This window comes from Triticum aestivum, chromosome 3D, assembly GCF_018294505.1.
Source record: "Triticum aestivum cultivar Chinese Spring chromosome 3D, IWGSC CS RefSeq v2.1, whole genome shotgun sequence".
NCBI classification, from domain to species: domain Eukaryota; kingdom Viridiplantae; phylum Streptophyta; class Magnoliopsida; order Poales; family Poaceae; genus Triticum; species Triticum aestivum.
In genome coordinates this window covers 269,025,042-269,097,130 of record NC_057802.1, presented here as the reverse complement: position 1 = coordinate 269,097,130, position 72,089 = coordinate 269,025,042, and the positions used below count along the sequence as shown (strand labels likewise).

Genomic DNA, 72,089 nt, shown 5'->3' with positions numbered 1-72,089 from the left:
AGCGGAAGAAGAGTTGGGGCAGCGCGTCCGGGTGAGTCGTCTCCTCCTCGTCTGATCTCCCTCGAACAGCCGGTCGTTGGTTCCCACGTATAGGTTCGCCAGAGCGGCGCAAGTGCACCGCCTCTAACGGTATCTGCGCGTGCAGGAGGAACACCGTGCGGCGGACTGCTAGGTTCGATCACACATTCGGCGGCGAGTGGAGGTGGCTATTCGCAACACATGCAAACCCTAGTGACAGTGCCGAAGCGATCAACCAAATGAGTTTGCCGCACCTCCACTTTATATAGGCGTCCATCGCGGGCTCAACACTTGGGCCTCGCACGGACCCTCAAGCCCAAAATCTGTTCGGCCGGGATCCGAGTCCGAGTAGGATCACATCTGACTCGTGGAGTCCGATCCGGCCTCACAGGTTCCTTCCCTTAAGCGCGCGACCCCTTAGATTCAAGTCGGCTTGGTCGCAGGTCGGATCACCTCCGACCTGCTTGGCTGGTAGCGGCCTCTAGCAAGGCGTGCCGACCACCAAACAGACAATGAAGCCGGTTGGCGAACCTGTACATCACACTTCCATTCCTTTTGCCACATGATATATGTTGTCAGGCTCAAGGCGAGTCTGTCATCCTTGTGCTAGCCCGACCTCTTTCTTGTTGCAGTGATGCCGACCACAAACCGGATTATCTCATAATCCTTGTGGCATGGCCATGCTTATCCTGGTCGGATCACACGAGGGGCCCAGAGTATATCTCTCTTGATCGGAGGGGCAAATCCCATCTTGCTCGACCATGTCTCGCAACATGGGTCTAGACAAGCCCGAAACCTACCTTTGTAACTACCCAGTCACGGATTAGCGTTTGGTCGGCCCAAAGCAGGTCTATCACCATCCCAAGTACATGTGCCAGCTCAGGTCTTAGGACATAGAACGTATGTTGTACTAGAGACTCACAGATGAGATATCGCTGCGTCTCATAGTTGGGTCTGTCCGACTCGGACCTTATCTCGACTCGGATCCAACTATGTCGAATCCGACCAGATCTTTCCAAGTCCATACTATCCGGTTAGCATCCAATGCTCCATGGATAGTGAGACCAAGCCATCGACTGTGTCATATGCTAGCCTAGTCGGCTGCGCGTCCACACAACCCTTTCGACTAGGGACCTTTTAGGACAGTCATCATACAATGCATAGTCCCACAAACAAGTCACATACTTGCTGATAAACATCATTGTAATGTCCAAGGACTATCTTTATTCACAAACACACAGGAAATATCATCATACATGATTTCCTCTAGAGCATATCTCCAACAGTCTCCCACTTGCACTAGAGTCAATCAAATAGACATCGAATGCCCATAGCTCCAACGTGCCCCTCATGCTTGGGTTGTGGAAGCGGCTTAGTCCACGGATCTGCAACATTTGCATCTGTGTGATATTTCCGATCTATCTGCCCATAACTCTACATCACCATTCTTTATGATCTTTCATATCAGGTGATATTTCCGATCTATGTGTCTGACCTTGTGGTGATTCCTCGGCTCCTTGGCTTGTGCGATGGCACCAGAATTATCACAATAAAGGTCCAACGGTTTTACCGAGGCTGGGAAAATACCAAGATCATCCAGAAAATGCCGGATCCAAACACCTTCCTTTGCAGTTTCACAAGCCGCAATGTATTGGACTTCTGTGGTAGAATCGGCCACCGTATTTTGCTTGGAACTCATCCAGCTCACTACCCCTCCATTCATGATGTACATGAATCTGGACTGTGATCGACAATCATCTCTGTCAGTTTGGAAACTAGCATCGGCGTAACCCCTTACGACGAGCTCTTCCTCACCTCCATAAACTAGAAACATATCTTTAGTCCTTTTCAGGTACTTCAAAATAGTCTTTGCCGCTGCCCAGTGACTCTCACCTGGGTTGGCTGGTATCTGCTTGTTAGGCATATTACAAAAGCAACATCAGGCCTTGTACATATCATGGCATACATGATGGATCCGATTGCCGAGGCATACGGAATCCTACTCATCCTGCTTCGCTCATCAGATGTCGAAGGACTCTGAGTCTCGCTTAGCCTTATACCATGTGAGAGTGGCAAGAACTCTTTCTTCGCCTCACTCATGTTGAACCGCTTCAACACTTTATCTATGTACGTGCTCTGGCTTAAGCTTAGCAGCCTCCTCGATCTATCTCTATAGATCTTAATGCCTAAAATATACACTGCCTCACCAAGGTCTTTCATCAAAAACTTTCCATTCAATGACTCCTTGACCGAGTTCAGCATCGAAACATCGTTCCCGATCAACAATATGTCATCCACATACAAGATCAAAAACACTATCAAGCTCCCACTTAACTTCTTGTATAAACAAGCGTCCTATTCGCTTTTGATGAAACCGAGACCAGTGATGACCTCATCAAAACGAATATTCCAGCTCCGAGATGCTTGCCTCAACCCATAAATGGATCTCTTGAGCTTGCATACCTTACTAGCGCTAGTTGGATCGACAAAACCCTCGGGCTGTATCATATACATGTCCTGGGTTAAATTTCTGTGAAGGAAAGCCGTCTTGACATCCATCTGCCATATCTCGTAATCGAAATATGCAGCTATAGCTAGTATGATCCTCACCGACTTCAGCATCGCTACCGGTGTGTAAGTCTCGTCGTAGTCAATTCCTTGAACTTCTCCATAACCCTTAGCGACAAGCGGAGCTTTGTGGATCTGAACATTTCCATCCACATCGGTTTTCTTCTTAAAGACCCATTTGCAACCAATGGCTGTTACGACAGGCGGCAGATCAACCAAGTCCCAGACTTGATTCTCATCCATGGACTTTAACTCGGATCTCATGGCCTCCAGCCATGCCTCGAAATCTGGGCTCACCATCGCTTCTGGGTATGTGGTTGGCTTATCGCTTTCGAGCAACAATACATCGCGCACTCTGCGCAATCTCTCCGACCTCCGTAGTTCCGGTGCCACTTCCACTACGGGTTCCCTGAGTGACACCGGTATGATCTCATGACCAGCCGAGCCGTCCCCGAGTGGTCCTCGAATTTCTTCGAGTCGGACCGTCCTCCCACTGGCCTCCCGACTGAGAAACTCTTTCTCAAGGAAAACTCCATTCCGAGCAACAAACACTTTGTTCTCTTCCCGGTTGTAGAAGCTATATCCCATGGTTTCCCTCGGATATCCCACGAATATGCATTTATCCGACTTAGGTGTAAGCTTGTCTGACATAAGTTGCTTGACAAATGCTTCACAACCCCAAATCTTTAGAAAAGACAAACTAGGACTCTTCCCGGTCCACATCTCATGTGGTGTCTTGTCTATGGATTTTGATGGTACCCTGTTAAGTGTGAAAGTTGCAATTTCTAGAGCGTATCCCTAGAATGACAAGGGTAAATCCGATTTTATCATCATAGACCGGACTATGTCCAACAAGGTCCTATTCCTCCGTTCCGACATGCCATTTCTCTGTGGCGTACCCAGAGGTGTGAGCTGAGGTACTATACCTCGGCTTTTCAGATGATCATCAAACTCCTGACTCATGTACTCACCTCCACGATCGGATCGTATAAGTTTTATAGTCTTGCCGAGCTGATTCTCAACCTCGTTATGAAACTCTTTGAACTTTTCAAAAGTTTCCGACTTGTGCCTCATCAAATAGATATATCCATATCTACTCAACTCATCGGTAAAAGTCACGAAGTACTGATAGTCGCCTCTGGCAGTTGTGCTCATTGGACCACACACATCACTATGTATAAGTTCCAACAGCTCAGATGCCCTCTCGCAACTCTTTGCAAAAGGACACTTAGTCATCTTGCCAAGCAAGTATGATTCACATGTGTTGAACGACCCAAAGTCGAACGAAGTTAGGAGCCCATCATCATGGAGCTTCTTCATGCATTTCAGACTAATGTGTCCAAGCCTGCAATGCCAGAAGTATGTCGGATTTATCTCATTAGGCTTATGCCTCTTGACATTCATGTTATAGACCGGTCCCTGTTCCAATTCAATATGAATAGCCCATCAACAATGGGTGCATAGCCGTGGAACATACCATTCAAATAAAACGAACAACCATTGTCCTTTAAATTCAATTCATAACCCTGACTCATCAAACATGAGGTAGAAATAATGTTTCGACTAAGTGCAGGAATGTAATAACAATTAATCAATTCCAAAATAAATCCAGAAGGAAGCTGGAGCTGCATCGTGCCGACCTCCAATGCAGCAACACTTGCTTTGTTGCCGACCCTTATGTCAATCTCCCCTTGTGCCACACACCTAGTTCTTACCAGCCCCTGCATCGAGTTGCAAATATCAACAACCAATCCAGTATCAAATACCCAAGAGCTACTAGGTATGTCAGCAAGGTAAATGTCTATAACATATGCAACAAGTGTACCTTTGCCTGAATCAGCATTCCCAGCCTTCTTGCCATGCTCTGCAAGCCACTTGCTATAGTTCCTCTTCAAGTGACCGGTCTCCTTGCAATGATAGCAAATGGTCTTCGAGTCCGGTCCAGACTTCGGCGCAGCGGCGGAGTTTACCGTCTCCGTGCCCTTTGCCTTAGTTTTTTTCTTGGACCAACTCTTCTTGAACTTAGCCGATTTCTGCACCATCAACACTTGATGCGTGCCTTTCTTAATATCCTGCTCTGCCACTTTGAGCATCCCATGCAATTCTGTGAGCTTCTTATCCATGGCATGCATATGATAGTTCAAGATGAACGTCCCATAGCTGGGCGGAAGAGAACCTAGAACTGCATCAGTAGCTAGCTCATCCAAGAGCGGGAAGCCCAACCGATCCAAAGCTTGCACATATACGATCATCTTGATCACATGTGGGCTCAGTGGATCACCTTCCTTCAGCTTGCAATCCATCAAGGATCGCCAGACATTGAACCTTTCAGTCCTAGCATGTGTCTGAAACATGCTCTTGACACTCTCGATCATATCGTAAGCCTCAACATTTTCGAAATGCTGTTGCAAATCGGGCTCCATACAAGCCAGCATTAGACAGCTGATCTCCGTTGATTCGTCAACGAGTTTCTGGTAGGCATTCTTAGTTGTGGCATTAGCATTATCGGCAGGTTCCTCTGGAAGTGGATCCTCTAGAACATGTTCCTTTTTATCATGCTTGAGAACAATTCTCAAATTTCCATACCATGTGGTAAAGTTCGTTCCATTCAGTTTATCCTTTTCTAGAGTTGATTTCAATGCAAAGTTGGGTTGAGCAGGTGGTGCCATTGATCTACAACAGAAAATATGCAATCACTAAGCAATGTGTTTATGTAGAGTAATTCAAGCCTAAACAGAAATACTCCCACTGAAGTCGGCATCCCTCCGCAAACTCTGAGTGATTCAGGATCCAACTAGCACATGCGGCTAGTGAGCTTTAGCATCACTGCTAGACAACATGCCTATCCGGTAAGCAACTCCTTGCTAATCGTATCTCCATACGACTCCTGTCGGTCGGGAGGTATCTCATACCCCGGCTCCCAACCTTCTTTGCCACAAGGCCAAAAACCGTTTTGATAGCCTTGTCAAGTTAACCTGATGCAGTGCATGTCCGTGTCCGACACGAACCCTTCAGTTCAAGGACACCTAGCAGCACCCCAATTTTATGAGCCCACTACTAGACGTACTTGACTTGCGAAGGTGCAACATCGGGGATGGCAATTCGCTTGATATTCATGAGGGATCTTTCTACCATTTTAACATGCATAGAAACAAAGAAGCATAACAGTCACAAATAAACACATATTGTGAAATAGTATGGCTCCTTCTTGGACGTTCTTCCAGGTCGGCTCCGACTCTGATGACCATCTAGGAACTCCATCTTCTTTGTCACGTCGGGACGCCAAGCCACCAACCTGATCTCTATAATCCAACTACTACAACTAGTAATGAATTTTACAGAGAATCACAAGTCGACACGTAGGTCGTTATACATTATAATGACAACACTTTGGCTCCTGCTGGCTGACAAACACGACACGCAGGCCATCTATAAAATACACACATGCATCACATACACATGAGCCATACTATTCACATCAAACCTACAAAACAAAGTTACGCATAGAATTGCATTCTACCGGTTTGAGTGATCGTGTACGAAATACAAGGCGCTACGCACACGGCGGTCCCGCACACGTTTTCAGAAATCACAAATCATATCTGAACTCTGATCACGCCGAATTTTCTGATCTGACCGATCTTATCGATCATCGCGAGTTTAATTCGGATTTACATTTCACTGTTAACCCCGATGGCGGATACCGACCGGTAGGGGTAGGTTGTGTCACGACCTCATCGACTCTGATCATCAGAAAACATAGCCACATCGATCCCCATGTGCAGTTCATCTCATCAACCATGCACACAACCGATCTAATCAACGACAACAGATCTCATCTGCCGCCTCCACATATCTAATATGCATATGATCTGAATCCAAATCCTATAGCAAAGGCTCTGATACCACTGTTGGGTTCTATGGTAGGGTGCATCAACTACAAATTAAAATTTTCCTACGCGCAGAACAACCAGGAACATGCTACGGGAGATGGATCACAGATCATTACCACTAGACGTGCAGTGTCGTGCAGCGGAAGAAGAGTTAGGGCAGCGCGTCCGCGTGGGTCATCCCCTCCTCGTCCGATCTCCCTCGAACAGCCGGTCGTTGGTCCCCACGTACAGGTTTGCCGGAGCGGCGCAAGTGCACCGCCTCTAACGGTATCCGCGCGTGCAGCAGGAACACCGTGTGGCGGACTGCTAGGTCCGATCACACAGTCGGCGGCGAGTGGAGGTGGCTATTCGCAACACATGCAAACCCTAGTGACAGCGCCAAAGCGATCAACCAAATGAGTTTGCTGCACCTCCACTTTATATAGGCGTCCGTCGCGGGCTCAACTCTTGGGCCTCGCATGGACCCTAAAGCCCAAAATCGGTTCGGCCGGGATCTGAGTCCGAGTAGGATCACATCTGACTCATGGAGTCCGATCCAGCCTCACAGGTTCCTTCCCTTAAGCGCGCGACCCCTTAGGTTCAAGTCGACTTGGTCGCAGGTCGGATCACCTGCGACCTGCTTGGCTGGTAGCGGCCTCTAGCAAGGCGTGCCGACCACCAAGCAGACAATGAAGCCAGTTGGTGAACCTGTACATCACACTTCCATTCCTTTTGCCACATGATATATGTTGTCGGGCTCAAGGCGAGTACGTCATCCTTGTGCTAGCCCGACCTCTTTCTCGTTGCAATGATGCCGACCACAAACCGGATTATCTCATAATCCTTTTGGCATGGCCATGCTTATCCTGGTTGGATCACACGAGGGGCCCAGAGTATATCTCTCCTGATTGGAGGGGCAAATCCCATCTTGCTCGACCATGTCTCACAACATGGGTCTGGACAAGCCCGAAACCTACCTTTGTAACTACCCAGTCACGGAGTAGCGTTTGGTCGGCCCAAAGTAGGTCTATCACCATCCCAAGTACATGTGCCAGCTCAGGTCTTAGGACATAGAACGTATGTTGTACTAGAGACTCACAGATGACATATCGCTGCGTCTCATAGTTGGGTCTGTCCGACTCAGATCTTATCTCGACTCGGATCCGACTATGTCGAATCCGACCAGATCCTTCCAAGTCCATATTATACGGTTAGCATCCAATGCTCCATGGCTAGTGAGACCAAGCCATCGACCGTGTCATATGCTAGTCTAGTCGGCTGCGCGTCCACACAGCCCTTTCGACTAGGGACCTTTTAGGACAGTCATCATACAATGCATAGTCCCACAAACAAGTCACATACTTGCTGATAAACATCATTGATAATCATACATAGGAAATATCATCATACATGATTGCATCTAGGGCATATCTCCAACAGCTCCCCTGCAAGCGGCATCAAGCAGCTCGGCGACCCGCTCCCGCAGGGCGTCGTGGCTACCTTCCGCCAGCCTGCACCGCAGCAGCTCCCGTGCTATGATGAGCACAGCTCGCGTCTTCACCTGCTCCCGATGGGTGTGCAGCGCCTTTGTCGTGGCATAGCTCGAAGACCGCGTGGTGGTGTGGTTGCAACATGGCATGAGAGCGAGCGGTGGTGGTCGGCGCCACCCACGGCCGATCGCGCTGGGAGGCGTGCGGGCTGCAAGGATCATAGAGTGGAGGTCTTCTTGGGCGGTGGGCGCTGCCCGGGCGGGCCGAGGGGCCTAGTGCTCGGAGTGGGCTCGAGGGGCATCGGCCATGAGAGCGGCGGTGTGGCAGCTAATTAACCGGAGGAAGAGAGGCTCCGACGCACCCCTACCTGGCGCGCCAAATGTCGGATTCCGGGCTCTGCAGACCCTAGATAGATTCAAACTCTAGGGTGTGTGCGAAGAACTCAACCTCCCCAGTCTGCCAACTTGTCAATCCCACGGCCTAGCTCGATGAACTGGAAGAGAATGGGACACAGCAGTTTACCCAGGTTCGGGCCACCTAGCGATGTAAAACCCAACTCCTACTTTGTGGCGGATTAGCCTCGAGGTGGGCTGAGGATGAACTAGTACAGTGGAAGAACAACCTCACGAGGTGTGTTCTTGTGCTCAAGTGAGCTGGTGGGTGTGTGGATGGAATGGATCCGGATCCGGTCTCCCCTTCCTACGGTGGTGGCTGGGCTCTATTTATAGTGGCCTTGGTCCTCTTCCCAAATGAAGGCGGGAAGGGATCCCACAATGGCCAAATTCGAAGGGAGACAACTAGTACATCTTACCCCGATGAAAGGTGGTCTTCGCCTGCAAAGCTTCTGGTCATGACACCGTGGTGGGCTCGGCGATGACATCTGTCCTGCCGCCCTGGCAGTCTTGGTCTTGTAGCATGGAAATGGAAAAATTTAGTTGATTCCTCGGGACCCCGCACCTACGCTTGCCTCCTTAGCACTGAGGAAACCTACTGCTGTGCGCCCGCTGGCACCCGCCTGGCCTTGGTCGTCATGGCTTGCGTCATTCGAACCTCACGAGGTGAGGGCTTGCATAGAAATCTCCGCTCCTCGGGAGCTGGCCTGAGGAGGCCGCTCCTTCTGGAGGTCTTGGCGTCGTCCGCCTCGCGAGGTTCTTGTGCTGCTGATGCTGAAGATGGGCCGTACTAGGCCGTCGATGGAGCCACGCCGCGGGCCGCAGGCAGGCATGTCTGGGTACCCCGGTTCCCAGAATGCTGACAGCAACCACGCAATGACAATATATATTTTAAAATGGTAGCATTGCTTCATATTACCGGAAGCATTACGATCAATAATGACATTAGTGAAATATGGTATTACTTTAATGGTGGCATTCCTTGTGTTTACCAGATACATTAGATTAACAACAACTAAGGAGTTGGTACAAAGGCATGGGACAGTGGGGACACCAGGACATTCACCAGCATAAAGAAGCAACTTATCATAATGGGAAAATAGCAGAAGAGTACCATTTGTAAAACAGTTTAATTGCATCATATTACTGGAGGCATTAGATTAACAATAACATTGGTTAGACATGTCCTTATTGTAACAATGGGATTGCTTCATTTTACAAGCGCCCTTACCTTAACAACTGCAAAAAGTTGGTATAAGGGCACGCGATAGTGGATGCATCAGCACCATGTACCTGCAGGGAGGCATAAAGTGGTGATGCCAACATCCAATAAAGATCTGGGCTGATCCTAAATTTTGTTCTCTTTACCCACCTTTTACTATGTGAGGGCAGCAAACCTAATCCTAGACATACTCTGTTAACTTGTCCCCTAGCCGCCACTTTCTTTCCTTTTTTAGCCAATAATAGATCTGTTCCTTATCCTGTTTGTACTGTGTTTTCCCTTTATTTCCCTCTTCAACCAAGAGACTAGTTGGGTATCCCCCCTATTATTTCATCTATGAATCAAGTCCTAGATTCATGCTATGACTTTCCCCCCTTTCTTCCCTGTTTGAACCAAGTCGTAGATTCGACTCCATGAAGTATCTTTACCACAAATAATACTAAAAATTTAGGTCGCTTCGGAAGAGATGATGGAAGTAGAAAAAGATCCACATGCAGCCACGTGGGGAGCTGGGGCAGTAGAGCAAGGCCATTTTTGAAGGAAGTTATAACCGAGGGTCGTCGGGGTGTGGCTAGGAGGGTGGCGGGATGTAACGCCCCGAGACCGACGCTCCAGATGCGTTCCATGTTTTGCGTGTCAGCTCTGTTATTTATTTTGTTGTTGCATTCTTCATCGCACCATTCGCATTGCATCGGCACTCTGTTGCCGTCATTGTTTTTCAAACTTGCATCCGCTCGTAGTTGCCGCGTCCCCCCTTGCGTTCATTGACCGTTCTGAGTCTAACCGGATTTTCGATTCTCTTTTGTCTGACCGTTTGACCTCTCTCGTCAACCACCGACCCCCTCCCGCGCGTCCGAAAGTTGTCCCGTACCCGACCCGGTTTGTTGTTACCGTTGGGTCCGGATCATCCCCTAACATCTACAAAACATCTCCGTTTTCTTATTTGGACTCCCTAGCTTATTTTTCCTGACCGTCCGATTTTGATCGTAGGACCGGATTAGCCCCTACCCTAATCCCCTAACTATATAAACAATCTAACCCTAGACCAACTCCCTCATTTTCCTCACCCCGCTGCCAAACCAGCTCCACCTCGGGATCCTCTGCGCAGCCACTTCTCTCCTCGTTTTCAGCCACCACCCGGTTCACCCCAGACTCCAGATCCATCCATCCGAACCATTGGATCAAAATCCAACGTCCAAGAGGTGCCCCTGTAGCTCCCGCAGCCACAGCTTCCACGATCCAATCTGGATTAGGAGAGGAGCACCCGTCCCGCTCCTCGTCGCCTCGTCGCCCCGTCGTCGCCTCCCTCTGCAGCACCAGGCCGCGACCATGCCTCCTCCTCGCCAAATCCCCGTCGCCCAAGTGCCGAGGAGAGGAGCTCCTCCAGCAGCCGTCTTCGCCCGCAGCCGTCGTCCTCCGTGCCCAGCAATTGCAGCCCCGCCGCCGGCTGACCGAACCAGCACCCCGCGCCAGGTTCGTCTTCTTGCTGCGCCGCCGCCCAGAGTTTTCTTCGCCGGAGGCATTCGCCTCGTCTGCGGCGCCCGAGCACCGCCTGGAGCCCGACCTTGTGCGCCACCTCCTCGCTCCCCTCGTCAGCCAGGAGCTCGAGCTCCTGCCTCGTTCCCCTCCGTCCTCGCCCGTCCTTCGCGCGCGGCAAGCCGCAACACCACCGGAGCCCCCTCCTCTAGTGAGCGCCACCGCCGAAGCTGCTTCGTCCCTTCGCCATCGAGCACCAGCAGGCCGCTGCACCTTTCCTTCGTCTCCTCCTTCCTCTGGCTCTCTCATCTCTCTTACCTGACTCCCCTCCCTCTTTGGTTGCCTAAAGACGAGTCCAGCCGCCCGAAGCTCCTCGACGCCGGCCGGTTCCGACACCCTGGAGACCCGCGCCCCGCCGGACCTCCTTCCGCCGTCGCTAAGTCCTGCCGCGGCCGTCACCCCGCTGCTGCGCCGCTGACCATCAGTGACGCCGCGCCCCTGCTTCCTCTGCACCGAAGGCGCGTCGTCCTCGCGTTGACTGACTCGACATCGACCGAGCGGCCTCCCCTGCTCGCGTGGGCTGCGCCCCTCTCCAAGGCCTCAAGGCCCGATGTGAGCAGCCCCAGCTCCAGCCGCGGCCTGCCAGCTCCTTCACCAAGCCGGCCCATCTTCTCCTCTGGGCCCAGTGTGAGCAGCGCACCAGTTCGAGCCCGATCTATTTTTTTCCTGCACTGGACGATTTATCTAATTTCCAGAGAAACTGCATGTTTACAGCAAAACCCTCCATGTTCATGCTTTAATAACTCCACAACCATGCATTGGATTAAAATGATTTTAACATGTAAAATGCTCAGAAATTTATGTAGTTTAATAATATGCCACTCTCATCCATGTTTAAAATGTTAAAAATGTTGTTTGTTTATTTTACTCAAATGCCATATTAAAATGATTTATTTCATAACTAAATAACCGTAGCTCGGATTTTAATAAACATTATATGTAAATGGGGTAGAAAAATGCATAGATTAACATGGTGCACTTCATTTTGCTGTTTAACAACATTAAAATTGTGTTTAGGGAAGAACAGTACCAAATTCAAAATATGCATATGAGGTTTTTCCAGAATTGTTGTTTGTTGTTCCGGCCTCATTTAAACTTGCCTAAATAGTTAGTTTACTTATGCTTCACCTCTTGCCATGTTAATCAACATTTAATATTGTTGTGTACTTAAACAAGAGCGAACTAAATAACTCAAACGTGGTGTTTCGTCAATATGCAACTCGTTGCATATTGAGCTCCATTTAATTTGTAGTATTGTTTGTGCACCTTGCCATGCCATGCCTCTTTAAACCGGACATGCATCATACTTGGTTGTGCATCATGCCATGTGTATGTGGTGGTTGTTTACTATGTTGTTTGTTTCTTTCCGGTTTGCTTCTCTCGTTAGCTTCGGTTTCGTTCCGGAGTTGTGAGGATTCATTCGACTATTTGTCTTCTTCATGGACTCGCTCTTCTTCCTAGCGGGATCTCAGGCAAGATGACAATACCCTCGAAATCACTTCTATCTTTGCTTGCTAGTTGTTTCGCTCTATTGCTATGCCGCGCTACCTACCACTTGCTATATCATGCCTCCCATATTGCCATGTCAAGCCTCTAACCCACCTTTTTCCTAGCAAACCGTTGTTTGGCTATGTTACCGCTTTTGCTCAGCCCCTCTTATAGCGTTGCAGGTGAAGATGAAGATTGCTCCATGTTGGATTATGTTTATGTTGGGATATCACAATATCTCTTATTTAATTAATGCATCTATATACTTGGTAAAGGGTGGAAGGCTCGGCCTTATGCCTGGTGTTTTGTTCCACTCTTGCCGCCCTAGTTTCCGTCATACCGGTGTTATGTTTCTTGATTTTGTGTTCCTTACGCGGTTGGGTGATTTATGGGACCCCCTTGACAGTTCGCTTTGAATAAAACTCCTCCAGCAAGGCCCAACCTTGGTTTTACCATTTGCCTACCTAAGCCTTTTTCCCTTGGGTTCTGCAGACTCAAGGGTCATCTTTATTTTAAACCCCCGGGCCAGTGTTCCTCTCAGTGCTGGTCCAAACTAGAGCCACTTGCAGCGCCACCTCGGGGAAACTCGAGGTCTGGTTTTAGTTGTACGTAGTGTTCATCCGGTGTGCCCTGAGAACGAGATATGTGCAGCTCCTATCAGGATTTGTCGGCACATTCGGGCGGCTTTGCTGGTCTTGTTTTACCATTGTCGAATTGTCTTGTAAACCGGGATTCCGAGACTGATCGGGTCTTCCCGGGAGAAGGTTTATCCTTCGTTGACCGTGAGAGCTTATAATGGGCTAAGTTGGGACACCCCTGCAGGGTATTTAACTTTCGAGAGCCGTGCCCGCGGTTATGTGGCAGAAGGGAATTTGTTAATATCCGGTTGTAGAGAACTCGACACTTGACCTTAATTAAAACGCATCAACCGCGTGTGTAGCCGTGATGGTCTCTTCTCGGCGGAGTCCGGGAAGTGAACACGGTTTCTGGGTTATGTTTGACGTAAGTAGGAGTTCAGGATCACTTCTTGATCATTGCTAGCTTCACGACCGTTCCGTTGCTTCTCTTCTCGCTCTTATTTGCGTATGTTAGCCACCATATATGCTTAGTGCTTGCTGCTGCTCCACCTCACTACCTTTTCCTACCCATAAGCTTAAATAGTCTTGATCTTGCGGGTGTGAGATTGCTGAGTCCTCGTGACTCACAGATACTTCCAAACAGTTGCAGGTGCCGATGATGCCAGTGCAGGTGACGCAGCCGAGCTCAAGTGGGAGCTCGATGAAGATCTTGTTCGTTGTGTTGTTTCTTTTCATGTTGATCAGTAGTGGAGCCCAGTTGGGACGATCAGGGATCTAGCAGTTGGGTTGTCTTCTTTTATTTTGGTTCCGTAGTCGGACCTATGTGTGTATCTTGAATGATGTATGATTTTATTATGTATTGTGTGAAGTGGCGATTGTAAGCCAATTATTTATCCCATTCTTGTTCATTACATGGGATTGTGTGAAGATGACCCTTCTTGCGAGTCGTGCCTCGACACGTGGGAGATATAGCCGCATCGTGGGTGTTACAAGTTGGTAATCAGAGCCATCCCCGACTTAGGAGCCCCCTGCTTGATCGAATCGCTGGCGTTGTTGAGTCTAGAACAAAATGTTTTGAGTTTTAGGATTATATATATCGGAGAGTAGGATTCTTTTTACTCCTCAGTCCCTTCGTCGCTCTGGTGAGGTCTCCTGACGTAGAAGTTTTGACTCTTCTCTCCTCAAATTTCACTAAAAAAATTTAGGATCACGCGGGTATCTTGGAATCGTTTCGATGGTTTTGTGACGAGAACATTGTTCTTGGTGCCTCCTGACATTTAGGGGTTGTGGCAGTGTCCCGGGGAGTTGAGCTCCGAGGTGTTGTCGTCACAATTTTATTGTTGCAGTTCTGGAATACCTGAGTTTCGCCGACATCAAAATCTCTTTTTATGCAGTTGTTGGTGCGATCACCTCGACGCCACCCAGTACTGGGGCAGGAGTTCGGGAGTATTTCCATAACTCGTATAACGGATGCTTTTCGAAGGTTGAGGTACATGATTTCCGAAGGTTTCTTGGTTATGTGTTGAAGGATGGATACAGCTGGATCTAGGTATTGTTAGTTTGGGTGAGATATATTGTGTCCCCTGTATCCCCAACACCTGATTGCATAACCAGAAAGTTTCGGGAGTTTATAAGTGGGAATTCAAGTAGCTCCTAGGATATCTTTCTGACAGATGAATGATATGAGATTGGGGTTCGACGTCTAGTGGTCCGCCTGTACACGGTTGGTTTTACAGTGGTCTCGTAGTGTCTTAAAGAGTCCTTGGCTATGCCGACTCGGGGATGCTTCGTATGTCATGTGCACAGCCTTGTACATGATGGTGTTGTACGATCGAGCCCGTGTGGGCCCCACCACGAAAACTTCGGACGAAATCTCTATCATATGTTTGTTCCGGCTTATTCTGCAAGCAAATCCTTTGTTTTATTTTAAGTTGTGGTATTCGAGTTGCTTCGAAGTCAAGTGTTGATTCCATACCTTATTTTTATGTGGATGCTAATCCTTCTTGATCATCAAGGTTGTATTTTCAATCCTTTCCAAACGGTGTGCTTCTCTTCAAGTAAATCCGATCATTTCAACATTCGCGAGATCAATTCTCAGTTCTTTGCAACGGTGTTTGCTTCATCCGTCCCAAGTTGTCTTTGTTTTCCTACCCTCCCACCCTTTTTCTTCAAGGACTCAGATTTCCTAATCAGGTATCCATCTTATAGATGGGAAGTCTCTCCATTCTTTTCCGTCAATGTTCTTAACCGGTGATTTCTCGTGAAGATGCTCACGAAACTTCAAGTTCATCATTCTTCATTCTTGTATTCTTCTCCGGTGGATTAAATTCAAGCTTTGTTGATCGTATTCTTTTCCTCGTTCCAAATGCTTTCTCATGCCGGTATATCTCTTAATCATTCCCCGCTTGCTATTCAATTGTTCCGGAGTGCTGAAGATATCTCTGAAGATTCATGTTTCCACTCCGCATCAATTCTAACTATTTCGAGGTTGCTACCTCATTCAAGCCATTCAATTCAAACGGTGCAATCTCCTTTTCAAGTAATAATTTCAACGGTGTTTCGTCTGAGTGGGCCCTAACCCACAGGTCTTTTTCCAGGATCTTACCTGACTCTTCTAATTCTTTCCGGAGTTATTCTCAAATTCTTTGCAAAGTTTGACGTAAGAATGATTTATCATCAGTCATATGTCTTGCTCCAAGATCTTTCAAATTCTTTCATCGTTGGTTCATCATTTTTATTATCCATTGTTCCGGAGTGCCTCAATAATTCATGGTGGTGTTTCTCATCGTCATTCTCAACATTTGAAGACCGAAGAAGGATTTCTCCTAAATCTTGGTCCGTTCTCTTGAAGATTCATGGTTCTTGATTGATGCCATCCTCTCATAATTGTTTTTTATTGTGAGAATTCTTTTCACCCATCCGGAGCATTTCAGGAGCCTTTTCAGTTTGATTCTCCGAAGGCCATCATTTCAGAAGATTTCTTCGTTCTAAGTTTTCAGCCTCATTCTCCAGATATTCTAAATGGATGTCTCTTCGTTCATCTCCATATTCTTCCGGTGCATCGTTCAAGTATCCTCTAGTCATCTCGTGATCTATTCATTCTCATGTATCAAATTCCCTCGAGTATTTTCGCGCGCTCTTTAATTCTTACGGTGATTCGTTCTCTTTTCTTCATCATTTTCAATTCTTACGGTGGTTCGTTCAAGATTCCTTTTCCTATGTCCTCATATTAATGTATTCGTTGTTTCAATCCTACCGGTGGTTCCATCAAGACCTTCTCAAGTTTGCGCTATATCTCTCTTAATCCTTTCTACGGGAATAAGTAGTATGCCAAATCCGTTGCTTGTCATCAATTTATATTGGTGAAGGATACGCATAACATAATTCTTGTTCTTGTTTCATCCAAGTGTTTAATTCTTTCAACCGGAGTTCGTTCATGATATCAAATTCTCGGTTCCAAGTTGTTCATCTTTTCTTTCCGGAGTTCCAAGTTGTATAGATTATATCATTTCAAAGCTTCATCTAATCATTGCAAGGCTTCTCCCGGAGTTCTTTTCAACTTTCCCTTTCGTTTGATCATTCTTTTATTACCGGAGTTCTTCATGGAGGCTCTACATGGTGCTTCGTCAAGGATTCGTTTCATTCTTCAATTGTTCTTCAAGAGTTCTCTCGAAGTTATGATCCGTCAAGCTATACTCTAAAATAAACATGGTGCTCAACACATGTGTTGTTTTGAGGAGTTCAAGCATTCTTCATCTTGCATTCCGAAGTGCAATTCTTTCTACCTCATTTTGAGATGGTGTTATGTCCTTCTTGACAATTTCCATTCAGTTTCCATGATTCACTTGTTGTTAAGAATGAGGTATTTTAAATCCATCAATCTCTTCGTTGGATTTATCTTGTGTCATGTTTCACCTAAAGCTTTCCCTAAGGATTTTGCTATTTATGGTGCTCATAAATGACCCAAGTTCTTCATTTATCCTCCCAGCGAAATAAGTTTCTCGTCTCCTTGTTCATATCAATCCAATCTATTGTTTTCCGTTAGTGGCAGAATTTCACCTCAAGTTTTTTGAGATGTTTTCCTTAAGCCCACAACAAGCTTGTTTTTTCGTTGTTGGTTTTCCAACAATTCCGTTCAATCCTACTTCGTAAGAATGCTCCTTTAAAATTCAATTATGGTAGGAGATGTTGGTTTCACTCTTTGTTCTATTCACTCCAACTATCTAACTATCATGCATTGTTTCCGGAGGCTTTGTGATGTTGCTCTCTTCGACCAATCATCTTGTTTTGTCAAGATCATGTAATTTTTCCTTTCTTATCCGTTTAGCCGGAGTGTCGTGTTTTCATTCGAGTTCTCTCATCTTATCAAGTTTTGCCTCCCTTCTCAACCGGAGTGCTGTCTGAAATATTTCTTACCCCTTGTGCCATTCTTTCATTAGTTCCGGAGAATATGTGTTGTTAATTTCATCGAGTATCCTCTCATCTTGTCGAGATCATGTTCAATTCCTTCCATTTTCAGTCGGAGTGCTGCCCAAATTATATCATTCTCATTCCTTCTTTATCTTGTTTTAACCGGAGTGTTGTGTCTATCATTCCTCTTCTAACCGGAGTCTCATCCAAGTGCTTTCATTTTGCCAAGTCCATATTGTACCCCTTCCATTTTCCAACCGGAGCGTTATCGTAATTGATCATTATCGTTCCTTGTACATCTCGTTTCAACCGGAGTGCTCGCATGTACTTCTTGTCCATTGTTCTCGTCATTCATAGCTTTGCAAACTCCAAGGTTCACATGGAGTTCCTTGTTTCTCTTTTCTACCGGTGTGCTTTCATATTCCTTTTGATCCGTTAAGCTCTTATTTCCATGTTTTTCAACCTACAAGGTTCTTGTGATGTTCCTTGTTCCTCTTGCTAAACGGAGTGTTTTAAATTTTGTCCACCTCCGTCGTGTCATTTCTTCAAGCTTTGGGACCTCTCAAGGTTCTTTGGTTTCACCCGTTTGTCGAAGAAGCAACTTCGTTTTACCTCTTCTATTCCTCTTCCATTTCTCTCCGGTGTCATCCTAGATCTCGGGACGAGATCCTCTTGTAGTGGTGGAGTGTTGTAACGCCCCGAGACCGACGCTCCAGATGCGTTCCATGTTTTGCGTGTCAGCTCTGTTATTTATTTTGTTGTTGCATTCTTCATCGCACCATTCGCATTGCATCGGCACTCTGTTGCCGTCATTGTTTTTCAAACTTGCATCCGCTCGTAGTTGCCGCGTCCCCCCTTGCGTTCGTTGACCGTTCTGAGTCTAACCGGATTTTCGATTCTCTCTTGTCTGAACGTTTGACCTCTCTCGTGAACCACTGACCCCCTCCCGCGCGTCCGAAAGTTGTCCCGTACCCGACCCGGTTTGTTGTTACCGTTGGGTCCGGATCATCCCCTAACATCTACAAAACATCTCCGTTTTCTTATTTGGACTCCCTAGCTTATTTTCCCGACCGTCCGATTTTGATCATAGGACCGGATTAGCCCCAACCCTAATCCCCTACCTATATAAACAATCTAACCCTAGACCAACTCCCTCATTTTCCTCACCCCGCTGCCAAACCAGCTCCACCTCGGGATCCTCCCTGCCGTCACCTGCGCAGCCACTTCTCTCCTCGTTTTCAGCCACCACCCGGTTCACCCCAGACTCCAGATCCATCCATCCGAACCGTTGGATCGAAACCCAACTTCCAATAGGTGCCCCTGTAGCTCCCGCAGCCACAGCTTCCTCGATCCAATCTGGATCAGGAGAGGAGCACCCGTCCCGCTCCTCGTCGCCCCGTCGTCGCGTCCCTCTGCAGCACCAGGCCGCGAATATGCCTCCTTCTCGCCGAATCCCCGTCGCCCAAGTGCCGAGGAGAGGAGCTCCTCCAGCAGCCGTCTTCACCCGCAGCCGTCGTCCTCCGTGCCCAGCAATTGCAGCCCCGCCGCCGGCTGACCGAACCAGCACCCCGCGCCAAGTTCATCTTCTTGCTGCGCCGCCGCCCGGAGTTTTCTTCGCCGGAGGCCTTCGCCTCGTCCGTGGCGCCCGAGCATCGCCTGGAGCCCGACCTCGTGCGCCACCTCCTCGCTCCCCTCGTCAGCCAGGAACTCGAGCTCCTGCCTCGTTCCCCTCCGTCCTCGCTCGTCCTTCGCGCGCGGCAAGCCGCAACACCACCGGAGCCCCCTCCGCCGGCGAGCGCCACCGCCGAAGCTGCTTCGTCCCTTCGCCATCGAGCACCAGCAGGCCGCTGCACCTTTCCTTCGTCTCCTCCTTCCTCTGGCTCTCTCATCTCTCTTACCCGACTCCCCTCCCTCTTTGGTTGCCTACAGACGAGTCCAGCCGCCCGGAGCTCCTCGACGCCGGCCGGATCCGACGCCCTGGAGACCCGCGCCCCGCCGGACCTCCTTCCGCCGTCGCCAAGTCCTGCCGCGGCCGTTACCCCGCTGCTGCGCCGCTGACCATCAGTGACGCCGCGCCCCTGCTTCCTCTACACCGAAGGCGCGTCGTCCTCGTGTTGACTGACTCAACATCGACCGAGCGGCCTCCCCTGCTCGCGTAGGCTGCGCCCCTCTCCAAGGCCTCAAGGCCCGATGTGAGCAGCCCCAGCTCCAGCCGCGGCCTGCCAGCTCCTTCACCAAGCCGGCCCATCTTCTCCTCTGGGCCCAATGTGAGCAGCGCACCAGTTCGAGCCCGATCTATTTTTTTCCTGCACTGGACGATTTATCTAATTTCCAGAGAAACTGCATGTTTACAGCAAAACCCTCCATGTTCATGCTTTAATAACTCCACAACCATGCATCGGATTAAAATGATTTTAACATGTAAAATGCTCAGAAATTTATGTAGTTTAATAATATGCCACTCTCATCCATGTTTAAAATGTTAAAAATGTTGTTTGTTTATTTTACTCAAATGCCATGTTAAAATGATTTATTTCATAACTAAATAACCGTAGCTCGGATTTTAATAAACTTTATATGTAAATGGGGTAGAAAAATGCATAGATTAACATGGTGCACTTCATTTTGCTGTTTAACAACATTAAAATTTTGTTTAGGGCAGAACAGTACCAAATTCAAAATATGCATATGAGGTTTTTCCAGAATTGTTGTTTGTTGTTCCGGCCTCATTTAAACTTGCCTAAATAGTTAGTTTACTTATGCTTCACCTCTTGCCATGTTAATCAACATTTAATATTGTTGTGTACTTAAACAAGAGCAAACTAAATAACTCGAACGTGGTGTTTCGTCAATATGCAACTCGTTGCATATTGAGCTCCATTTAATTTGTAGTATTGTTTGTGCACCTTGCCATGCCATGCCTCTTTAAACCGGACATGCATCATACTTGGTTGTGCATCATGCCATGTGTATGTGGTGGTTGTTTACTATGTTGTTTGTTTCTTTCTGGTTTGCTTCTCTCGTTAGCTTCGGTTTCGTTCTGGAGTTGTGAGGTTTCATTCGACTACATCCGTTTGTCTTCTTCATGGACTCGCTCTTCTTCCTAGCGGGATCTCAGGCAAGATGACCATACCCTCGAAATCACTTCTATCTTTGCTTGCTAGTTGTTTCGCTCTATTGCTATGCCGCGCTACCTACCACTTGCTATATCATGCCTCCCATATTGCCATGTCAAGCCTCTAACCCACCTTTTTCCTAGCAAACCATTGTTTGGCTATGTTACCGCTTTTGCTCAGCCCCTCTTATAGCGTTGCTAGTTGCAGGTGAAGATGAAGATTGCTCCATGTTGGATTATGTTTATGTTGGGATATCACAATGTCTCTTATTTAATTAATGCATCTATATACTTGGTAAAGGGTGGAAGGCTCGGCCTTATGCCTGGTGTTTTGTTCCACTCTTGCCGCCCTAGTTTCCGTCATACCGGTGTTATGTTCCTTGATTTTGCGTTCCTTACGCGGTTGGGTGATTTATGGGACCCCCTTGACAGTTCGCTTTGAATAAAACTCCTCCAGCAAGGCCCAACCTTGGTTTTACCATTTGCCTACCTAAGCCTTTTTCCCTTGGGTTCTGCAGACTCAAGGGTCGTCTTTATTTTAAACCCCCGGGCCAGTGTTCCTCTGAGTGCTGGTCCAAACTAGAGCCACTTGCAGCGCCACCTCGGGGAAACTCGAGGTCTGGTTTTAGTTGTACGTAGTGTTCATCCGGTGTGCCCTGAGAACGAGATATGTGCAGCTCCTATCAGCATTTGTCGGCACATTCGGGCGGCTTTGCTAGTCTTGTTTTACCATTGTCGAATTGTCTTGTAAACCGGGATTCCGAGACTGATCGGATCTTCCCGGGAGAAGGTTTATCCTTCGTTGACCGTGAGAGCTTATAATGGGCTAAGTTGGGACACCCCTGCAGGGTATTTAACTTTCGAGAGCCGTGCCCGCGGTTATGTGGCAGAAGGGAATTTGTTAATATCCGGTTGTAGAGAACTCGACACTTGACCTTAATTAAAACGCATCAACCGCGTGTGTAGCCGTGATGGTCTCTTCTCGGCGGAGTCCGGGAAGTGAACACGGTTTCTGGGTTATGTTTGACGTAAGTAGGAGTTCAGGATCACTTCTTGATCATTGCTAGCTTCACGACCGTTCCGTTGCTTCTCTTCTCGCTCTTATTTGCGTATGTTAGCCACCATGTATGCTTAGTGCTTGCTGCTGCTCCACCTCACTACCTTTTCCTACCCATAAGCTTAAATAGTCTTGATCTCGCGGGTGTGAGATTGGTGAGTCCTCGTGACTCACAGATACTTCCAAACAGTTGCAGGTGCCGATGATGCCAGTGCAGGTGACGCAACCGAGCTCAAGTGGGAGCTCGATGAAGATCTTGTTCGTTGTGTTGTTTCTTTTCATGTTGATCAGTAGTGGAGCCCAATTGGGACGATCAGGGATCTAGCTGTTGGGTTGTCTTCTTTTATTTTGGTTCCGTAGTCGGACCTATGTGTGTATCTTGAATGATGTATGATTTTATTATGTATTGTGTGAAGTGGCAATTGTAAGCCAATTCTTTATCCCATTCTTGTTCATTACATGGGATTGTGTGAAGATGACCCTTCTTGCGACAAAACCACAATGCAGTTATGCCTCTAAGTCGTGCCTCGACACGTGGGAGATATAGCCGCATCGTGGGTGTTACACGGGAGGGCGGATCTGGCCACAATATGGCAAGGAGGAAGATGGGGTCGGAGGACCTCCCGAGTCGGCACTGTGTCGGAGAGAACGGCATGGGCAGCTGATCGGGATGTGCCGACAGTTGTGGGTTTCCTCCCTCGCTGCCGATGACCGCGTGAAGGATTCACCTTCTCCCGTACACCCCAGCCGATGGGATCCGGCTAGATCTTTGACCAGCAGTGGGCAGAGAGAGGATATGGCCACCGCTGTCTTGTTTAGATGTGGAGAGGGTAAGAGAGTGAAGATCAAGGTTGGAAAAAGCAATAGGCACAAGCAAGGCGGTTGGCCTTCGCCTAGTGCTTAGGCGGTGCTTAAGCGCCCTAGGCATGGCCTAGGCGGTAATATTGTTTTACTATCAGGGCATATTTGTGGGTATTATATGCACGTTGATATTAATTTAGGGCATATAAATAAGTTAACTGTGAACTACTACCATTGGAATATGGTCCATTTGGCATATCAGTGCAATATGGCATCATTCCTCACTTCGGGAGACAATTCTTTGCTTGCGCTGCCTAGACTTACATTTATGCCCTAGGCAAGGCGTTTGGCCATCGCCTAGCGCCTAGGCGTGCCTAAGCGCCTCCTAGGCACTACCTTTTCCAACAGAGGTGAAGATAGCAACCCTAGTAAAACAAGTGCTCAGGCTCCTACCTATATATATATAGTGGAGTGAATTTTCTTTTTCTCTCAACAACAGTCGTTTCAATTTGTGGACGTGACATTAAATAAAAGAAGCTCTCTATTTAACGTGACTAACTGCACGCCGCACTTTGTACCATACTTTATAGGTTTCATAACTAACCTATACGTATAAACATATGCTCGGTTTACATTCCCAATCTCTAGCTAGAGCTTGAACTGTATTTGTTTACATGTACCACCTTTTATTTCGTGTTTTTGCTCCATGGCGCAATTCATCGATACAAAACGAGAAAAGTACTCCCTTCGTCCCAAAATAACCGTCTGAACTTTGTACTAAGCTTGAGACACTTATTTTGGGATGGAGGGAGTATAAAATAAACCTTAAACTTGTACTCCAGGTCTGAATTGAACCCTAACTTCAAATCCCTGAAATTGGCACGCCATCCTTACTTATCCTGGTCGATCCTGGCCATTTTTAGCTGAAGGCTCATTTGGTTTTCTGGGATTGGTTACGTGGCAAGGGGAAATCCAGTGTGCTGGTTGTACTCGCCATTGCCTTGTCAGTGATGAACTCTGGCAGTGAGCTGAGCTCGATCTTGCAGGCCTGCGTGTAGATGGTCATGACAGACGACATCCGGTTCTTATCGGTGCTCGACACTCTTGTACTGTTGTTGGTCAGCACCATTGCACAAGTTGCCGAATGCCGAGGTAGACGATGAGTGCATGGAACGGGGTGGACGGGCACTCGGGCGTTGGCCTGGAGCACCAGCAGCCCCGTGCGTCCTGCTAGAACACGGTGATCACGCTCCCGTCATAGTGCATGTTGAGCTCCACCTCAACCAAGTATGAATTCAAGGTTTTATTTAGACTTTTTCCATACAAAATTGTACGAGTGTTTAAAATTGAGGGCGGGGCTTTTCCCAGGCGGTACGCGCGGCAGTTTTGCCTAGCCGGTTTGACAGAGAGGCGAGGAGGGTGAGGGAGTAGTGGATTCAACTTACTGCTGGAAAGGTAGGGCTGTGTGATTTGATGGATCATTACTGCGGAAAGGTGGGGTCTTGTGATTTGACTACTCATTATAGTCATTATTACTGCAGCGCTACGACCGGGGTGAGGCTCCCCTTCCGTTCCCCACTCTAATCTGGTGCATGACACGTCGACCCGGATGTTGGCTCTCCCACATGTCAGCGACGTAAGAAGGAGCAAAGAATCACGCGGTATATATATATAGTGTTACTATTCATCACCCAGGGTGCAGAATAAGTTATTCCTCACCCGAGATATTTTTACGATCATTTCATAAATATAATTTACATCTGAAATACAAATAGTTACATTCGTATTGATTTACTGCATAAAATTTGGCATAACAAAAAAAATATAGGTCAAAAATTGTATTTTATGTACATTTTACACTATGTTTTTACATTTGTAATTTGCGTAACATAAAATATTTTTTACGACGATTATAGGTTTTCTTACGTTCTCTTTCTATGTCTAAAATAAGATAAAATTTATGAAACATAAAATTACGGTGCATAGATGTTAAAATAGAGGTGGGTGAAGAATAACTATGTTGGAGGAGTGGGAGACACGGCAGCCCCGTGAACCAGCATGCGATATGGCCAGTGAACCCGCCGACATGGTTTGATGGCCCGCTCCCGCATCATTGTCCGCGGACTTGTCCATACCAGTTGGCGCTCAGCATTGGAGATGCTTCGAGTCGTTCATGCACTTCGTTCTGGATGCTCTATTTCCCACATGTCGGCGAAAGGAAGCACATAGAAATAGCTGAGGAGTACATATAGGAGAAAAAATGTGTGAAAATTATGTACTATGAAGCATAGTGCGGTTCGAACAAGAGACCTAAAGTGATGACAGGTATAGGTCACACACACCCAACTAGTGGTAGTAGAGTAGTAGACGTACGAGTACTCATAACTCCTATTCTATCAACACGAATCCCATCTGACAACGGTGTCCGTGCTACAGCCAGCTCTTCTCCCTCCTCATTTCTCTCTTCTAATTCTAACTCAACCGACGCGTGGTGGGTGGGGTGGGGATTTGCTGATAGTCGGTTTGGTCAACTGCGGCCCCACCTGACAGTGAAAATGCTAAGATAATAAGCATTCCCTAGCTTGAGCGGCATGCCAGACCGACCATGGAGTACTCCTGACCATGTGGGGGTGCGACGCAAACGCGGCAGTCTTTACCTTTTTAACTTGCAAATAGAAAATGCCAAGCCAATGCGCGCTCAGCGGAGGGCCAGAACGACAGTGTGGGGTGCGACGCGAATGGGACAGGCGTGCTATACTTGTTCCAATTCTCGTTTTGAACTCGTGACATGTACCTAACACTTAGTTTTGAATTGATAAGTTTGGTTGTCGCCAATATATATACTATAGTTTGGTAGGTTGGGTGTCGTACGTAATTCTTAAGTCAAAATTTGGGACTAAGACATTGATACTACATATAATTAATGCCAAAGAAGAGCAAGGGATCACACATGTCATTTACGACGCGAATAATAATGCCATACACTAACACATTAAGGCCACAAGCGATGTAGTGTTGGTTACAGGAGGCAAGAAGAAAGATGTGTCCATTGATGACCTCCTCCTCCTCGACTCTGGGTGCCGGCCCACCGAATGACGGTTGAGGAGTAGCGACTTTTGTGGCGAGGTCAACGTTCTTCTGAAAAATGGCGTCCAAAGATTCCAGCCGGTCGAAGAAGGCCAACGTCTTTGGGTCGTCCCTGGCCCTGTAGTGGCCTATGTAGATGGTTTCCTCATAGATGTGGATGTGTAGGTTGATGGTTTCTTGCGTGGCGAGGCGCTACGCGACGAGCGCGGCCTCGAGGTGGACATTCCTCACGATGTCCAACAGCTGCAAGGCCACTAGTGCTTGAAAGAGGTCATCACCATGGAGGCCGATGAGGGTGGAAAGCAACGAGGAGCCTAGGTGCGCGGGTTAGAGGAGTATAACAAGGTCGTCTGTGCGCTTCTTGACAGCGGTGAACTTGCGGATGGAGCGGACTATCATCTCGTCAATGCGAGAGGCGAAACCAGCGTCGACGAGGGCTATGATGCCGGCGGTCACCAGCATCGTCCAGAAACATTTCCTGGTGCGGGGCCATAGGCCAGCGTCTTGGATGATCTGGCACAGCCGACTGCCGCTCGCGTTCATTGGCTCCATGGGTGCTTGTGGTTTCTGGTCACTTGGTCTTGGTCTTGGATTGGAGTGAGCAGTGGTTTGTACGATTTGGTAGATGGATTGGAGTGGTGGGGCGGCTTCATATAAGAGTGCAAACTGCGTTGCACTCACATCATGCCGGCTCCATTCTGCTTCTCCAATTAATTCCCTCTGCATGCTAATTGAGGATGCATCATTGACCATTCAACGTTTCGAGAACCACTACCCTCTCCCTTGTTGGCATTCAAGCCGTATCAATGTAAATGCATGTCAAAAAGAGACTAGTCATTGCTACATTGTGCACTGCGGCCAAGGCGGAGGGGAAAATGAGAGAACTTAATATTTACTACCATTGTATGCAATGAACTGACCGCTGCATGCCGTGCTAGGTAGTCTCAACGCATTAAATACACACACGACCCATGTCTCTTATTGGTTGATTCCTTTATTCATGTCAAGAAACAAGAAACAAGGTCGAGTTAATCCATCGCACCTAAGTGTTTTGGGATTGTTTGTTTTTATAAGCGATCGCCACAATAATTGTAAGATCTGCATCCAACGGTGGCACCTATTGGACGCAAACAATAATAGAAAAGAAATGCCACAAAACTTCCACACCACACCCCTTCCCTACACATAAGACTACCATGCGAGCGTTCCCAACTCCCATGTTCAGGTTCCGCTTGGCTCTTCGCCTCTTCGAGAAGTCAAACAAGGATGTTACTACTACAATACCAAATCAAATGTTGCATGTACACCGTGTGGGCGAGGGAGAGCTTATTGTAAGCAAAAGCTTCCCCTCGTCCTGCGAGCCACCGTGCGCATGGGCAATGTCGGGGGTTGGGTGCGACATATGCCAATGGATGGCTTATCATGGTGGGAGCGAGTAGAACGTCACCGGTTCCTGGAAGCGGGATGAGGCGTACACACGAACGCCGGCGCACTTTTACCCAGGTTCGGGGCTCTCCTAGGAGATAACACCCCTAGTCCTGCTCTGCGGGGTCTCCGCATGATCACTAAGGCACTAGTGAGTACAATGGTGCTCCTTGAGATGTATGCTAGAGGTAGAAGATGGCAAGGCTTGCTCTTCTCTCCCCCTAGGTGTGAGTCTAATTCTAATAGGTTCGAACCCTTTGCATGGGTGCCCTGGGGGGTTTATATAGGCCTACCTCCCAGGGGTACAATGGTAATCCGGCAGCGTGTAGGACCCGGCTGTCAGCCTCTCTGGTCGCCGGCTTCTCAGCCGACTGCTGGGGCCCGCCGCCTGGTGGGCCCCGGCAACTGGTCTGGTACGGTACCGACAGGCCGCCCCCGCCGCTTGCGGGTCTTGCCGGCTACTGATTACTGTAGCCATGATGCTAATGAAGCTTGCTTGGTCAGGGGAGCGTGGCTACAGTCCCGCCGCCTAGTGGGAGATCACTGTAGCCACTCCGCATCTTATCTGGTTAATGGTGCATGGGGCTTGGGGAAGGAGCAGGCCGGCTGCTGGGAGCTGGCCTCCCCCGGGTCCGACTGGTAAGGCTCCCGTCGTCTTCTGGGCTCTCGCTGACCGGTAGGGTCCGCCATCTTCGGGTCGTACCGACAAGCGGTCATGGGAACAGGGCCTTGCCTGACAGGAATGATGTCAGGGGCGGAGTGGCAATAGTGCCGCGCCGGGCGGAGATCTCCGCCTGCACGGAGCACTATTGCCACGCCCGGCCCTGGATACGGGGGTGATGGGCTATATTGCAGCCTCACCCTGTCTTGTCATCTTAATGGGGACGCAGACTTTGAGGGCGCCATGGGCCGACTGCTAGGAGTCGGCCTCTCTGGAGGCCGCCTGGTAGGAGTCGGCCTGTCTTGGAGCCACCTTCCTGAGCATGGCCGTCTTCCGGCAGTCGGCCGTTTGGCCAGCCGCCGGCCAGAAGGCAGCGCTCTATCTTGACGTCTTGAGGGGCGCAGCCGGCCCCGATGTCTTGAAAGGTTCTGGGGCTCGGGTTAGGCTACCCGTAGCCCATTACTCTGACAGTTTCCTCCTCCGAGTGCTATGGGTGGAAGCTTCATCCGACTCCTGGCAAGCCGCCTGAGGGAATCGGCCACGTCCAGTCGGATTTATCTGGAATTTCGAATGGAACGGCGGGAACTAGGTGGCGTGCTAGCTAAGCTTCTAGGCCCGCCGCCTGGCGTGGGAGTGCCACGTGGAGCCAGCCGGCCGGGCCAGCTTGCCAGCCCACGCGCGTGATGGGACGCGACTGCGGGCTGGGCCCGCCACAACCGGGCCTCGGCACACGAGCGGATCCGCTGCGGCCGAGGCAGGCGGTTGAGTTTCCCCACGGAGTTACTACGCGCAGTAACTCGCGCGGTAAAGGTGGGAGCGTGGGGTCGTGGGCACAGTTAATCCCATGATCCCACGCCCGCCCCCTCGGCTTCATAGCCCGCAGGCTATAAGTAGGGGAGGAGAGGGAGTGGCAGAGCACGCGCGCCCCTCCACCCCGCTCTCGCCTCCTTCTTCTTCCTCTCGCCGCAGCGCCCCCGGGCCACGCCGGAGCGCTGCCGTAGCTTGTCTCCGTCGAGCTCGTCCGCCCCGAGCCCTCTTTTCCCCGCCCATTCTTGGCTCCCTCGTCGCGCCCTTTCTTCGTCGAGCCCTCCATGGCGCACGAGCGAGGAGGAGACTGGGACGGGGCCAACGTCAACGAGGACCACATCACCTTCCTCCGCGAGACGCGGCGTCTTCCCGGCGCGGGCTACGTGAAGGCGCACGTGCCGCCGGAGGGGGAGATCTCGCCGACGTCGGGGGAGGGCGAGCGGGTCGTCTTCCGCTCGCACTTCATCCACGGCTTCGGCCTGCCGGCGAGCGGCTTCCTTCGTTCGTTTCTCGAATTCTATCACCTCCAACCTCATCACCTCACGCCCAACATCGTGATGCTCCTAGCCGCCTTCGTCACGTTTTGCAAAGGCTATCTCGGCATCCTCCCCACCATCAAGCTGTGGGGAGCATTCTTCTACACGAAGCTGGGCACCTCCGTTCGGGAGGTGGCTGCCCAGTGCGGTGCCTTCATCGCGGTTCCCCGGCCGTCACCGAAGAACGCCTTCCCCACCATCAAGCTGCCACAGTCGGTCAAGATGTGGCAGCAATCTTACTTCTACGTGGAGAACGTGGACCTGGCCGTCGACTTCATCAACCTGCCGGCTTATGTAGCCAGTCCGCCAGCTGAGCCTTGGGCCAGCTAGGGCTACAAGCCGAAGCCGGTATCGGCAGACGGCGCCGCCGCCATCCAACGACTCCGGGAGCTGACCAACACCGAGGGCCTCAGGGCGACCGACTTGTTGGTTGCCTTCGTCGCGCGCCGGGTTCTCCCGCTCCAAGGTCGGCCACACCTGATCAGTCGGATGGGCGGGCATCGCAACCCGTGCTGGCTGAGCACCAAGGAGATGTCGGCTGCCGAGGTCGCAAACTTGGTGAACAAGATCTCCGGCTTCAAGCTGCAGGGGTCCTGGAGGTTCGGCAAGCGGCCATATTCCCGCGCCGACCCGCCGATGTTTCCAATTCTTTCTTTTTGGACACTCGTCCTAGTCTTGATCTTGGTCTTGATCAGCCGGCCTCTCGCCACTTGAAACAGATCTATATGTCGGACGCGACGGCCGCCATCGTAGGGGCGGGTGGCGACTACCAGCCGGACCGGGCGATGAGCGATGTGGACGACCCCGACTTGGGGGCGGCCTCCTTGGAGGACACCGCGACGGGCGGCATCTACGAAGCAGGCGGCTCCGAAGCAGGCGGCATCGAGACCTGGCCCGATGATGAGGAGGAGGAAGAAGAGCCGCGCCCTGCGCGAGGAGCCTACAGGGCGAACGCGGGCCCCTCCGTCGAGCCGACTGCCCGAGGCGGCACGCGTAAGCGTAAGCAAGCCGCCGTCATGTTCGGCAGCGCGCCGAAGAAGGCCAAGAATCCGACCGCCGCGACCAGGCGGAAGGAGGCCGCAGCGAAGGTGGCCAAGTACCAGAAGCTCCCAAAGGCGCCTCCTATGGTGTCGGCGTAAGTATCTTTCCCTTGTGCTCTTCTTTCTCGTTGATTCTTTCTGAACTTCCTTTGCTTCATTTTCTTGACTTTAGGGCTCCGCTCTCTCTCGAGAAGTCGGCCGCCGCCTCCATCGTTGGGTCGGTGGAGACCTCTTCCACCACCCGGCGAATCGATCCAGCCGCCGACCTCCGGGAGGCGACGGAGCGAAACGCGTGGGAGGCGCGCGAGGAGCAGGAGGCCGCCCGCCTGGAGAAGGCGGAGGCCGCCGCTTTGAAGAAGCTGGCCGAGGCCGAGGCTGCCGCGGCAGCGAAGAAACAGGCCGAAGAGGCCACGCACCACCAGTCGACGATATTCGTCACCCCCATGAACTCCGCGCCGCCACCACCAGAATTCGTGGCGCCGACTGGGGGAGCCGGCGACGAGCACCCGATCATGGAGAGGGACGACGGCGATGTCATCATGCCGGACGTGATCGTGCCCCGGCCGCCGCCTTCTGAGGAGGCGCAAGACAAGCAGCCAGCTGATCCACTGGCGCCATCAGCCGGAGACAAGATGGCGACGGACCCAACTCCTGAGGTCCGCACCCCGACGCGCCGCTGGCTTGCAAAGGCGGCTTCGACGCCACGCCCACAGGAGACTGCCGCCGCGAGCTCTTCAATCCTGGACGCCGAGGCGACCAGCGCCGCGCCCACTGGGTGGGTGCGGGGAGGCGGGACGGGCCCTTTGAACACGGCGATCCTAGACGTCCAAGCCAAGCTTCATGCCGAGGCCGACGCTCTTAAGCGTTGCAACAATGCGTTCCTGGAGTCGCGAGCAGCTGTCCGGGTATACTTCTTGCTTCTTTGATTTTTATACTTCTCCATGGGGGCGCGCCAGCGCACCCACTGGGTGTAGTCCCCGAGTTTCGGGCCGGCTGCTGAGCAGGCGGCTCGGAACTTCAATTGGCAAGCTCCGAGTACTAACATTATCTGATATCTTCATTGCAGGATTATCACAACCTCCGTGCGACCGTCTTCAACTCCAAGGTCGAGGAGCTAACTCAACGGACCGCCGACTTGTCAAAAAACTGGAGTAAGTCTTTGTTTCTTTCTCTGCGGGGGCGCGCTGGCGCACCCGCGGGCTGTAGTCCCCGAGATTCAGGCCGACTGCTGAGCAGTCGGGCCAGATCTTCCCGGCAACTATATCTCTCTTTGTTGATTGTTGATGTCCTTCTCTTTTTCTACTTTTGCAGAGGCCAACACCGCCCTGCAGCAGCAGCTGGGCGAAGCCAACACCGCACTGCGTGCCAAGGAGATGGACTGCAGCAAGCTGACCGAAGAGCGTGACCGGCTGGTCACGCAACTAGCGGAGCAGGCGGAGCTTCTCAAGAAGACCCAGAAGGAGGCGGAGGACAAGGAGGCCAGTCTCCTAGCTGAGTTCGAGACCGAACGCTCCGCCTGGACCGACAAGGAGGCAATGCTGACCGCCGGCTTTGGCGAGATTGAAGACATGGTTGACGGTGAGCTTCCCTCTTTACTCTTCTTCGAGCCACCGACTTCTGATCAGGTCGGCTTCTTGTTCCAAACTTTGGCTTTTTTCTTCTGTCTGAGCAGACTTCTTCCCCGGTGACTCCGTCGCTGCCAATCGGGCCATCGAGGCCGATCGCGAAGGGCGGAGGGTGGAAGGTGCGGAGATTGCTGCCGATGCCCCCTGAACCCTCAGCGAGCAGCTTCTCAGCATCCAGGCCCTCTCCAGCCGGCTCATCGGATGCTGCGCCATCTTCAGCGTGTCGGCGCCCAGGCAATCGCCGCCCTGTGGCCGGACATGCCGGCACCGCGCACTCCCAGACGGACTGCCGACTGGCTGGAGGTGGCGGCCGGCCGTCTTGAGGCCTGGAAGGGCTCCTCGACCCGGGATGGAGCACGCCGGGCCTTGGAGTTCGTCATGGCGTGGTACCCTGGGCTGAATCTAGCCCAGTTGACCACATTTCGACAGGAGGCCCAGGAGGAGCTGGTGGCGGTGGAGGATGATCCTGTCAAGCGGGCGGCGGCAATCGCCGAGTACACCAACACCAGCATCTTCATCCCGGAGCGGGCCAAGAACGGCGCCGAGGCGCCACAAGAGTGGTTCGGGCTGAACCTGGAGGACGGCGAGGACTCGGCCGAGGTGATCGACTCGAGCGGCGAGGAAGAAGACGAGGAGGAGGAAGAAGGTGAAGAGGAGGCGCCAGAGGTCGGAGCGGACGGCCAGCCTCAACTTGACCGCGCCTCCAGCAACAAGCCACGCCCGAGCGAGCCGGCTGCTACTGAAGGTGACCAAGTGGAGACTGACCAGCCGGCCGCTCCACCAACCGGCACCACCGACTCCACCGTTCCACTGAACCCGTCTGCTGATCCCTAGGCTGCCAATTTATCTTTGTTTTTTCCTGCTTACCAGTCTCGACAAACTTTGTTAACTTCGCACAATTCCACCCGCGGGGTGTATTTCAAACTTCTGTTGAATGCTGGCCAAGGGCCTTTTGATGTGTAAATATATTTGCCGAGTTCTATCTTTCCTTGCTTTCTGCTCTTTTGGCTTTTTTCCTTTGCCGCCTTCCCTTGGTTGCCGTCTTGCCAGCCGAACAGACGCTCTGCGGACTGTGGCTGGGTCAAGTATTTAGCCACTTTCGGGGAGGCAAGTACTTAGCCGGTTAGAGTTTTCTAGCAAGTTAAGTAGAAGCCGGCCGGCCGGCTGCTCAGCAGCCGATCGGCGACGCGGGAAACCGGCTTGAACTATGTGCATGCTTTGGATCCTTAGCCATTTTTCATGCGGACACTCTTTCTGCCTTGGCTCCTATCCGTCGGACAGCTGCTCTGCGAGCTGCGGCTTCTGACAGGAGAGGGCTTAAGTGCCAACGCATTACTTGTCCGGCTGCAGGAAGCATTACATAGCACAAGGCGGCAAGTCCCTGGGTCGACTGGTCGAACCCGGTGCCAGACGGACTAAATGAAATATCACAATGACAGGCATAATTCTTATCATATAGATAAAAGAGGGCAGTCCCCGAGCTCTTCTTGGGGGACCCGGAGTCTTCGTACTTAATATAAAAGTTGGCGTGGTACATACTGCATCAACTGTAAAACCTTCGAAGGAGGTTTGCATTCCATGGTCGCTCCGTCTCCTTGCCGGAGTCATCTCTTTTGCGTGCTCGAGGCTTCTGAGCGTCGATGAGGTAGTAGGAGTCGTTGCCCAACACCTTGCTGATGATGAAGGGGCCTTCCCAAGGTGCCGAGAGCTTGTGCTGTCCGGTTGTTCGCTGGATCAGTCGAAGCACAAGGTCTCCCTCTTGGAAGGATCTTGGCTTGACCTTCCGGTTGTAGTATCGGTGCAGGCTCTACTGGTAGATGGTGGACCGGCTGAGTGCCAACAGCCGGCCCTCTTCCAGTAGATCGACGCCGTCTTGTCGTGCTTCTTCTGCCTCCTCTTCGGTGTACATGGTGACTCGGGGGAGTCGAATTCTATATCCGTCGGGATGACGGCTTCGGCACCGTAGACGAGGAAGAAAGGTGTGAAGCCGGTTGACTTGTTCGGAGTTGTGCGCAGGCTTCAAAGGACGGCCGACAGCTCATCGAGCCAACAGCCGGCCGAACGCTCCAGAGGCTCGACCAGTCGAGGCTTGATGCCGGACAAAATGAGGCCATTTGCCCGCTCCACTTGGCCGTTTGACTGCGGATGGGCAACGGATGCTAAGTCCAGTCGGATGCCCTGCGTCGCGCAGAAACGGGCCAAGGCTCCTTTGGCAAATTTGTGCCATTGTCGGTGATGATGTTGTGTGATATGCCATACCGGATGGTGATGTCAAAGATGAAAGTCACAGTAGTCGGACCATTCAATTTCTTAATTGGCTTTGCTTCTATCTACTTGGTGAACTTGTCCATCGCGGCAAGCAGATGAGGCATGTCGCCACGCACCGTCTTGAATGGTCCCACCATGTCTAGGCCCCAGACGGCAAAGGGCCAGACAATGGGGATAGTCTTGAGTGCAGAAGCCGGCTAATGTGGTTTGGAGCGGAACTTCTGGCACCCTTTGCATTTCTGGACCAATTCTTTGGCGTCTTCTAGAGCAGTCGGCCAAAAAAAACCGTGGCGGAAAGCTTTGGCCACAAGTGCTCTTGAAGCCGCGTGGTGACCACACTCGCCTTGATGGATATCTTTGAGGATTGCTTGGCCTTGCTCCGGCTCTACGCAGCGCTGGTAAACACTAGTGACACTGCGCCTCACAAGTTCTCTGTTGACTATGGTGTATGCTGCTGCCCGGTGTTGCACTTGCCGGGTCGAGATCTCATCAGTTGGCAGCTCTTTGTTTACCAGAAAGTTGAGGATGGGCTGGGCCCATGAAGGTGCTGCAATTTCTTCGACTGCTAGGACTGCTACTTGCATGAGGGCGGTTGGGCCGGGAGGCGGTGGGTTGGAGTCGGCTGCCGCTTGCTGAGTCGATGAAGTCCCCGGGCCGACTTCTGCATTCCCCGGGCCGGGTGCGGCTGCTGCAGTCCCCGGGTCGCCTGCCGAATTCCCCGTGCCGGCTGCTGGGGTCCTCAAGTCGGATCCGACTGCTTCAGGAGGAGCCAGCACAAAGATGGAATCCGACTCTGGCGATGGCTTGACGGACGGCTTAAGGAGGCGTTGTAGGGCGACGCCCGCTGGTATTGCTTGCCGGGTGGAGCCGATCCGTGCCAAGGCATCAGCTTGCTCATTATCATTTCTTGGCACATGGAGAAACTCGCACCCTTCAAAGTATCCACTGAGTTGTTGTACGAGGAAGCGGTAGCTCGCCATGTTTGCATCCTTGGCGTCCTAATCACCTGACGACTGCTGGACCACCAAGTCGGAATCTCCATAACACAGGATCCGGCGAATGCCAAGTTCCTTGGCAAGCCGGAGCCCGTGAATGAGTGCTTCGTATTCAGCAACGTTGTTGGAGGCGGCAAAGTGAATTTGCAGCACGTATCTGAGCTTGTCGCCTTTGGGAGAGGTGAGGACGATGCCGGCTCCCAAACCGGTGTGCATCTTGGAACTATCGAAGTGCATTCGCCAATGGGTGGAGTCTGGCGCTGGTGGCAAGTACTGGGTCTCGGCCCAGTCGACGAGGAAGTCGGCCAGTGCTTGTGCTTGATGGCGGTGCGAGGCTGGTAGTAGATGCTGTAGGGGGCCAAATCTATGGACCATTTGGCCACTCGGCCTGAGGCATCTCGGCTTCCAATGATCTCGGCAAGGGGAGCGGTGCAGACCACAGTGCTTGGGTGCTCTTGAAAATATGGCTTCAATTTCTTGGCGGCAAAGTGCACGCCATAGCACATCTTCTGGTAGTGGGGGTAGTTTTGCTTGGAGGCGGACAACACTTCACTCAGGTAATACACCGGCCTCTGGACTGGTAGTGCTTTGCATTCTTCCTTGCGTTCCACCACTATGATTGTGCTGACCACCCGGCTGGTGGCGGCGATGTAGAGGAGCATGGGCTCCTTAGGAGTCGGAGCCGCCAGGACAGGCGGAGTGGTCAACATCTTCTTGAGCTGGAGAAAAGCTTCATCCGCCTTGTCGTTCCACTCGAAAAAAGTGGTCTTCTTCATGAGCTAGTACAGGGGAAGAGCCTTCTTGCCCAGCCGACTGATGAAACGGCTGATGGATGCCAAGCAGCCGGTGAACTTTTGCACGTCCAGCAGTCGGGTGGGCACTTTCATCCTCTCGATGGCCTTGATTTTCACAGGGTTGCATTCTATGCCGCGCTCTGAGACCAGAAAGCCAAGAAGCTGGTCGACTGGTACTCCAAAGACGCATTTCTCCGGGTTGAGCTTGATCTGAAATCGGCGCAAGTTCTCAAAGGTCTCCTTGAGGTCTTCTAGCAGCGTTCCACGCTTCTCCGTCTTCACCACAACATCGTCCACATAGACATGGGCGTTTCTGCCGAGTTGCTTGAGGAGACACTTCTGCATGCAACGCTGAAAAGTGGCGCCGGCATCCTCAAGCCGAACGTCATGGTCAGGTAGCAGAAGGCTCCGAATGGCGTGATGAAGGCGGTCTTCAGCCTGTCAGTTGGGTTTAGCTTGATCTGGTGGTACCCCGATGATGCATCCAAAAAGCTCAACAGCTCGCATCCGGCTGTGGAGTCTATCACTTGGTCAATTCTTGGCAAGGCAAAGGGATCTTTGGGGCATGCTTTGCTGAGGCTGGTATAATCAATACACATGCGCCACTGCTTGTTCTTCTTCAGCACTAGGACCGGGTTGGCTAACCATTCTGGAAAGAACACTTCCATGATGAAGCCGGCTGCTAGAAGCCAGGCTATCTCTTCTCCAGCAACTCTTCTCTTCTCCTCCGACAGGCGGCGCAAGGGCTGCCTGACTGGCTTGGCATCAGACCGGACGTGTAGCTTGTGCTCGGCGAATTCCGTCGGAACACCCGGCATGTCCTTGGGAGACCATGCAAAGATGTCCCGATTCTCACGGAGGAAATCGACGAGCTCGCCTTCCTATTAGGTGTCAAGGTTTGCACCTATGACAGTGTGCCTCTCCGGGTGCTCCGGGTCCAAGGGTATCTTCTTTGTTTCCTTTGCCGGCTTGAACGAGCCCTCAGCCTCTGACTCCTTGGGTTTGGGTGATATTTCCGGCTGCTTGCCGGCTGCTTGCCGGCCATTGCCACAACCCGGTCAAGGAGCCGCTTCTTAGTCGCGATCACGAGGGACTCGACCAACCGGCTGCTCTCTGCTGCGCAGGCGGACGACTTCTTGTAGTCTACTGCTATGGTCGGGATTCCCTTGGAGCTCGGCATCTTCATCTTCAGGTAAGCGTAGTGGGGGACCGCCATAAACTTGGCCAGGGAAGGCCGGCCAAGCAATGCATGATAAGGGCTCTCAAGGTCCACCACCTCAAACCAGACTGGCTCTCGGCGGAAATGATTTTTGTCCCCAAAGAGGACATCTATCTGAGTCTTGCAGATTGGTGAGTAGGAAAGGCCTGGAACAATGCCATGGAAAACAGTCCGGCTGGGCTAAACATGTCTCTGCTTGATTCCCAACTTCTCCATGGTATCTTTGTACAGGATGTTGATGCTGCTGCAGCCATCTATCAGAACTCGGGAGAAGCGAGAAGCTCGCCTCTCCATGGCAAAGGTGGCATCCAACACCAAAGCATAAGAGCCGGGGTTGGGCATCACCGCCGGGTGGTCGGCTCCACTCCAGCTGATGGGCTTCTCAGACCAATGCATGAATTCGGGGGTCTCTGATGCTACTGCATTTACTTCTTGTTGCTGCTGCCGTCTGCCGCGCGTGTCGTTGGCCACGCTGGTGAACACGACGTAAGCTCCATGCTCTTCAGGGTACTCATCTTGTATCGCGCCGACTGGCCGAACCGCTGGATGCTGAGGAGGAGGAGGCGGCGGGCCGGCAGGCGGAGGGGGCTGGAGTCCGTCGCCCTTGGCGATCCTGGTGAGCCAGTGGCACTTCCGAGTGGTGTGGTTGGATGGCTTCGCGTCGCTGTGGAACTTGCAGGGTGCATCGAGGGTCTGCTCGTATGAGAAGGCGGGCAACCAGTTGGGCTTGTCGCCCTTCTGGCGCTTGGGAGGAGGCTGCCCTTCCGGCTGCTGATCTTCAACTGCTGCCACCTGTCGGCTCATGGTAGCCGGCTGCATGGCCTTGCGCTTGTTGTCGTTTGGTTGCTGTCGCCGACTGGTGTCACCAGCGGGGGTCCGAGGAGCTTGAGGGGCCACCTTGCCCGACGCGTTAACTTGGATCTCCGCCTTCATGGAGGAGTCGGCCGTGGTGTACTTGTCTGCTATGATCAGCAGTTCATCGAGGGTTGCCGGCTCATCGCAGAGGAGCTTGTGCTTGAGGAGGGTGCCCTCTCGGCACCCGGCAGTGAAGTACTCGATGGCCTACACCTCGTGCACGCCCTCGCTAGAGTTGCGCAGCTCGGCCCAGCGCGTGAGGTAGTCGCGAGTCGACTCGTTGGGGCCTTGGACGCACAAGGAGAGCTGGCGAGGCTTGGGCGGCCGCTTGTACGTGCTAGTGAAGTTGCGGATGAAGGCTTCGGTGAAATCACCCCATCTGTTGATGCTTCGGGGCTTCAGGCTGTTCAGCCATGTCCCGGTTCTGCCCTGGAGCATGAGCGGGACATACTTTACGGCAACACGCTTGTTGCCGTTCGCGATGCTGACGGCTGTGGAGTAGTCGACCAGCCAATCCTCCGGCTTCACGGAGCCGGTGTACTTGGGTGTATCTCTCGGGAGCGTGAACCCTTTGGGGAAAGGTTCGTCTCGGATGCGGGGGCCGAAGCAAGGCGGACCCAGCTCATCTTCTTCTTCTAGCGCCAGGGATCGATTGAGGCGATCGATCCGGTGGCGGGCATCGTTTTCCCCGATTCCTTCTCGGCGGCCAAGGCGGTCGCCGAGTGATGGGTGATCAACAGGCGGCGGGGAAATGCGCCTCTCCCTGTGGGGAGGAGGAGGCGGACAGTCGTCTCGTCGCTGCACTGCTCTTGGGCGGCCGTCTTGGTCGCGCTCGATGGTGATGCGAGTCCGGCTGCGGCTAGCAGCCGGCCCCTTGTCTCTTCTATCGCGGACGCCACTAGTCGACATCCGGGATGTCGAGCCTCGGTCTCGGCGGGGAGGCGGGTCGTCGTTTTGCCGGTTGGGCGCTTCAGTGCGGCACCCGGCCTCTCGCTGCTCAGCAGGCGCATCGAGGAGCTGCTGGAATCGCTCCGTCATGTGGCGACGCTCGTCGCCCTCAAGCTTGTCTAGCTCGTCTGCTGCCGCCTAGGCAGCTCGTATGTTCTCTGCAGGCGTGGCGTAGACGGGACGATCTGTCCCGAACATGCTGGCGATGGTCGCGCCACACTGCCGGATCTGGCCAATGTGGCTAGGCCCACCAGGAGCCGGCGTGCCACCGACGGCACGGTCCATCTCATGCTGGTAAGCCTCCGAGAGGCGTCTCATGCTGGCCAGCCGGTTGGCGCTCTCGACGAGCTAGACGCGGCCTGCCTCTAGCGTCTCGGCGTCGGTGTCTTCCGGGATGGGCGCAGTCAGGTCTTGCATTGCCGCCTGCAACGGATCCTGGCCACCTCCGCCAGAGTGCTCGCCATGGCTGATGACGAGCCCTTCTGTGACGGTGCTGCCGCCGCTGTCCGCGCGAGGAAGTGGCTCGTCGTAGACCACCACATTGGTGGGGAACGCGTCGAGCAATGCCGTGTCGGAGTCGACAAACATCGGGTCGGTAGAGCCAACCGACTCCAAGTCAACAGCAGGCTCGCTGGTGACATGGAGCTGATCGAGGAGGCTCACGAGGCGGCTCTCGGGGCCATCGGTGCCCGCATCAGACGCGGGCTCGTCGGAGAGGCGAATCTCGCCGACAAGATCGACGAGGCAGCTCGCCGCGCAGGCGACCTCCGCGCCATGCGATGTCGGCGCAGACGCCGTCCGGCGTGCCGGGCTGGCTGCACTCGCCAGGAAGGAACAGGGTTCCCGTCCAGAACAGGTCTCTGAGAGACGGTGCACCTCGCCCGACGGTGGGCGCCAAATGTCGGGGGTTGGGTGCGACATATGCCAATGGATGGCTTATCATGATGGGAGCGAGTAGAACGTCACCGGTGCCTGGAAGCGGGATGAGGCGTACACACGAACGCCGGCGCACTTTACCCAGGTTCGGGGCTCTCCTAGGAGATAACACCCCTAGTCCTGCTCTGCGGGGTCTCCGCATGATCACTAAGGCACTAGTGAGTACAATGGTGCTCCTTGAGCTGTATGCTAGAGGTAGAAGATGGCAAGGCTTGCTCTTCTCTCCCCGTAGGTGTGAGTCTAATTCTAATAGGTTCAAACCCTTTGCATGGGTGCCCTGGGGGTTTATATAGGCCTACCTCCCAGGGGTACAATGGTAATCCGGCCGGGTGTAGGACCCGGCTGTCAGTCTCTCTGGTCGCCGGCTTCTCCACCGACTTCTGGGGCCCGCCGCCTGGTGGGCCCCGATTACTGGTCTGGTACGGTACCGACAGGCCGTCCCCGCCGCTCGCGGGTCTTGTCAGCTGCTGATTACTGTAGCCGTGATGCTAATGACGCTTGCTTGGTCAGGGGAGCGTGGCTACAGTCCCGCCGACTGGTGGGAGATCACTGTAGCCACTCCGCGTCTTATCTGGTTAATGGCGCGTGGGGCCCGCGAAAGGAGCGGGCCGGCTGCTGGGAGCCGGCCTCCCCCGGGTCCGACTGGTAAGGCTCCCGCCGTCTTCTGGGCTCTCGCTGACCGGTAGGGTCCGCCGTCTTCGGGCCGTACCGACAAGCGGTCGTGGGAACACGGCCTTGCCTGACAGGAATGGTGTCAGGGGTGGAGTGGCAACAGTGTCGCGCCGGGCGGAGATCTCCACCTGTACGGAGCACTGTGGCCACGACCGGCCCTGGATACGGGGGTGATGGGCTATACTGCAGCCTCACCCTGTCTTGTCATCTTAATGGGGACGCAAACTTTGAGGGCGCCATGGGCCGACTGCTAGGAGTCGGCCTCTCCGGAGGCCGCCTGCTAGGAGTCGGCCCGTCTTGGAGCACCTTCCTGAGCATGGCCGTCTTCCGGCAGTCGGCCATTCGGCCAGCCGGCCGCCAGAAGGCAGCGCTCTATCTTGACGTCTTGAGGGGCGCAGCCGGCCCCGATGTCTTGAAAGGTTCTGGGGCTCGGGTTAGGCTACCCGTGGCCCATTACTCCGATAGGCAACGGAGAGGGTGTGGTACACTACTTATCCTTGATGTACGAGTTGACGGGACACATCAAAGTAGTACACTCGGTTTTCTCAAAAATTTGTGTTTACCTATGCATTAATTACAATGCATGCATGCATGCCGTGAGTTACCTGTTGATCCTTGCATGTGTTGATTTAATGCACCTTAAAGTATGAACATGTGATGGTAAACTTGTCACAGTGGAGAGCACCTCTAGTGTATGGTGGCAGCACTGCCTCTAACATGGGCCCCACATGCTTGCCTCTAAACATGGCTAAAGATCTGCAGTGTATAATATTTGCTGCAGCCTCTAATAATTACCCACCACAAGTTAAAATATATATTCCTCTCTTGACCATATCAGTGTGCAAACTTCAATCACCGGGATGACCGGTAGGGACAAAAGATTATTTCAGTCGAAAAAAATGCTTGGAGACGGCCTCTTAGCATGGAGGCGACTCCAATGCTTTTAAGCTTAAAGGCATGGTATGCAGTGTATGGCATCGGATTCTAACGCTTTAGAGGCAACATCCCTAACATACACGATACCTAGGCTATGTTACTACTCCTCCATAGTGGGTACTAGTATAACCATACCTAAAATGGAGAGTAACTTTACACTAGTAACATAGTACTACATGCTATCATAGACTATGTTACTACCTCTTGTACACATGAAATTGCCACGCGAGCGTTCGGGTTGCGCTTGGCTCTTTGCCTCTTTGTAAAGTCGAACAATGATGGTACTACTAAAATATGCTTCTAGTCATCTGACACCGACTGAACTGTTGCATATCCACCACATGCGGGAGGGAGAGCATGTAGCAAAAGCTTCTCCTCGTCCAACGAGCGACTATGCTCATGGGCGAGGAAGAGGGTAATGAAGCTTCTCCTTCTTGTACGAGTTGACGCGACACATCAAAGCAGTGCACTCGAGTATTTAAAAAAATTGTGTTTATCGATGCATTAATTACATGTGTTGATTTAATGCACCTTGAAGTATGAATATGTGATGGTAAGACTACTCACAATGGGAGTAAAAATAGATAGTAACATCACATTATATCTAGGCAAAATATATGATGTGGCAAGTAATTAATGAAGAAAACGAGGCATATGGTAGTAGTGAGGTTAGTCGTAGTGGGGAGTATCATATAGTAGTATCATCTAGTAGTACTTAGGCAATGCAGAGTATCATAGGTTAGTACTTCCTCCGTAAACTAATATAAGAGCGTTTAGATCACTACTTTAGTAATCTATACACTCTTCTATTAGTTTACAGAGGGAGTATATCTTATGTTGCCTTATTAATTGTCATGCATGACACAAAGTAGTACTACAACATTTAATGTGAAACGGTATCATGATATGATACCACACCCTCTCTTTTCTCGTTTAATTGTGTGACACATCATAAAAAAGTCTAGTTGGCATGCATGATACTGCCATTACGACCAGCCCGAGTAACATCACACATGGCAAGACGAGTTGAGTCTACAACCTAATAAATGAATTGTTGCATGGCACCACACATATGTTACCCCCAACTATATGCATGTTACTAGTCTAAGTTACTCCCCATTGTGGCTAGTCTAATGCCCTGTCCCTAAAGCGAGAGATGGTGGTGAATGAGGAGGGCGAGATCATGCCGATGGAACAGGACCCGAGATTGGAGGTCTTTATGGACCTCACCTTGCTCCACTGCCCCTTGTGTCCCTTGAAGCCTCCAGTGTACGAGGTTCGAATACATCTCGCCCGTTCGGCTGATCGAGCAAGGTGCAGGTTTCTTGATTGATGTGGTGTTCGATTGATTTGTGTAGTGCAAGGGAGGACACCTTGCCTGTGAGGGTTGCCGCGGCGACCACCCCGGGAACCAGCAGCAGTGCCAGAAGTGCGAGTGCGATGGAGGCTTCAAAGTGTGCAACACAGCGATGGACGTCGTCCTCTCCTCGGCGAGGGTTGAGTGCCCTCACGAAGGCTGTGGGCTCTATGTCACTTACGACAAGCTCGCCGATCATGAGAGCGTGTGTCCGCTCGCGCCCTGCAAATGCCCCGTGCCCGGCTGTGGCTACGAAGGACCACCGCCGGTGCTCCTCCACCGCATTAGCACCGTGCACCCCATGCCCGTGCACATGATCCAGTATGGCAAGGTGATCGAGCTGGAACTACCGGTGTCGGAGCTGTGGCGCTTGTTGTCCACGGAGGAGGACGCCAACATGTTCTCGTGGTCAGCGGGGCGCTCGACATTGGCCTATCGTCGTGTCAGTCGTCTGCATCAGAGCGGGGGCATCCCCACCGCTGCACTGCACGGCTAAGGTGTGGGCGAACAGGCCGCTGGGGGCGCCCAAAGGCAGGACTGACACTGGCAAGGAGGAAATAGAGGTGACAAGCAGCAAGGAGCCCGGCGCCATCGCCATGGAGGAGCTGAACTTCTTCACAGTGCCGCCCAAGCTCCTGGCCGGGGCTGGGTATTCGAGGACGGTGTCCCTCCACATTCAGATCGACAAGCTCACCTCCTAAATAATTCCATAGTGCCTTCTATTTATCTTAGTAGTATGCTAATATACTCCAACATTAGATCAACAGTTGAAGTAGGGTTTAGTATGATCTACTTTAGCTTAAGAGATGGTGGATTTTGATAGCGATGCAGCAATTACTTCAACATCATATCAGCAGTCGAAGTAATTTCCTACAGTCGAAGGGATATTTGTGCACATTGGATATAAGATCCTTTGGGTAAGAAGTAAACCTAAATATAAGCGAAAATCAGTTTCTGAGCACGGGCTCAGCTGAGCCTGATATCTCTACCACCCACTCACCTGGGGATGAGCGCCATTAGTCGTATTTCTTCATCCTATTCTTTTAGGAAATGGATAGACAGGCGACACATTGATTGTAACGGCGCGAGCACTGTTCGTCCGTACCAGGCGTACGTCGCACAGCTCAGGCTTATAGCTGAGCCCACATCAGCCGCCCCACCTCCCACACCGACAGCTGCCCAAACGGCAGCCAGAAACCTCCGTCCATAAATGCTTGTCCCAGCTTCCCCTCCTCCCCGCCCCAAGCCTCGCTCGTGCACCTACCCAGCCACCAGCCACCATGTCCGCATCTTCTTCCTTCGCACTTCCCGTCCCCGAAGACTTCCTTCTCCCTCTCATCCCATGCCTTCTGTGCGGCGAACCGGCGATGAGATCGTCACCAATGTAGCAAGGAGCGGCGAGTATGCTGGTCAACGCTCCTACAAGTGCATCCGCCATGATGTAAATATATCTAGGACTAATCCCACTCCCCTGTTTCAGTTCATCTTGCGCACAAGCTCATCTACTTATTTTTCCTTGGTTTTGCTTTTGCCTGCTGCTCATCTGCAGTCACGGCATTGCCGCCACTTCGAGTTCCAGAGGGCATACCTGCGGAGGATGAGTGCGGCCCAGATCGCTCGTGCTCACCAGCAGGCCTACGGCTACACAGGCGGCCAGGAGCTTGGTGTTCCTGCTTCACAGCACGTCCAGCAGGCCAACTACGCCGTGAACGCACCTGCCCCAACTGGCCAGCCGCCCCGCAGCCTGAGGCAGGGGCTGTGAATCAAATCTTCAGGCCGGACACCCCCATGGTTGCTGCTTCAGGATCTCAGGCCCTTGGCGTCGTAGCTGTTCTGCTTGCAGCTGCCAACATCATGCTCACTGGCCTTGTTATGCTGTTCGTAGTCCCTATGTACTTTCGCAAATACCAGTATGCTTACACCCATGTGCCAAAGCAACTAACACCTTGAAGAAAGCAGTTCCATTCAAAATTTAAGGAAACATCATATTACACAAGAACTAGATTTTCTTTTATATCAGGATAGTCGTCACTACTACTCTGGAAATTGAGGAACAAGCGTGGAGCCACGGTCTCATAAACACACCAGAAAATCCGCTGAACTAGTTAAAATACAAATTACATAATTTTCAGTCTTCATTTCTCAGCAACACCCAGAGGCCTTGTGCATGTGGTACGCCGGTGCCCCTCCATACCGCAATTCTTGCATCTGCAGGGCCTTCGTGGTTTCTTCGGGGCATCCCACCTATGCCCCTCCATACCGCAATTCTTGCATCTGCCGGGTCTTCGTGGTTTCTTCGGGGCATCCCCCTTTTACGGCATGTAGTTCATTTATGCCCTTCGCGTCTGCACATACTGTAGAACCTGGTTCGCCTACCAAGTCCCTCTTATGGTGCCTTTTCTTGGCTAGTTGTTGGTCTTCCAACCCCACTCTGCTTATCTGGTGCTGTTAGACCATGAAGATCATTCACACTAACAGAATTATCCGCGCTAATGCATTTTTTGGCACCATCTCCACCCAAATATGCTATCTCACCCTTGCTAGGCAATGTACCAGGAGTTAAGCCAGCCATTCGGTCCTCGAAACCCAAGCCCTCCCTCTTCTTAGCGAAAGGTGCACCAGTCAGCAGCAGGGCGTCCAGACCTGCATACATGCCGCGCTCGCATCACCCATCCTCACAACCTCCATGGCTTTCAAGTATATCTTCGAGTGCCTACATAGAAAGGACATGTTAACTGAGTTGTCCCTCTGATACTGTGCTAGATGTTCCAGCAGTATGTCCCTCGCGTCCTTTGCTTCAGAATATGCTTAGCAGGGATCTCTTCAACATGAAGCATTTCCATCGCCTGTGTTTTTGCACGAACAAAAATTGAAATAGCAATCATTTATCTTGGTCCGGGGACATGTTTTCATACTATCAGTACATAATCTACTGCAGAAGTTTACCCTGAGAACATGGCTGCACAACATCCCAGTGCGCTCAAACTGACCACACTCTCATGTAAACTCTGATTGGTCATCATTTATGTTCACTTCATACTCAACCCTGCTACATTTTTCTCTTTTGGCTGCATTGTTGTGGACCGTTAGATATTTCCTCATCTTCTCTATTTTGGTGACATTATAGGCAGTGGGCTTCAATCAGTAGTAGCCCGAACTCTTCAAACATTGTTCTCGTGTATATCCTACTTGCATGCCGCTCTATCGCCAAATTAGTTCTCACTGCTCCACCCTGTCACACAATTGAACATTTTTCCTGATTTAGCACTACTGAACAATGACATAACACTTAGGCTACATAGAAGGAAAATAAATGCTTTTGTCTTTTAACAAAAAAAATTACAGTAACTAATTACTTACAATCATTGTCCTCTTCTCCTCATAGCTTTCCTCTCATTCTCGATCAAACTGCAGCCTCATGTATTGCCTCATGAACACGTGCACTGGACTCGATGCTGGCATGTAGGTCTTTAGCATGCGGTTCACACTTTCGCTGCGTTGAGTGCTCGTCATTTTGGCACAGAAAACTCCCTTGAAGTACGGCTTCGCCCACTTGTATCTAATCTCATATAACTGTGTCATGTAAGTATGTTTCCTCAAGTTGTATTTATCTAAGAGAATACCCCAAGCCGCCTCAAACTCATCTATGGTTAACATGTGGTTCACAACCTTGTGGAACATGGCCCTAACATGGCCCTAACATGGCCCTAACACTCTTTCTTTAGGACATGCCATTTGCACCACCTGAGCACGGTCTCTGGGGAAACCTTCTTGATGGCTAGTTCCATGGCTCTGCTCTGGTCTGTAATAACAAAAGTCATCATCAAGGCATGACTTACCTGTCAGAATAGTCCTTGGAGCAGGGCCTCCCATCATCCGCAGGAATTCTGAGCACACCCATTCGAAACTCTCTTCTTGTTCGTCCCTCATCAAGACACCAGCAAGTATTATACACTGAAAAAGATTGTTGACCCCCAAAAATAGTCCAAATGACATGTCGTTTGTCCTGTAAGTGGTGTCGAAAGTTATGACGTTTGCAAAGAATCTATACTGCATTCTGCTGCTCCCATTTGTCCACATGAGGTTCTTTACTTTGCTACTCTTTTCTTGAAGAACTTTATATGTAAAACTAGGGTCACCGTTAACAATGTCTGCAAACACCTCCAAGGTCTTCCTCACATCATCCTCCGCCCGCTCACACGTCTTATCTTCCCGCAAATGTTCCTTGGAGTCCTTTTTTTGTAAATGGCACCTTCTCGACTGATCTGAAAAAACTGCCAATTATCCGGTACACTTTACCAAGATTCACATTATTCTCCCTCAACTGCTTTCTCAAATCCTTAGTGTACACATCGATGTGCTTGTGGGATGGCCAGTGCACTTTTTCGCCCATAGTCAGCGACATGGAGTGGTTGTGGCTCTCACGGTGCTCTGTAATGTACCAACTGTTATCCGTAGCACGTAGCAACCTAATCAAAGCTGGACACTCGCACCTACATGATCTTCTATTCTCTGTCTCTGGCTTGCCCTTCATGTTGTCCACACAAAACACTCAGTCAAAACACTTACCCAAACTCTGAAACATAAAACTATACGAGAATTCAGAACTCACCAAACATCCGAAGACGATTTCTTGCATGCATTTAATTCTCTCTGCATTCAGCCCGCTCTTGCCATATCTAATACCAAAGCCATTTTCCAACAAGTATAGATTGTAGAAGTCCGTCCACTTCGCGCAATGAATCAAAACTCAATAAAAGTTCAGGTCTTAATACACTTTTTGTTGGTTCCTCCACGTATTTCCGAATCAACTGCTCCATAGCACTCATTCGGGATGGACATGGAGTCCGGTCTAGTGGCGCACTACGAAGTCTTAATCCGCATTTCAGAATAAAAAGACGTATATTCAGTTTTGATACGCAGAGCTGTTTTCTGTTTAGACAGGCCAGCAGTTTATTCAACCCCTCGGTTGTGATCAATCACTACCTAATGTGCTTTACCTACCAATTTATCTCTGATGCAAATGGGTTGATAACTTGATATCGATCAATTAGACTAAAAACTCAAATTATAATTGCTACCACGAATTTCTTTGTTTTCACTTTTTGTCCATCCAGGGGCCTAGGGATTTACTCTGTTGGTAGACTGCGCAGACCTCAAGGGGGACATCTCCTGTCGTCGGCGAACGCCAGAACGCGCTTCATCATTTCTGTCGCCGCCGATCTGCTGACCACAATCAGAGCCAGCATTGGAATCTGCCTGGACTGCCGCTCGTTCTACTCCATTCGCCAACAAAGCCAGAGGAACTGGATCCGGCTGCTCATGGCTGTCTGCGAATTCCTCAAGCAGGGGAAACCTATCAAAGTAGGTGTCAACATTGGCGGGCATTTCACAGCCATTTGACATGCAATCTACTACCAGAACTGAACAAAAATTTCGGATCCAAAATCTCTTACCTGTCAACGGAATCGAGGAGGAACTCCATGCCCGCATCTTCCATGGTCTCACCAAATCCCAGGGGTAGACGAGCTAGCGTCACCTCAAGGAACACCCTAGACGGTCGTGCAGAGTGGTGCAGCGGCGGCCGAAGGGGAGGGTCGTGGTGCGGCCGCCGCCTCAACTATTACTGTGGGTGTGGAGGGTGGTTGGGCGGCAAGGGTTTCCAGAACGAACGACGCACGTGTGTGCGAAACGTGATGGACAGACGGCTCGGCTTTTCGCGTGACGTCTTGTTTCTCTGATCTGATCCATGGATCGGAAAAAACACTAACGTCCTGGTCCACGGACTGGCCCACGACTGCGCCCCAGCCGTCCCACCCGTACGCCAAGGGCCCACCTCCTTCCACTTTTTCATACCGTATTCTTAGACTACTCACAATGGGAGTAACATAGATAGTAACATCACACATATCTAGATAAAATAGATGATGTGGCAAGTAATACATGAAGAAAGAGTGGAAAGTGGTAACATAGCTAGTTACTAGTAGTAGTAGTAACATCACACATATCAAGGCAAGATGTGTCTATAGCCTAATAAATGAAGTGCTCCATGTTACCACACATATGTTACTCCCCACTATAGAGGTAGTAACATAGACTAGTAACATGTCGATGTTACTACTCTATATTACTACCCATTGTGGCTAGTCTTACTCGTTGCCAATTTTCCGCGGAACTCGTTTGACACGCCAGGACTCCCTTTTCCAAATCCCGAGCGTGGAACAGAAGGCCACGATATCGAGAGCAGCTGGGCTCAGGAACCAAAACGCCCTTCTCTAAGCTGCTTATATGCTTTTTTGTTGAGGAATTGTTGCATACTTCTGCAAGTTGACGCGACACATCAAAGTAGTACTACTAGTAGTACTGACCCGACTACGCACCGGGCAAACCAAGCTCGTGTCATGTTGGTGCCGTGTGCGGCACATACATTAACCAAAACCTCGCGCCTCCAGCTAAGCCTCCGTGTTTTGAACTTTTCAATCTCATGGACAAGGAGCAACATGAACCTTTGATAGAGCCAATCGGATGGTTGAGAACACTACAATTCGTAGCTACAGATGTGTGTGCGAGAGAGGACGAGTGCATGCGTGCACCTCTTCTCTTCGTGTACAATGTACTAAACATAGAGTACAAGTGTATGTGGGTGGCATCGACCAGAGAGCTAGAGATGGTATGTGCGAGAAGTCCTGAGAGACTCATGAGCGTAGGTGGGTGCGTGGGAAAGAGGGAGACAGGTGATATGTGTCGATGTAATGCGTGTGAAAAAAGACTAGTCAATAGCTCGCCACGAGGCTATTTCTGGCGAATGCCCCAATAACCGTAAGATTTGTATCCGATGGTGCTAGTTATAGGACGAAAACAGCAGTAGAAAAAGTGCCATGGCATTCTAGAAAACTACCACACCACGCCCCTCCCTTACCCATGAATCTGCAACACGAGCGTTCGCAACTGCCATGGTCTGCTCCTTGGTGAGATCTTCATTTTTTAAGGGATCTACAATAAAAGGCTGCGCTTTTGGCACGCGGTAGGCAGGGGAGCTTTTCCTTTCAGTTTGCTACTGCTCACATGCGGTCGAACATAAGTGATGTACCAAGCCGATGCGCGTCGCTTCGATAAGCGGCGGGCTGGACATACCGTCTGTTCATGCTACTGCTTGATACGTCTCCAGCGTATCTATAATTTTTTGTTGTTCAATGATGTTATATTATCAATATTGAATGTTTTATATACATTTACTAGCAACTTTATATCATTTTTTGGGACTAACCTATTAACTTAGTGCCCAGTGTCAGTTGTTGTTTTTTGCTTCTTTTTTTTACTTTGCAGAATATCAATACCAAACGAACTCAAAATGCCACGAAACTTTTTGGAGATTTTTTTCTGGCAGTAAGAGACCCTAGAATCTTCGAGAGGGAACCAGAAAAGGCTCGTGGGGCCCACTAGGCACCAGGGCGCGCCAGGGGCCTCCGGCGCCCCCTGGTGGGTAGTGGGGCCCATGAGCACCGCTTTGATCTACCTCCTCCTCTATAAATACTCTAAAATCCCAAAAACCCTAGGGGAGTCGATGAAATACTTTTTTCGCCGCCGAAAGTTCTAGAAGCACGAGATCCAATCTAGAGGCCTTTTCCGGCACTCTACCGGAGGGGCAACGATCACGGAGGGGTTCTTCATCATCCTTGTTCCCCTCTGATGATGCGTGAGTAGTTTACCAAAGACCTAAGGGTCCGTAGTTAGTAGCTAGATGGCTTCTTCTCTCTTTTTGATCCTCAATACAATGTTCTCGTTGATGTTCTTGGAGATCTATTTGATGTAACTCTTTCTTTGCGGTGTGTTTGTTCGGATCCGATGAATTGTGAGTTTATGATCTGATATATCCATGAATATTATTTGAGTCTTCTTTGAACTCTTTTATGCATGATTGTTATATCCTCGTATTTCTTCTCCGATTTGTTGGTTTGGTTTGGCCAACTAGATTGGTTTATCTTGCCATCGGAAGAGGTGCTTTGTGATGGGTTCGATCTTGCAGGGCTCAATCTGAGTGACAGAAAGAGACATGACACACACGTATCTTTGCTATTAAGGGTAACAAGATGGGGTTTATTCATACATGATTTTATCTTGTCAACATCATGTCATCGTTCTTATTGCATTACTTTGTTTTTCCATGAACTTAATACACCAGATGCATGCTGGATAGAGGTCGATGTGTGGAGTAATAGTAGTAGATGCAGAATCGTTTCGGTCTACTAATCTTGGACGTGGTGCCTATATACATGATCATTGCCTTGGATATTTTCATAATTATTTGCTTTTCTATCAGTTGCCCAATAGAAATTTGTTTACCCATTGTATGCTATTTTCTCGAGAGAAGCCTCTAGTGAAAACTATGGCCCCTGGGTCTATTTCCTATCATATATTAAACCCAAAAAAGACCTTGCTGGAATTTTCTTTTATTTATTTTATTTTGTATTTTTGTTAGATCTATTTATCAAAACCTATACTATTTAATATTGCTCAGTACCGTTGAGGGACTGACAACCCCTTTACGCGTTGGGTTGCAAGTATTTGTTGTTTGTGTGCAGGTGCTATTTACACAGTGTTGCTTGGTTCTCCTACTAGATTTATAACCTTGGTTTCATAACTGAGGGAAATTCTAACATCTGCTATGCTGCATCATCCTCTCCTCTTCGAGGAAATACCAACGCGGCTCACAAGTAGCAGGAAGAATTTCTGGCGCTGTCGCCGGGGAGACATCATCAACATGTATCGAGTACCTACGCATAAAATTTCATCTCCTTGCAATTACATTATTTGCCATTTTCCTCTCATTTTAATCTCCCCCACTTCTGAAGAGTTTTTGCAAAAATACAAAAATATTTTTTTTGCATTTTTCTTGTTTGAACTTTTGTTTGCTTGTGATCTTGTTTGCGTAGTCAGTATGTCTCAAGAAAATACCAAATTGTGTGATTTTTCCAATACTAATAGTAATGATATTATTAGTACTCCTATTGCTCCTCCCGCTGCTAGTGTGGTGTCTTATGATATTAATGTCGCTTTGTTGAATCTTGTTATGAAAGAGCAATTTTCTGGTAATCCTAATGAGGATGTCGCGTCCCATCTAAACACTTTCGTAGAATTGTGTGATATGCAAAACAAAAAATATGTGGACAATGATATCATGAAACTAAAATTATTTCCATTCTCTTTGCGGGATCCTGCAAAAATTTAGGTTTGATCTTTGCCATGAAATAGTATTGATTCTTGGGATAAGTGCAAAGATGCTTTTATTACTAAGTATTTTCCTCCCGCAAAGATTATTTCCCTTAGAAACCAAATTATGGATTTCAAGCAACCTGAGCATGAACATGTTGTGCAACCTAGGGAAAGAATGAAATTAATGCTAAGAAATTGTCATACTCATGGTTTAAACCTATGGATGATTATACAAAAAAATTATGCGGGATTGATTTTTTTTCTAGAAATCTTTTAGAGTCTGCCGCGGGTGGTACTTTTATGGAAATTACTTTGGTTGAAGCTACTAAACTACTTGATAATATCATGGCAAGTTATTTACAATGGCATACCAAAAGAGCACCTACTAGTAAAAAGGTTAATTATGTTAAAGAAATTAGTATTGAGTGAAAAAGTTGATGCACTTATGAAATTGGTTGCTAGTAAAAATGCTCCTTTTGATCTTAATGATGTGCCTTTGTCTACTTTGATTGAGAAAAATAATGATCCTGTAGATTTGAATTTTGTCTCGCGAAACAATTTCAATATTAATGCTTATGGGGGTAATTTTAATCATAGGTCGTGGCCTTGAAATTCCTCTAATAATTATGGAAATTACTATGGTAATTCTTATAATAATAGGATGCCCTCTGATCTTGAGAATAATATTAAAGAATTTATTAATGCTCAAAAAAATTCAACACTACGATAGAAGAAAAAATGAATAAGATTGATGATATGTCTAGGAGCATTGATAGAACTAACATGATGTAGAAAATCTCAAGATTAAGATTTTTCCACCCAAGGTTGATGTTAATGAATCAATTAAAGCTTTATATGTCTCCATGGATTAGAGTAAGAAGAGGCTATGCTAAGAGCTAGAAGAGAATTTTTAGAAAAAGCGTTTCCGCCTAATTTTTTCGTAGTAACGATGAAGATGATTAGATGATTGGTGTTTATTATATTGATTCCTTGTTTATTAATCTTAAAATTGATGATAAGAGGAGTAAATAAGAGTCAACTTTAGCTAGAAGGTGTCCTCAAAACTCGGAGGGTGAAAATCTTGTTGAATGTTTTTGATAAAAGTGGGTTTGGAGAGGTAAAAACTTTAACTAGTGATGTGCCCACTCTTTTGAATTACAAAGATTTTAATTATGATAATTGCTCTTTGATTAATTGATTTTCTTTGTTACAATCCATGGTAAATTCACCCAATGCGTATGAACAAAATAAAGCTTTTACTAAACTTATTGTAGAAGCGATGATGAAAGCTTTATAAGAAAAGCTAGAATTAGATATTTCAATTCCTAGAAAATTACATGATGAATGGGAACCCACCATTAAAGTCAAGATAAAAAATATGAGTGCAATGCTTTACGTGATTTGGGTGCCAGTGTTTCCACAATTCTGAAATCTCTATGTGATGTGCTAGGTTTTACCAATATGGAGGAATGTTCTCTTAATTTGCACTTGGCAGATTCTACTTTTAAAAAGCCTTTTTGAAGAATTAATGATTTTCTTATTCTTGCAAATAGGAACTATGTGCCCATAGATTTTATTGTTCTTAATATTGATTGCAATCCGTCTTGTCCCATGATACTTGGTAGACTGTTTTTACGAACTATAGGTACCGTGATTGATATGAAAGAATGGAATATTAAATTTCAGTTTCCGTTGAGAAAGGGTATGGAACACTTCCCTAGAACTGGAATTAAGCTACCATATGAGTCAATCATGAGGGCAACCTATGGAGAAGAAAACCAAAGATGACAATACTTGAATCTATGCATTATGCCTAGCTAGGGGCATAAAATAATAGCGATTGTTGGGAGGCAACCCAATAGTTATCCTTTAATTTTTTTTTCTATTTTTCAATAAATACACATTAATGCTTCTGTTATGATTGTGCTTTTTATGTTTTAATTAGTGTTTGTGCCAAGTAATGCCTTTAGAATGGCTTGGGTGATAGTTGATTTAATCCTGTTGGAAAACAGAAACTTTTACGTCTCGTAGAAGAATTTTTAGAAATCACTGGAGCGAATTTTTTTTTGATTTTTTTACACATGATTGATATACAAATTTCCTACGTTGTCCTTATTTTTCAGAATTTTTGGAGTTATGGAAGTATGGTTGAAGTTCATATTACTACAGACTATTCTGTTTTTGATAGATTCTGTTTTTTGCATTGTGTGCATATTTTGATGAATCTATGGAATGTACCGGGGGTTATAAGCCATGGTAAAGTTATAATACAGTAGGTATAATGCACTAATAAAATATGAATGGGTTTGCAATAGTACTTAAAGTGGTGATTTGCTTTATTATATTAATGGATTTCACGAAGGTTTTGTTAAGTTCTGTGTGATTTATTTTATTAAGTTTTTGGTGAGATCACGATGGATGAAGGAATAAGGAGTGTAAAGATCCTAAGCTTGGGGGTGCCCATGGCACCCCAAGGAAATATTCAAGGAATCCCAAACAACTAATCTTGGGGATGCCCCGGAAGGCATCCCCTCTTTCTTCTAACGACCATCGGTAATTTTACTTGGAGCTATATTTTTATTCGTCACATATCACGAGTTTTGCTTGGAGCGTCTTGTATTATATGAGTCTTTGCTTGTTTTGCTTTTTAGTTTGTCACAATCATCCTTGCTGGACACGCCTACTTGAGAGAGCCATAATGATGTTATGATTTCTTAGAATTGCTCTTTGTGCTTCACTTAAACTTTTTGAGCTAGGTCATTGCTCTAGTACTTCACTTAAACTTTTTGAGCACGGTGGTGGTTTAATTGCCAAATGAGTCCACCATACCTACCTATATCCGGCATTTCCATGCCGTTCCAAGTAAATTTGTATGTGCCAACTCTAATTTTCAATATGAATTTCCTTTTTGTGTGCCCGTACCGCTCATGAAGCGGCAGGGGGTCACCAATATTTTCCATGCTAGGTATGTTATTCTCAAGATGAGTGTTTATTCACTTGTCATTGGACGAGAGTGTGGCAGGTAATAGGGATGCCCAGTCCCAAAATTATTTTTTATATGTTGTCAATAATAAATTCCTTGGAAAGTATTGGTATGGAAGGCACCCATGGATACGGCTAGCCATCGATTGTGAAAGAATGGTGGAAAAGGAAATAAAATTTATTTTATGTTTGGGAACCACCTATGATTTATCTAGCATGGAAGATATTGGTAATTCTTGGTCGTTTTCGTTGACATGAAAAGCATGCCTCTCAAAACAATTTTATCTCTCAATTTACTTTTATGCAATTTTTTTATTGAGTCTCCATCTTCTCTTATAAAGCACCAACTAGGGAACACTATTATCATACTTGTGCATTGGATGTATCTAATATTTGAGTGTGTTTCATGAATGGATCAATGATTGAGCATAATGGGCTCGGGATAGCTTTCTTTAGCATTGATATTTGGAAAGGCATGGTTGTTTGTTGATATGCTTGAGTATTGATGTCTTCATGTAAAATTATATACTCTTGCTTTGAATCATTTAAAGTCCAAATGTCCATGCTACAAAAGAAAAGAATATGTGATGAACATGATAGGCAGCATTCCACATCAAAAATTCTGTTTTTATCATTTACCTACTCGAGGACGAGCAGGAATTAAGCTCGGGGATGCTGATACATCTCCAAAGTATCTATAATTTTGTATTGTTCCATGCTGTTATATTATCAATCTTGGATGTTTTATATACATTCACTAGAAAATTTATATCATTTTTGGGACTAACCTATTAACTTAGTGCCTAGTGCCAGTTGCTGTTTTTTGCTTGTTTTTTACTTTGCAGAATATCAATACCAAATGAAGTCCAAATGCCACGAAACTTTTTGGAGATTTTTTCTGCCAGTAGCAGACCCTAGAAGCTTCGGAAGGGAACCAGAAGAGGCTCGTGGGTCCCACTAGCCACCAGGGCACGCCAGGGGCCTCCGGCACGCCCTGGTAGGTAGTGGGGTCCACGAACAGTGATTTGACCTACCTCCGCCTCTATTAATACTCTAAAATCCCAAAAACCCTAAGGGAGTCGACAAAATACTTTTTCCGCCACCGCAAGTTCTAGAGAGGTCCAGTCTAGTGGCCTTTTCCGGCACTCAGCCGGAGGGGGCAACGATAACGTTGTGGTTCTTCATCATCCTTGTTGCCCCTCCATTTATGCGTGAGTAGTTTACCAAAGATCTACGGGTCCGTAGTTAGTAGTTAGATGGCTTCTTCTCTCTTTTTGATCTTCAATACAATGTTCTCCTTGATGTTCTTGGAGATCTATTCGATGTAAATTTTATTGGCGGGGTATTTGTTGGGATCCAATGAATTGTGAGCTTATGATCAGATCTATCAATGAATATTATTTGAGTCTTCTCTGAACTCTTTTATTCATGATTGTTATAGCCTCGTATTTCTTCTCCAATTTATTGGTTTGGTTTGGCCAACTAGATTGATTTATCTTGCCATGGGAAGAGGTGCTTTGTGATGGGTTCGATCTTGCATCAATCTCAGTGACAGAAAGAGACATGACACGCACTTATCGTTGCTATTAAGGGTAACAAGATGGAGTTTATTCATACGTGAGTTTATCTTGTCTACATCATGTCATCGTTTTTATTGCATTACTCCATTTTTCCATGAACTTAATACCCTAGATGCATGTTGGATAGAGGTCGATGTGTGGAGTAGTAGTAGATGAAAAATCGTTTCGGTGTACTAATCTTGGACGTTGTCGGCATTCTGGGAAAGGGGGTACCCAGACTTGCCTGCCTGCGGCCCACGGCGTGGCTCCATCAACGGGCCGATACGGCCCAGCTTCAGCAACAACAACCCAAGACCCTCGCGAGGGGCCAAGCCTCGCGAGGCGGACGACACCAAGATCTCCCTGGGTGGCGGCCTCCCCAGGCTGGCTCCCGAGGAGCGGAGATATCTATGCAAGCTGCACCTTGCGAGGTTCATATGACGTGAGCCGTGACGACCAAGGCCAGGCGGGCGCCAACAGGCGCAGTGTACCAGTTTCCTCTTTGGTGCTAAGGAGGCAAGCGCATGCGTGGAGTCCCGAGGAATCAAGCAAATGTTTCTATTTCGGTGCAACAAGACCAAGACCGCGAGGACGGCAGGATGGAGGTCATCGCGGAACCCACCGCGTTGTCACCACCAGATGCTTTTGCAGGTGAAGACTACTTTTGTCAGGATAGCTCGTACTAGTTGTCTCCCTTTGAATTTGGTTGTTGTGGGATCCCTTCCCGCCTACATTTGGGAAGAGGACCAAGGCCGCTATAAAAAGGACCTAGGCAACACCATATAGGGGATCGGATCCATTCCACCCTGACCAACCCACCAGCTCATCGAGCACAAGAACACCTTTCCTCCTGAGGCTGTTCAACCATTGTACTAATTCATCCACAGCCCCTCAAGGCCAATCCACCACAAAGCAGGAGTAGGGTTTTACACCGCAAGGTGGCCCGAACCTGGGTAAACTGCTGTGTCTCTTGTCCATTAGGTTAATCGAGCTAGGCCATGGCATCGGTGAGCAGGTAGACTGGGGAGGACGAGTTCTTCACACGCACCCTAGAGTTTGAACCTCTCAAGGGTCCCCGGAACACTGAATCCGACATTCGACGTGCCAGGTAGGGGTGCATCGGAGATCCGCCACTCCATCCGCCATGCTCTGCTGTTCGGCTCTCATGGCGGACGCTTCTCCATTGGCTGGACCGACGCGTGCCCTCGGAGGAGCCGAGGGCCTCCGAGTCTTCACCCACGCCCTGTGGCGGGTGTAGTGGCCGCCCAAGTTCAGGTCGGACTTGCCGCCCCGATACGACGGCGCGGCGGACCGGACGGGCTTTCTCCAAGCATACGAGGAGGTTGTCTGAGCGGCCGCGGCGACGACAAGGTCATGGCGAACTGGCTCCCCATGGCCCTGGTGGGCGCGCCTGGCTTCTCAACTTGTTGGGGTCTTCTGTGGCATCCTGGGAGGAGCTGCGCGTCCTCTTCATCGCATGCTTCACGGCACCAGCACCCCACGTTGTTGCAGCTCTCCTCGGTGGCTCGCAGGCGCCGCCCTTGGACCGCCATGTCAAGCAGTTCTTCCGCCAGGTGGGCGCCACCCACGTGCAGCAGGGAGCTCCTCCGGGATGGGCGGCACCCAAGGCTGACCTCACCTTCGACTCAAGAGACCACCCCGCGACCACCGCGGGCGCCGGCGCGCTCCCGATGCTCTGCACCCCCACCATCTGCCACGTGGTGGTCACCAAGACCCTCATCGACGGCGGGGCTGGCCTCAACATGCTCTCTGTGGAAGCTTTCGGCTTGCTTCACGTGCCACATGGCCGGCTCCGCCCCACCAAGCCCTTCTCCAGAGTCGTCAACGGCTCCACCTGCCCCCTAGGGCAAATCCGCCTCCCTGTCACCTTCGGTACCCGCGACAACTACCGCACCGAGCTCATTGACTTCGACATCGCTCACATCAGTCTCCCGTACAACACCATCCTTGGGTACCCGGCCTTGGCCAAGTTCATGGCTGCAACTCATCCTGCCTACGACCTCATGAAGATGTCCGGGAGCAGCGGTGTCCTCACCGTGGCCGGGGACACCAAGGAGGCGCTGGCGGCCCTCAAGCTCGCCTTGAGGGCCGTGGCCGTCGTGCGGCCAAAGGAGGAAGGAGCCCTAGGGGCCCCGGGGGCTGCGCCAGCAAAGAAGAAGCAGTTGTTCTCCCAAGATCGCACTGAGACAAAGCAGGTGCTGGTGGACGAGGGCGGAGCGTCCGGTGCCACCTTCACCATAGGCTGCGGCCTCCCCCGGATCAAGAGGAGGCACTTATGAACTTCCTATGCAAGAAGAAGGAGGAGTTCGCTTGGGAACCCAAGGATCTAATCGGGATCCCGAGGGGGATAATCGATCACCACCCGAGGGTGTGCCCTAACGTGCGCCCGGTGAAGCAGAAGGCGCGGCGGCAGTCCACGGAGAAGCAGTCTTTCATCGTCCAGGAAACCCACAAACTACAAGAAGCTGGTGTCATTCGTGAGGTGCGGTATCCGGAATGGCTGGCGAACCCGGTCGTTGTCCCCAAGAAAGGCGGGAAGGAACGCATGTGCGTCGACTTCACCAACCTTAACAAGGCTTGCCCTCAAGATCCGTTCCCGCTCCCGCGCATTGATCAGATCATTGACTCCACCGCCGAGTGTGACCTGCTGTGCTTTCTGAATGCCTTCTCAGGTTACCACCAGATCAAGATGGCGGTGCAGGACACCGAGAAGACAGCCTTCTTGACCCCATGCAGGGTGTATTGCTACACCTGCATGCCTTTTAGGTTGCGCAACGTCGGAGCGACCTTCCAGCGGCTGATGCACATCGCTCTGGGCCGGCAGCTCGGGAGGAACGCCGAGGCCTACATCGATGACATAGTGGTGAAGTCCCAGGAGGCTAGGACCCTCATCTAGGACCTGGAGGAAACATTTGCCAGCCCGCGCAAGGTGGACCTGCGGTTCAACCCAGAGAAATGTGTGTTTGGCGTCCCTTCCGGTAAGTTGCTGGGTTTTCTCGTGTCGCACAGGGGGACCGAGGCAAACCGGGAGAAGGTCAAGGCAATAGAAGAGATGAGCCCACCGCAGACTCTCAAGGAAATGCAAAAACTGGCGGGCTGCGTAACCTCGCTGGGGCGCTTCGTCTCGAAGCTGGGGGAGCGCGCCCTCCCGTTCTTCCAGCTGATGAAAAAGAAGGGCCTATTCAAGTGGACTCCGGAGGCTGATGCAACATTCCAAGATCTCAAGATGTACCTCACCAGCCCGCCGGTGATGGTAGCACCACGTCCTCTGGAGCCCCTGGTGCTATACCTGGCCGCCACGCCCCACTCAGCCAGCGCGACACTAGTGGCTGTCCGAGAAGAGTGCCAGGACGGGGGACCGCCGAGCGACGCCACGTGCCCCGCCAAGACGATGTGGCTCCAGGACGGCACCACTGAAGCCTCGGCGGTGCCAACAGACGACCAGGCTCCACAGGACGGCGCTCCTGAGGCCGCGGCCGCCCCAGCAAAGGACCAAGCTCTTGAGGTCCCCCGGCCTCAGGAGGTGCCGGACTCCACCAACACTTCCGCCCTCGTCGAGCATCCGGTGTAATTTCTTAGCATGGTACTGCGTGACACGCATGCACGCTACCCCATGTCACAGAAGCTTTTGCTCACACTCCTCGTCACCTCCCGCAAGCTGTGCCACTACTTCCAAGGCCACCCCATCAAGGTCGTCTCAGCTTACCCTCTAGATAGGGTGCTCCGGAGCCCCAATGCCGTGGGGAGAGTCGCCGAATGGAACATCGAATTGCAGGCATTCCAGTTGGAGTTCAGCACCACCAGGGTCATCAAGGGGGCGGCACTCGCCGATTTCGTGGCAGAATGGACCGACGCTCCAGGGCCCAAAGCAGGCTAGGACCGATCCCTCTTGCCAGGAAGTGAGGCACCCGACGGCTGGGTCATGTACTTCGATAGCGCCTTCGCACGTCAGGGCGCGGGGGCTGGAGCCATGCTCATCTCGCCCACTCAGGACAAGCTCTACTACGATGTGCAACTCTGCTTCCAACACGGTGAAAAGGTCTCCAACAACATCGCGGAGTACGAAGGCTTGATTGCCGGTCTCAAGGCTGCGACCGCCTTGGGCGTGAAGCGCCTCACCATCAAGGGCAACTCCCAGCTCCTCGTCAACTTCTCCAACAAAGTATACAAGCTGAAGGATGAACACATGGAAGCATACCTGGCGGAGGTATGCAAAATCTAGAAGCAATTCTTGGGTCTAGAACTGCAGCACGTGCCACGCGACACGAACAAGGAAGCGGACGACATCGCCAAGAGGGCGTCCTAAGTCCTGACGCCTACCCCAGGAGCCTGGCATCTTTGAGGAGCGGCTCTTCAAGCCCTCAGCGGCCCCTCCTGTTGTGGGCCCAACACCACCCCAGGAGGAGCTCCCCCTAGCGCCCCTCTCATGAGCCCCCGCTTGCGCCCGACCTCGGGAGCGCGTCTACTCCTCGCGCTCGAGCCTTAGGAGGGGTGCTGGACCGAAGAGTTCAAGGCGTACCTGCTTCAGGGAACCCTGCCGGAGAAGGAGGAAGACGTGGAGCACGTGGCTCGGCAGGCCACTGCCTACTGCATTCAGGACGGGGAGCTCTACCGAAAATGACCAAATGATGTTTCCTTGCGATGCATCTCCAGGGAGCAGGGGTGTGATCTGTTAACCAACATACACGGCAGAGACTGCGGGCATCACTCATCATCAGGCACCTTTCTGGGCAAGGCGTCCCACAGCGGATTCTACTGGCCCACGACGCTCAGTGACAGTGCCGAGCTGGTGAGAACCTGTGAACCCTGCCAGTTCCATGCCAAGCAAATCCACCAACCTGCTCAGGGTCTCCAGACCATCCCGCTCTCATGGCCGTTTGCAGTCTGGGGGGAGGACATCTTTGGCCCATTCCCCCGAGCGCTCGGGGGCTACCGCTACCTTTACGTCGCCATCAACAAGTTCACCAAGTGGGCGGAGGTGGAGCCCATCCGCACCATCCCAGCTGGCTCGGCAGTCAAGTTCATCAAGGGCCTCGTGAGCCGGTTCGGGGTCCCCAATCGTATCATCACTAACAACGGCTCACAGTTCACTAGTAACCTCTTCAAAACATATTGTGCTAACCTTGGAACGCAGATATGCTACGCTTCAGTGGCGCACCCCAGGAGCAACGGCCATGCCGAGCGTGCCAACACGGAGGTTCTGAGGGGCCTAAAGACTAGAACTTTCAAGAAGAAGCTCGAGGCCTACGGCAGGGGCTGGCTGGACGAGCTCTAGTCTGTGTTGTGGTCCATTCGCACCACTGCGACCAAGTCAACTGGCGAGACTCCATTCTTGCTCGTCTACGGAGCCGAAGAGGTTCTCCCACACGAGGTCAAGCATTGCTCCGCGCGGGTCTTGGCGTTTGATGAGGCACGCCAGGACGCCTCGCGGGGGATGGACGTTGTGCTGGGGGAGGAACGCCGCCACCAAGCCTCACTCCGGGCGGCAAGGTACCAGCAGGCACTGTGGCGGTACCACTGCCGCAGCATCCGCTCCAGGATGCTCGAGGTGGGTGATCTCGTCCTAAGGTGGGTGCTCTCTAGGGAAGGGCTTCATAAGCTCTCGCCCATGTGGGAGTGCCCGTTTAGGGTTGCCCGTGTCTCCAGGCCTGGCGCCGCGCGCCTGGAGACATAGGACGGGATCCCCATCCAGAACGCCTGGAACGTCCAGCACCTCCGGAAGTTCTACCCATGAAGCAAGGCCCAGTGCCCGTGAAGGTCTCTGCTCGTGACACTCTCATGTAATAATGAGTGGGGTTGTACACGCCCCGGAGTCTCTAGAGTGCCGCCCTCGGGCCTCGGGGGCTCCCTCCCATGTCCTAGTGGTAGCTCTTAGCTCCGCGCTAGTGAGAAGACTATTCTAGGTGCCGGACGCGGCTGTTCATTTGCTTGCTTTCTGTAGTTGGTTTGCACACCTTTTAATGGAATTTGGAGTTCTCGCGTTTTCGATTGCCAAGTTGGATTTCCCCTTCGTCTTCTCTCTTGCCCTTCGATCTTGGCCCAGGAGGAGCGGCAGTTGCCCATCGCTCTTCCTCGCGTGTCTCGCGCGCGGGGGGCTGGGCAGGTGTGTACGTGCATCGGGCCCGCCTCGCGCCGCAAACACACTTCGCCATAGCCCTGTCCCCCCAAAGCCTTGGCTTTTCCTAACCTCGCGAGACACTCTCGAACGAGCTTGCAGACATGCGCCTCCCCTTTAGTCCGTGCCCCCCGGGCAGCGCGACGTGGTGCACTAGGCCGCAGCTAGCTCATGCCTGAGGGCTCGCGTAAGGAAGAGCAAGGCGCCCCGCCAAGCTTTCTAACAACTCTGCAGCTTTACGATGCCTCCCGAGGTTAACGGCTCCTAAGTCAGCAGCAAGGGGGCTTCACCAGATGCCAAGAGGCGCGCCCTCATGAGACAGGAGACTACAGCGAGCGTATCAAGTTAATTCATCCTACCTCACTTACTCAAAACTTGGGTATCGCGGCATAACACCAAAATAATAAGCATAGCATAGTGGCACAAGTGCCATTATTCGTTACACGCCCCAACAGGGCCTTCTACTTTTTTCAAAATGCAGGAGAAAGGAAAGGCTAAACAAAAGTGGCCCGCGCGACCACAGGAGCTCCCGAGGCCGGGCTCCGGAGGCCCGATCCTTCCTCCCGCTTCACCAGAGCATGGCGACGAGACGGTCCGCCACCTTCCTTGAAGCGAGCCCGACAACGTGGCGGCTGGTCGTAGCTGCTGCTGCTTGTGCTCTCGCTGGAGGAGGAGCCACCGCCGCTGAACGAGCTGTGGCCGTGGCCAAGGGCAAGCTCACCCTCAGCGTCGTCACGGCTGTCGTCAAGGCCAAGATCATCGTCGCCGCCGTTGTCTTCGGGGCAGCACCTTGCGCGACGGCCGTCTTCCGCAATCACCCTCATGTAGAGGGTCGCGACGCCGTCGTACTTAAAGTGGAGGGTGCACCTCCCGCTCAGGCCGCGCGCGCGGGCAAATGCCTGCCGGCCGTGGGCCAAGGACACGTTCCCGGCGGCGGAAAGTTCGACCCCGACCCATGAAGCCTTGCTGCAGCAGCCGTCAGCCTGCAGCCAGAGGCCGTCAAGGTCCGCAACCGGCAGCTCGCCTGAGAAGAATCGAGGGAGCGGGATCCTGGTGCCGGTTGGCATCTCCGACCACACAACAAACTCCAGACGACCAAGGCGTGCCTCCCTCCATCGCAGGGGCTGCCTCGCCCTTGGCGGCTCCCGCCACAAGAAGAAGCGCCGCCACAGCCGCTCGAGGCGCACCCGCGCCCCCGAGGAGCCACCGCAGGAGTCGCGGCGTGCTTGCGGGGGCGACCTTGCCATCTCTTGGGCGGCGGCGAGCCCGGCCCCTCCTTGGGGGCCTTCCCCTTCTCAGCGGCGGAGAACTTCCTCATCGGTGCCATGGGTGCTGCGACAAGATGGCGAGGCAAAAAGGAAGAAGGAGCGGGTGGCGAGAAGACGGAGATGAGCAAGGGGGCTCTTCCCCTCCCCTCATTTATAGCCAGAGGAAGGCCAACCGGCGGCCTCCATGATCACACGCAATGATGATATTCCTCTGCTTGCAGCAGAGTCTCGTCAAGTTGGATGATCGCCGAGGCAGCATGGAGAAGCGGAGACGCCCGCGTCCCATCAATAGCCACGCGTCAACCAAGGCCGCAGGTGGTTAGGGCCCGCGGCGCTCCGCACTTACCCTTTGGCTTCACCTCAAAGCCAAGCTCGAGCGCGCCTTGGGCCAGGGGGCTACTGTCGGCGTTCTGGGAACAGGGGTACCCAGACTTGCCTGCCTATGGCCCATGACGTGGCTCCGTCAACGGCCCGGTACGGCCCAGCTTTAGCAACAACAACCCAAGACCCTCGCGAGGGGCCAAGCCTCGTGGGGCGCACGACACCAAGACCTCCCTGGGGCGGCCTCCCCAGGCTGGCTCCCGAGGAGCGGAGATATCTATGCAAGCTGCACCTCACGAGGTTCATATGACGTGAGCCGTGACGACCAAGGCCAGGCGGGCGCCAGCGGGTGCAGTGTACCAGTTTCCTCTTTGGTGCTAAGGAGGCAAGCGCAGGCGTGGAGTCCCAAGGAATCAAGCAAAGGTTTCCATTTTGGTGCAACAAGACCATGATCGCCAGGACGGAGGTCATTGCGGAGCCTACCGCGGCGTCACCACCAGATGCTTTTGCGGGCGAAGACTACTTTTGTCAGGATAGCTCGTACTAGTTGTCTCCCTTTGAATTTGGCCATTGTGGGTGAGGGAGTCCTGGATTAAGGGCTCCTCGGGTGTCCGGGCTGTGTGATATGGGCCGGACTGATGGGCCATCAAGATATAAGATAGAAGGCCTTCCCCCGTGTCCGGATAGGACTCTCCTTTGCATGGATGGCAAGATTGGCGTCCAGATGTATAGTTTCCTTCTTCTATAAACCAAATTTGTACAACGCTAGGCCCCTCCGATGTCTATATAAACCGGAGGGTTTAGTCCGTAGAGGCTATTAGAATTCGTATAGGCTAGACATCTAGGGTTTAGCCATTACGATCTCGAGGTCGATACTCTCTTGTAACCCCTGTACTCATCAAAGTCAATCAAGAAGGAAGTAGAGTTTTACCTCCATTAAGAGGGCCCGAACCTGGGTAAACATTGTGTCCCCTTTGTCTCATGTTACCTTCGATCCTCAGATGCACAGTTCGGGACCCCCTACCCGAGATCGGCCGGTTTTGACACCGACATTGGTGCTTTCATTGAGAGTTCCACAGTGTCGTCGGTAGAAGGTTCGATGGCTCGTTCGATCATCAACAATGATGTTGTTTCCGAGAAAACTTTCCTCCCCGGTCAGCTTTTTGTGTTTGGCAGCTTCGCTCTGCGCGCCAATTCAATTGGCCACCTTGAACAGATCGACAGCTACGCCCATGGTCATCAGATCAGATTCGGGGGCCTGAATTACCTCGCCGATATCCAAGGAGATTTGATCTTCGAAGGGTTCATGGCCTCGATCGTTGTTCCTTGTCTCCAAGAAGCAAACCCATCGGATCCATCATCAGGCACCACTCAAGGACTAACTATCACCCCTGCCCTGGCCGTAGATCCAGAGCATACCACCTCATCCGAAGATGGGATTTTAAAACCCACCACACTCTCTCCTACCACGGAGTTCTTTGCCGAAGACCCAGAGGCAATCATGTCTTCGGCAAGCCTGGAATCAAGCAGGACTCTCCTTGTCATCGGAGAGCCGAACTCGCCTCTGGATACCAACCCAGAACTCTCAAGGTCTGCGTCTAGTGAGCACATCCTGGTAGAATCTGCCATGCCCAACCCCGCAGGTCCTCGGTTCCCCGTCCGGCCTTCGCTTTTAAGCGAGGCCTTGGACTTAATGCGATCCCTCACCATTACGGAAGTATCACTTCCGAACCACGCCCAGCCCGAACTAGGGGCTGAGCATAGGGAATTTTGCGTCCCACCCACCACCCACTTGGTAGCCACCGTCGAAGACTTAACCAACATGCTCGACTACGCCTCCGAAGACATCGACGGCATGGACGACGATGCCGGAGACAAACCAGGCCCAGACCCGCCCTTTACCGGGCGTTGGACGGCCACCTCTACATATGATGTGTATATGGTAGATACACCTAAAAAGGATGACGACGACAGCAGGAGGATCCAAGTGAGGATAAGCCCGTCGAGGCACCATCAAAACATCGACGTCAGCGGCGCCGCTCAAAATCGCATCGCGAAAAGGAAAGCAATACCGGCACCGGAGACAATAACACTCCGGACGATGCCGAAGATCCCAAAGACCCGGTCGAGCCTGCGTCCGAGCAGGATGAATGGGAGGAGGGACAAGTTAACCCCAACGAGTCGGGAATGAGGATTCGGAGGATAGTAACTATCTACCGATCTCCGAGAAGGATGTCAGCCTCGGCAACGAAGATTTCATCGTGCGAGAGGAACCCCTCGAGCAAGAACTCTTCAAGTGACAGCTAATCGCAACTGCGAGGAGCCTAAAAAAGAAACATCAACAGCTTGACACTACAAAAAAATACACTTCCGTGATGATACGTGTTTGTTACAGTAGGTCACGTTTTCTGTCATGCATCTACATCCATGACAATTTTATGACAGAATCAAGATAGTCATACTTGTGCTGTCGTAGAAGTGTTCCATGACATTACCAAAATTATCATCATGGAAGTGTCCACTTCCATGACGATAAATCGCGCGTCATAGAAGTGCTTTCGTCAAGGGTGACCGACACGTGGCATCCATCGTAATGGGACGGCGTTAAGCTATCGGGTCTGGTTTTGGATCCGATAACCCGCTAACAGCCATGACCAATGCTGATTTTCCATTGTAAAATTCTCATTGGCTGACGGAACCACGTGTCAGCTCCGCGTTGGCACATGTATCACTCATCCAATGGGCGAGATGCGCCTATGATACATTGACACGTGGACCGGCCCAAAAGTGGCCCATAAAGATTAAATGGAACGGCCCAACTAAAGGCCCACAAGATTTAGCGGGCCATAATGGGCCGGCCCAGCTAAAGGCCCACAAGATTTTGCAGACCATAATGGGCCGGCCCAGCTAAAGGCCCAACATTCTCAGTTAAGGCCCGTACTGCTAGCGTCAAATCGGCCCGTCAACGGCCCGTCCTAAACTTGTCATCATCGCGGCCCATGGTCACTTCTGGCCCGTTAACAGTCTGCTAAGAATTTGGGCCGAATTACGGCCTGGTGTGTTTCCGGCCTGTTAAAGGTCCTGCTTCATTTGGGCCCATTTATAGGCCATTGAAACTTTCGGCCCATAAACGACCATGAAGGATATGGGTCATATTCGGCCATGTCTGACATTCGGCCTGTTAGAGGCCCACTATAGATTTGGGCCACTTTCAGCCTATTGTGACTTTCGGCCTGTTAACGTCGGACGAAATCCATGGCCCATATGTGGCCCAACGCCACATCGGGCCTACTAACGGCCCATATAAAAATGACACTAATCAAGCCTGACTGAACTTCCGTCCTGTTAAAGGCCCATGTAGTAGGTCGGCGCATTTACGGCCCGTCTGAATTTCGGCCTGTGGACGATCCGCATTGTAAATGGGCCACCATTTCGGCCTGCTAAGACCAGTGGGTTATTTGGCACAATCAGGGCCCAATCTTACTTTCGGCCTATTGAAGGCCCATGTTTTTATGGGCTCGAGATATTTACACATGTAAACGGCCTATTATTACTGAGGGCCCAAATTATGTTTAGGCCTGTTAAAGGCGCACTATGGGCACAGGCCTACCAGAAAAATATGAAAGCTTATGCTGATTTAGGCCCAGATATTTTTAGTGGGCAACATGAAAATTTCGGCCCAGAATCGTTTTTAGCCCAATTGGAATGGGCCCGACGAATGTTGGCATGTTGGGCTCCTACAAAGCTTTCGGCCGAATACATTACTAAGATAAACCTACACTATACAAAAATAGCGTCGTAATTACTGCAGCCTTTGGCAGCATCATAAATGTTGTATCACAACAAAATAAATTCCAACCATACAACAAAAGGCCCGTTGGCATAAAGTTTATAGTCCTTACAGATAAAAGCACCATCAGATGTATAGAAGCACAGATCATTTGACCTGAGTGCTAATGTTTTAGGCTGTAGAATCTGATGGAGCAGCACGATCTTCCCCTTTTTCCGCCATTGCTCTTGAACAACGAAGCAAATGTCTGATAGTCTGGTTTCAAAACCATTCATATCTTCACGTCATTTGTCAACCACTATGTTTGTTTCCGACACAACGTCCATTAGGGATTGGACTTGTGTCTGGAGCACAGATATATCACTCTGTCTAGCTGGAAGATTCTGTTCAGTAGGCGATTTGGACGAGGTTACCTTGACAACCAAGCCAGAATTACGCAGGAAGGTGCTTTTTGCACTGTTAGTGGAGAGATACTGACGCACTGCAGCAAGAGGTGACATTGTGCCTGTGGTAGCCTCGTCACCTTCAGGTGGTTGTGGCTGTTCAATCATTTGTTCCATAGCTTGCTGAAAGTGAACTTGTAGATTAGTGTACCAGATAAGTTACTAATGAGACAAAAACAAACAAAGTAGGTTTCATGTTTATACATAACTTATTTTGGTGAACTACTGTAATACATTAGCATGTATTGTAGTGCCAACTACATAATAAAATCACTTTCAGAACATATGTCCATGTAGCATGCCTACTGTATTGTCTATTTCCTCACATTCATTGACATCTAAGGATAAAGAGACATGGTTTAAAGTAGGATGAACATAGTATGACATCATTCATATCATGGGCAAACAGATATAAAACAAACAGGCTATTGTATCATTGTGTGCGCACGTGAACATCACAACTATATTACAAATCAAGACCAAAAGAATATCCTTCATTTATTTTAAACCATGTAAGGTGAAATGATATGTTAAGACAACTGTGTATAAAAGTGAACAGAGTAACTGACATTGGCTGCAAACCAAGCAGTTAAATGAACACATCACAGTACCAATCAGTTCAAAGGCAGGAGGAGTAAGGACTTACAACAGTGGCCTGAACTGGTGTGCTCATGCCCTTCATCTTGCTGGTGTGGCAATCCTTGAAGATTTGCACTGCATTTAGTTCAGGTTCTTTTTGGTTCGCACGGGTTTTCCTCTGTATTTGGAACAAGTCAATATAGATACGATAATATGGCACAGAAAAAAGAAGGAACTAGTAGCTATTTACAAGATCCTGTTGTCTGTTGGAATTTCACTTTAGAACGGTTGGTCTTGTTCTTCAAGCAGTTAGCCTAGAAGAAGGTACACTTGTAAGGCACATACATAAATACAAGTTCAATATGTGGTCTGATCAAATACATATACCCTACCTGATACTTTGGACCAGACCAGTGTTTAACAAGGGCTGTCCAGTCTTCATCTGTTATATATTCCACTGGAGATGTTTGGGCGATTTCATTGTTAGCCTTGCCTTCAAAGTGAGATTTTCTAAGGTGGTACCAATACTGTCGCAGAGCAGACTGAAAAACATGACTGCATGTTTGTTTAGTTGCATCATATTACGGATCCAACTTGAACCTCACCTGTTGAAAAAAGAATGTGAGTCTTATTAGGAGGAAGCTAGAAAGTATGGCACAGAGCAAGACAATATTACAAATTGCGATGAATAACATTACTTACGGGTAAATGGTCAAGGAAGGTGTTAAACTAGGTATTCTCTTTCTCATTCATGTACTGGATCCACATTGGGAGGATACGTGCATGACACCTAACGACAATGGTTGCCTCTGATACAAACTTGGCTGACTCTGTAGCATCACGTGGCCTTTTTAAACCTTCCTCAAAATGGATCTCCATTCTTCCTCCTTTAGATTTTGTTAATCTGTCAAACATTATCCCTGATGTCTATTTCCGCTTGCGCCATGGTTCTAGTTCAACAACGAATATGGAAAGTTTTAGTGCACATCAAACTGTGAGAGTACATATAAAGGAGCATGCAACTGCAACTTGACTCGGTCAGGTACTATCTTGGTGTTGATGCTCATGAGGTTCATCTGATCTTGCCAAGTCCTGTTGTGTCAGAAGTGCTTAGGAAGTAGTGTTAGGTGTGAAGGCAGCTTGGGAACTGGCCAGTTCCGGAGCAAACGAACGAGTAACTCGTTGAGATGCTGGTACAGTTGAAGCGGATGCTGCAGCTGGTGGAGCAGGTGACACTGTGTTTGTAGATTTAGCTGGTGGACTTGGACCTTCTACTGCACTATAAGTACCAGCAGAATCTCGAGGGCAGATCCTTTTCCGTTTCACCCGACAAGTAACACCATTCCCTACTATATTATTTTCCTTGCTCTTTTTTGACTTTGCCATGTCAAGCCGTACCCACAACACAAAAGAATAAAATTTCTCTTCAGAACTCATTGATGCATGACAAAGACAAGCAATACTTTGATGTAAGACAACCGTATGAGGATGGAATATGTAAGAAAAATAGGATGACGTGACATATTCACAGCTACGATGTGTAAACTAAGCAGAAGGATTTTCAAGAAAATAAAAGTAATGCAAGCTAGACACCATATGAAAGATGCAACCAATATCACTCTGCCTATTTAAAAGTGTCTTGTCAAAAGTGGCATTTTAAAAAAATAGAAGCAGTACAACGTAGAAATCAATGCAAGATGCAACCACTATCAAACTACTATGTTAAAAGCGTCCAATCATGAGTGACTGATGCAGGATACACAACAGCAGTACTTTGATGTAAGAACATGGTATGATTGATAGATGCAGTGTATTCTAGACACAGAAAGGCATGTCATATGCACATGTATAACGTATAAACTCAGCAGGTGCAATTTAATCAAAATAAAAGAAATACATGCTAGACAACATATGCAACATGAAACCAATTATCACACTGTCAACTTAGAGCAAGCACCTGCGATGGTGGAGTACGGGAGATGAACTCATCATGTAGACTTGGGACTTCAACTTCATTAGCAGTAGCAGTGGCAAATCTAGAGAGTCTCTATTTGCGTCGGTCCGGAGGACCACAAACATCCCCTAACTTACTCTTTTCCTTCCTATTTTCTGATATTGCCTTATGAAGTCAAAACCAAAAGAAGATGAATAAAATTAGCTCTGGATAACTGGTTGATGCATGATACAGACGAACATTACTTTGATGTAAGGCAAGCGCAAGATAGGAGGATGGAATATATACAAAAAGACAACATTGCATATTCACACGTACGATAGGAGGATGGAATATGTATGAAAAATAGTAAGCAGAAGGCATTTCAACAAAATTAGAAGAAATGAAAGCTAGGCACCATATGAACATGCAACCAATATCACTCTATCAGGTAAAAAGTGTCTCATCGTAAGTGCCATTTCAAGAAATTAGAAGCAGTACAAGCTAGAAGACAATGCAAGATGCAATCTACATCACACTCCCAAGTTAAATGTGTCTTATGGGTAAGTGATCACTGCAGGTATAAGTTGTAAGCTACGCAGATGCAATTCAACAAAATCAGAAGCAATACAAACTAGACATCATACGGAACACGCAACCACATATAATAGTTCCAAGTTAGAGCAAGCACCTGTGATGGTGGAGTAGGGGAGATGTGCTCATCATCTACACGTATGTTCTGGAAACAGGAACAAGTGTCATATTCACAGGCATTATGTGTAAAGTAAGCAGATGCAATTCAACAAAGTTAGAAGCAATACAAGCTAGACATCATACACAACATGAAACCACATATAATAGTGCCAAGTTAGAGCAAGCACCTGTGATGGTGGATTAGGGGAGATATGCTCATCATCTACACAGCTACGTTGACTATCCAGCCTTGTGTTGTCTTGCGAATCTTGTTGGTAGGATGGCGGACTAGAATCTGTAGAGACCCTCTGTTTCAGTTGCTCCGAAGGACCACCATCATCCACTACCGGACTAATTTCCTTCAGCTGTATTGATTTTGCAATGTGAAGTCAAATAGATAAGAAAAAGGAATAAAATTCGCTCTTCAGAACTCATTCATGCATGATACTGACGAACACTACTCG

General features: G+C 50.1%; 1 protein-coding gene and 1 long non-coding RNA gene across 2 annotated transcripts; one reads left to right on the top strand and one right to left on the bottom strand.

The window, feature by feature from the left end:
• The first annotated feature begins 43,891 nt into the window (after positions 1–43,891).
• On the top strand, positions 43,892–44,673 carry LOC123078372 (uncharacterized). The gene is made up of 2 exons (XM_044500861.1): positions 43,892–44,149; positions 44,258–44,673. Exons 1-2 carry the CDS (start codon positions 43,919–43,921, stop codon positions 44,468–44,470), a joined length of 444 nt encoding a protein of 147 aa, XP_044356796.1. The 5' UTR covers positions 43,892–43,918; the 3' UTR covers positions 44,471–44,673.
• Positions 44,655–48,562, bottom strand: LOC123078373 (uncharacterized). Its single transcript, XR_006437389.1, has 5 exons — positions 48,165–48,562; positions 47,321–48,064; positions 46,069–47,236; positions 45,655–45,940; positions 44,655–45,554 (listed from the first exon to the last, which is right to left on the bottom strand). It is a non-coding gene; the product is annotated as an uncharacterized lncRNA (long non-coding RNA).
• Between the last annotated feature and the right edge of the window lie 23,527 nt (positions 48,563–72,089).

Excerpts from the sequence above, each read along its gene's own strand:
- LOC123078372 (XM_044500861.1), top strand. The coding sequence starts at position 43,919 with ATGCTTGTCCCAGCTTCCCCTCCTCCCCGCCCCAAGCCTCGCTCGTGC. Across the intron at positions 44,150-44,257 it reads ACAAGTGCATCCGCCATGAT|TCACGGCATTGCCGCCACTT; the intron begins GTAAATATATCT and ends GCTCATCTGCAG.